General features: G+C 38.3%; 3 protein-coding genes and 2 long non-coding RNA genes across 5 annotated transcripts in view; 4 read left to right on the top strand and 1 right to left on the bottom strand.

Moving 5' to 3' along the window:
• LOC147566413 (sugar transport protein MST6-like) overlaps positions 1-457 on the top strand; it is a 2,082-nt gene extending 1,625 nt beyond the window's left edge. The window contains exon 2 of the mRNA XM_086652915.1: positions 1-457. This exon is cut by the window's left edge and continues 296 nt beyond it. Coding sequence (XP_086509041.1) covers positions 1-160 — 160 coding nt within the window. The 3' untranslated portion in view covers positions 161-457.
• A 22,029-nt stretch (positions 458-22,486) lies between these two features.
• LOC147566412 (sugar transport protein MST6-like) lies at positions 22,487-24,500 on the top strand. The gene is made up of 2 exons (XM_086652914.1): positions 22,487-23,646; positions 23,732-24,500. The coding sequence occupies exons 1-2, from the start codon at positions 22,558-22,560 to the stop codon at positions 24,185-24,187; spliced, it is 1,545 nt and encodes a 514-aa protein (XP_086509040.1). The 5' UTR covers positions 22,487-22,557; the 3' UTR covers positions 24,188-24,500.
• Positions 24,501-25,098: 598 nt separating this feature from the next.
• Positions 25,099-26,350, bottom strand: LOC147566411 (uncharacterized). The gene is made up of 2 exons (XR_015230454.1): positions 26,219-26,350; positions 25,099-25,423 (listed from the first exon to the last, which is right to left on the bottom strand). It is a non-coding gene; the product is annotated as an uncharacterized LOC147566411 (long non-coding RNA).
• Positions 26,351-31,598: 5,248 nt separating this feature from the next.
• On the top strand, positions 31,599-33,641 carry LOC147566410 (uncharacterized). Its single transcript, XR_015237420.1, has 3 exons — positions 31,599-31,694; positions 32,322-32,701; positions 32,916-33,641. It is a non-coding gene; the product is annotated as an uncharacterized LOC147566410 (long non-coding RNA).
• Positions 33,642-46,741: 13,100 nt separating this feature from the next.
• Positions 46,742-48,857, top strand: LOC147566409 (sugar transport protein MST6-like). The gene is made up of 2 exons (XM_086652913.1): positions 46,742-48,004; positions 48,095-48,857. The coding sequence occupies exons 1-2, from the start codon at positions 46,916-46,918 to the stop codon at positions 48,548-48,550; spliced, it is 1,545 nt and encodes a 514-aa protein (XP_086509039.1). The 5' UTR covers positions 46,742-46,915; the 3' UTR covers positions 48,551-48,857.
• The last annotated feature ends 23,232 nt before the right edge of the window (positions 48,858-72,089 follow it).

Raw genomic sequence — 72,089 nt, 5'->3', positions numbered from 1 at the left:
CGTTTTCCTAATGACAATCTTTATCTACTTCTTCTTGCCTGAGACTAAGAACGTACCAATCGAAGAGATGAACAATGTGTGGAAGAAACATTGGTTCTGGGGTAAGTACATCCCAGAAGACGCCTGTATCGGTCACCGCCCCAGCTCATCGAAAGCATAAGCCTCGGAATACTCATCAGTATTGAAAACATTCCACAAAATTGTTCATGATTATGTTGTACTTGGTTTGGTAAACAACAAATCTTTAAGGTACTAAGGATTTGGTAATAACTGTTGCACCTCACACTCGAAGAACGCGAAAAAAAAGTACTTGAGAAGGGAAAAGGAAAGAAAATTGTACCTCAATTCCTCGTTTCACTCTTTTGATGAGTTAGTTTATGTTAATTGAGAACTCAATCTTTAGATTGTCTTTCTTACTTGTTGTAATCAATGAAAAAGGAAAATAGTGATTCTGAAATTTTTGTGTGTCTCGAACGCAAATCTTTAAAATTGTTTTGTTTACTTAGAGCATCTCCAATGCAAAACTCAAAAAAAACTTTAATTGACTTATGTGTCAAGGCTTAATTGAGATTCATCTTCCTATATGGCTAAATTGAGTGTCTCTAGTATAAGTCCTTCTTTAATGCAATACTAAAAAACACTCTAATAGTTACACATTTCACACATACATTTATAGGAAAAAGTGGTTGAGAAAGAAAGACTTTCTAAAAATAGAGTTTGTAATTGAGACATATCTTAAAATTAAGTGCTTCCACGTCATCTTAAGATCTCAATTGAGTTTTGAATCGGTGAAGTTTTTTTCTATAAAAAACTCTGAAGTCGTAGGAGGCACTTAAGATTTTAAGATTGAGTCTTGCACTGGAGATGCTCGTATGTAACATGATTATTTTTGTAAAGAATCCATGTTGAGTTGGAGATATCTGTATTTAACTACCGCCCGCCACATCATCTTGGAGACAAAGTTGAGTTTTGCACTGGAAAGAGTTAAAAAAGAACTTTGATTCCATGACCTCAAGCTCCTATGGGCGACTATGAGTTTGAATTCACTGACGGTTGATCTTCTAAGACTAAAGATAGGCTAAAATGATCTTGTAAGACTAAAGATAGGCTAAAAAATTGCAACTCGTATACCACAAAATACAACTGTACTCTTAACAACAAACTTAAAAAAGTCATACTTTGTTTACTTAATTACAAGATTGCCATATTCTTTCTATTAGCGTATTTCTCTCTAATACTCGACATTGTTTACTTTTTTTTTTTGTTAAGGATGTGTATATTAAACTAAGAAATTAGGGTGGCATTACAATACATATTTAAAAGAAAATACGGAATGCAGGACCACTCCTTGGATCTTTCCTTTCTACGCGCCCATTTAGCTAACTTATCAGCTTGAGTATTCCCTGTTCTTTTGATATAACTGAATTTCACCTGCTGAAGCTCATTCTTTAAGTTTCTTATTTGACGAATATGTACTAGTGATTGCCATTGAACTTGATGCCTTGGGTTATTTAGGTGTTTTATCAGGTTGATATTGTCGCTTTCAGTGATGACCTGCATATGATTGTTATCTTTTGCCCATATGAGACTGTTGAGAATGGCTATAGCCTCGCTTTCCTCGCTGTTTCTTGCTTTAGCATTTTTCACATTAGCTGAGACAAAATTGGAACGGGCGTCATGAACAATTAAGCTTGTGCCAATTACCTGTTCCACATTGACAAACGATGCATCAACATTAATTTTATGAAAGGATAAATTGGAGGTTGCCACTTGGCGCTGGCTGTAGCGGCCGGTTTTACTAGCACATTACTGGTCTTAGGGAATGTTTTAATTTGATCTAAAATAGAATCAACATTGTATAACGTTTGTTGAAAGCAGTGGTCGCATCTGGTTTTCCATATATGCCATAAGATTGTGACAAAATGAATATTATCAGCAGTACAACTTGTTTTCCACATTGTTTACTTGATTTAGTTAAAGTAATTCACGGGCACAGTTTCCCAATTCATTTCACAGGCATAGTTCCCCGATTCTTGGTAGGTCATAGTTATTACTCCCTCCTTCCCAAAATGAATGACTTATTTTAAAAACCCAAGTTTTTAAGGGAACATCATTAATTAGAGTATGACTTTAAAAATTAACATGATATTTCCAATTGTACCCTCATTAACTTTCATATAATACAATGAAAAAGTTTAACTTACTTCTAAATAAAGTTGTCATTGAATTTTTAGTAATGGGTATTATTGGAAAGAACAAATTTTTTTTTTCTTTATGTTCAGAAATGGGACACTAAAATGGGACAAACCAAAAAGAAAATTATGTCATTCAATTTGGGACAAAGGGAGTATTTACTATTTCTTTTTACTATTTTTAACTGTTGGTTCATTTTTTTCCCAAGTGTTTTTACATGGAAACATTGTATCGGAACTGGTTCCACTCAATAACATATTCCACTCAATAACATCGGAGTTCAAATCATCGAAACTTCTGAAGCACAAACAATTCCTTAAAAATAAAAATTTTCCTTGTTATAAAAACTAGCTTTGACATGAACAATTAAGGGAAAAGAGTAGAAAAAAAACATATGAGAAAGGGAAACATGGATCATAGTTAGGTCGCTTGGTGCTATCTCAAACCCCATTGAGAATATAAAGTTCAATTACTCGATGGGCTCGTGGAGAAACATCTTCATCCTTGTAAAAATGAAATTTAGAAAGCCAGCTACTTCAAGAATAGGTGAATTTAACCACCATGATCATTGGTTTCATTAAAATAATATATAATAGTTAGGATAGTTTAGTCATTTGCTCTTTAAGGGATTCTTAGTCTTTTGTCTTTACCATATATTTATCTATTTGTTATCTTGTAACCTTGACTACAACTAATGAAATCCTAACCTTCATTGAAGGTTTCTCTCTTCTCCAATCTTCTTCTCTTTATATATTGATATTTAGTATTGATTTATACATGGTATCAGAGCCTCTAAGATCTTAAAGGAAGAAAAACTTCATAACCAACATGCTATTTTGGTACTTCTTCTACGAATCTGATAATTTTCACTTCGATATTGTTATTCTCTTTGTAGATCTGGTATTGTTATTTTGCACTTCTTCTTCGTATTGTTTAGCTAGTAAGTTTATCTTGGTTATACTCGCTTTCTTAGTTATGGTATTGAGTTGAGAAAATAAAGAGTGGAAAAGATGATTCGTTGCAACCAATTATTGAAACAATGAATGGTGAAAACTACTCTTATTGAAGTTTTTCGATGAAAAATTTTTGGAAAGAAAAATATTTGTGGATTACATTGATGGTACTGTTGTTCAACCAGTTGATAGATCAGAAGAAAACTTTGTTGAGTTCCCTAGGCTTTGAGAAGCAAACAATACGATAATTGTTACATTAATTAATAACTTAGTGGTAACACAATTGCATATCAGTTGACGAAATATCGAACTTGTCGTGATGTGGTAATACGTAGCATATATGTTCATACAGTTGAACTTTGGGTCTATCTTAGAACATACCGTTCTGAAATTTAATATGTTTACCAATAGTTTCGAGCCTTAATTAAAACACAATATTCTTATATTATTAAGGGATTAGATGTGATTTAGGTGGGGAATATATTTCATATAGTTTCGTGAATTATTTGCTATAGATGGAAATGTTCATCAATCTTCATGTATAGATACTTCTGAGCAAAGCGGTGTTGCAGAAAGGAAGCATAAACACATCGTTGATATTGTTTTTTCTTTCCTAATGTCTACCTCTGTTCCTAGTGAGTATTGAGGTCAAGATGTTCTCATCGCAGTCAATTTAATTAACATAATTCCAACTTCTTATTGTGTAGGTTTGTCACCGTTTACAAAATTGCAGATCCAGAAAGTGGACATCAGTTGACTAAGGTCAATGAGTTAAGAAAGGACCAAAAGCTCATGGGTCTATCAGCATCAAGTTAACAGGGAGGTTGAACTCGAAGAAGGTATGCAATTCAAGTATAGAACTAGGGGGTCGACACGATTATCCTAGGCACCTTAAGCTCTGTCCTGACTCAAATACAACCAGGTTTATCCTGAGATTCACAAGAATGCTAGTGAAGTCTACGTAAGCAGGGTTCAATAACTTAATCCCGAAACATGAGGATGCAGAAGAATACATAACGCTTACCGACATCATCCGGAATCTAATCTAAGATCCCAGTCGGTGAAGATCTGAAGTGTTGGATTATGATACTACCTAACGTTGTAAGTGGAATCTCAAACATCATATGTTTAACACTAGGTTTCTCAGGATCATATACATGAACTAAAAATGAACTAGAACAGGAAGGAGATTACCTTAATCGCTTTCCCACGAACTGAATTCCGACCAGTATTCGGAAGATAAGAGCTCCAGGTGTAGCTCCTCTACCTGAGACATCGAGTGGATATCTTGAACTCCCTTCTTCAAGTCAGCTAGGACCTTCTTGAAGGTTGAGGTTGTGACGCCCCAAGCCCAGCAGTTGTCGATATTGTCCTCCCTTTCGCCACCACCCTCGCACGGATGGTAGGAGGTTTTGTTCTTGGCGAGAGCACCACGGACTCCCCCAAAAGGCCTCGACATGGGCGACGACACACGATTCTCCCGACCATCAGAGTACGCAGCGACACCGTGGACCCCTCACAACGATTTTGTCCTCACTTAGCCACCACTCAGCGTGGTGTGAGGTTTTGTCTTGGCGAAGGCACCACGACCCTCCCAAGAGGCCTCGGCACTTACCAAGCTTGAGCATACACCTATAGCCCAGGCTCTGGACACTCTCGTGAGCGATGTGGGACTATCACAATCCCCCCACCCTCAGCAAAGAGCCGTCCTCGGCTCTGATACCAATTGTGACGCCCCAAGCCCAGCAGTTGTCGATATTGTCCTCCCTTTCACCACCACCCTCGCACGGATGGTAGGAGGTTTTGTTCTTGGCGAGAGCACCGCGAACTCCCCCAAAAGGCCTCGACATGGGCGACGACACACGATTCGCCTGACCATCAGAGTACGCAGCGACACCGTGGACCCCCCACAACGATTTTGTCCTCACTTAGCCACCACTCAGCGTGGTGTGAGGTTTTGTCTTGGCGAAGGCACCACGACCCTCCCAAGAGGCCTCGGCACTTACCAAGCTTGAGCATACACCTATAGCCCAGGCTCCGGACACTCTCGTGAGCGATGTGGGACTATCACAGAGGTGATGAACTCCTTATTGACTAGATAGATAGACCGGAAACCTTTTCTCTAAAATCCCCTCTCTCTCTCTAAGCTGTCTGAGAGGGATGATTTTCTCTAACTTGGTTTTTATATAGAATCCCTAGGATAGGAGTTTGACCCAAAGTAGGATTCAATATGGACCACATAAAGAACATTACCCTGAAAACACTTTTCAGGATAAATTAGGACTTCATGGTGTGGCCGGCCAGAGTAGCCCATTAATGGGCTTGGCCTGGCCGACCCACTCACCAAAACCGGCCATGACATGGTGATGTGACACGAAAATGTCACATTTGGAGAGCCTAACTAAGCCTAGTTAGTTCGTTTTGAGTATTATAAATAATATTTTATGTGTTTTTAATGTTAGGTACCTATTTTGGAGTTAAACATGTAAATCGGAATAAAGGGAACGAATTGTCACTATCATTTCATGTGCCGAAAATGAGATAAAAAGACTTCAAACAAACCAAATGACAAGAGGAGTTAATGACGAGTCCGACGGTAAAAACGGAATTCAATTTGGAGTTCGGACAGGGAAGATGTGAAAGATAGAAGCCAAAGTCTTTTCTTGACGGCACCCCCCTTTGGTTCTAAATGTAGGGACAAGATGAAGGCACTCCCTTGGTTTTTAATTAAAGCCCAAAGCCAAGGCCAAGCCCACAAAAGAAAAGAAGAAGAACAAGACAAGGAAGAATCTTGGAGGCACTCTCTTTATGGATCCAAGTCTGAGTCAAAGTCAAAGTCTTGACCTAGGGTTTTAGTAGTTTAGGCTACTATTCATCATCTTCCTCATTCATCATTCAACAACCAAGAAGAGAGAGTGAGAAAAAGAGGCTATAACTTAGGGTTTTAGTGTTCTTGAGAGTTTGAAGGTTGAAGAGAAAAGAGAGAAGAAAGGAGGAAGATCCGGCCAAGCTAGGCCGGCCAGCACTAAGGTCGGCCTAGTCTTGGCCGGCAGCAGCTCGGGAGGAGCACAAGAAGGTGGATGCTGCTCGGGTCTTCAAGGTAGCAGCCGAGAGGAAGCATCCAAGCACGGGTAGCAACAGCTCGGGGCTAGAAGTGCGCACGAACAGCAGCACGGGAAGCTAAAGAACGGCACGAGCAACACGGGATTTGGCAAGGAACAGCAGCTTCTCCGAGCTCGGGGCGCCTTCACGGGATGCGGCTACAGGCTCGGGACGCGTCCACGAACAGTGCACAGCTCAGGACGGCAGCAAGGGACGCGTGCAACAGCAGCTTTGGCCGGAACCTCCATGTTCTTGGCCGGATTTCTTGTCTCTTGGGTTGGATTTTCTTATGGTTTCCGGCCACCTTCTTGGCCGGAAACCTTTGGGCTTTTGTTCCCCTCGTCCTTGGCTAGCTTCCCATGTGGTTTGATTTGGTTTTGGTTGAAGATTGCTAGAGAGAGAAAACTAGGGTTTAGCTTTAATGGAGGTTGAGTTCTAAATGGAGAAGATGATGATGGTCGCTATGAGGAACCCAAAATTTGCTAAGGGGAGATCGGCTGCAACTAAAAACTCATATTTCCCGACGATCTTAGCCTCGAACCCAAGGGCGGCCCGAACATGTGAGAGGCCCGAAGCAAAATTAAAATATGGGGCCCTGTATAGTGTTTGTAAGAAAAAATAAATAAAATTCTAATAATGCTTTGAGGTGGATTTGATCTCGTGACCTCTCCTACAAAATTGAACGTCTTAAACCACTAAGCTATAACTTGATTAATGTTATAAATCTGTTTAAAAATTAATTATTATTCTGCCAATAACATATATAACTCGATATATGTCTATATGAGGCCCTTCACTAGGTCGGGGCCCAAAGCGACCGCTTTGGTGGCTTTGGGCCCGGGCCGCCCCTGCTCGAACCACATCAAAAAAGGGGGATTCTCTCACCATTTCCTTTCCATTTCTTATTCAATCACCATTTTTAGCTAACTTTAGTTTGTCGATTATATGAGATGAAATGTGATGAATTCGTGACTATGTTTAATATGATTTGATGTTTTGATTATAAATTGGTGTTCATTTATTTCGATTATCGTTTTGATCATATTTTCATGTGTCTTGTCAAGCACTTCGCATAGTTAATAGACGAAATGAAGTATTCAATATCGATCGTAATCTAAGTCATAATTTTATGTGTCTTGTCATGCACTTCACATAGTTAGGCGACTAGACGACACTTTCGATGACTCGGGATTAATCGATTTAGACGTTTGTTTGACTAAGTATGATCTCCGGATATACATAGTACTTAGAGACATCTACTTTAGGAGTCGAATATCGATTGTACCTCGACACGTCAATCGGACTACACATAGTCGTAGGTTTATCATTATGAATTCCCGGACTTCGACACCTCTCTCACTTATTTGTTGCCCGAATCGAGTCTTACCGTCTCCCGACTCTTGTTCCTTCGACTCTTCTCTCGGATCTCTCTCGCCCATTTACATTAGATTATCTAGTTAGCTTTACTTATTTTCTTCTCTTGTTTACTTATTTAATCAAAACCCTCCATTATCTTGTTTCTTTCCTTTTTAGTCTAAGTTAGCTTTTAATATCTAGACCGAGGGATAAGACCCTTCGATATCCAAGCTACCTTCCTATCCTTGGATCGATCCCTGCTTTGCCGGATTACTACTTGATACCTCCGCTTGGGTGTGCAACCTTTTCGGGTGCATTACATGGCCGGTCCCTTGCCTTGGTTGACCATCACATGACCGACCTACTTTTAGCCTTTCGGGTCCGGTTTTGTCTATCTTTGTCCGGACTCCTCCGAACCCTTTATGGACTTATCAAAAGTGGATCCAATCCATCTAATTCCCAATCTCCCACTAGTCAATCCTCTTGATTCAAACCACCACTCTTTATGTAACCCATTGTAGGATCCGGTCTATTAGCCGCAGATTACTGAAGTGATCCGACGATCGAAAGCGGCTTCTAGCTAAGCATTACGATTCCTAATTCGACCGGACTTGATGGTCTTCCGAATGAGGCCATCATTATCGTATAAGCCAAATCGTATGCTTGCCATCTTGGTTGAAGGACATTCGTTCAGACCGCAAGGACATATTCTTCAGTCTCCCACATAGCCGCCTTGTTTTCGGAATAAGAGCGTCTAAGATAGCTACCTTTTCACAGGTTTACCCGTATTGTTCCGAGGTTAAAGATGGCACTCTGCGAAGGCAGACCCACCATCGATGAACAAGGGATCAACATGTGTCTTAATCTAGGTAGGCTTATACTCAAAATTCTTTTTAGGGACTATTACGTATTTTATCAAGTATACGTTACTGTGAACTCTAACATAACCATTCATGACGTAAAACGTAAATAAGTAAGAAAATCTGCGCAAGGAAATAAATCAAGTAATTTAGATCCTAGTATGGCCCCTAAAAGATCCAATCTTCTAAGGTTACTTTTTGTTTCACCTTTGATTCGTTTGGATTACCATCCTTGAACCGCCATTGAATACTCTCACTTGAACCATAATCTCATCATTAGGTTCTTCAATGGTTTCTTAATACCCTATACTCTAAGTATAACTCGGACACACACATTTGTGCTTAGAAACAAGAATAGAAAAGTTTTCTACGAAAATACTATTTTCCGCCTTCACATTCATACATACACAATAATATGCTTTTATAATGATGACAAAGTATGTATGAGATTCGTTCTCTAAGGTCGAATTTATGTTTACTATAGTCTAGATAGCTATTCAGGAGGTTCTATAGACATCTCTATGTTAAACGGGCTCTTAAGTCTATTTTTCGTAAAATTCAGACTAATAGCACGTTTCATTTGTTCTTTTATGATTGCTAAAATCGATTTGTGGGAAAACTATTTTTGGGCCCTCAGATGGCCCGGGTCAATGTCGGAAAAGTCGTGCACGGAACCGGGAGAAAAAGGTGAAAAACTCCCACTCAGGTCAAGGCCCAAAAGAGCCCGAGTCAAACTCGAAAAGACCCAAGTCAAACTCGAAAAGACCCAAGTCAAACTATGGCCAAAGCCCTTTGACTAGTCTCGGGTCAACAAAGACTTGTCTCGGCTCAGCCTAATCATAGGTCGGACCTAGGGACAACACGTTCCAAACGTGCTCAGTCCCTTGGTCAGACGCGTCCTAGCCGGGTCAGATGCGTCCTAGACGCGTCTGACCTAGGACCGACCTTTGGCCATCTTGGGCGAGATGCCTAGGAACGTACTGGACGCGTCCAGCCTATTGGGTTAGGCATATGCCCTCTCGGACTCTAAGTCCGAGAGGCATTGGGATGTGCTAGACGCGTCTGGACTCGGGACCTTCACCTAGGCCATCTCGGACTCTAAGTCCGAGATGCCTAAGTGCATCACAAACGCGTCCTAGACGCGTCTCGTGCATCAGATGGCATAGGCCATCTCGGACTCCAAGTCCTAGATGCCTTTGGACACTCCAGATGCGTCCTAGACGCGTCTGGTTGCTCTAGTCGCATCCTAGACGCGTCTGGACCCTTCCAAACACATCCTAGGTGCGTCTGGACCCTTCCAAGCGCATCCTAGATGCGTCTGGACCGGTGTCCAGTGTCTCGTTCCTAGACCGAGGCAGGCTGGGGAACCCCAGACCCGTCCTAGACGCGTCTCGGACTCCTACTCCAACTTGGACTAGGAACCCAATCTAGGTGGGTTTGGAATATTCCCAGACCCGATAATCCCGGGTCTCGGGATACCTTCCCGAGATGTGCCAGACCGGGCCAGACGCGTCCTGGCCGGTTCAATCGACCAGTTTCTAAAAAACTTTTAGAAACTGCCAACCGATCACCCTTTTCCTTCTTTTTTTATTGGTTCAGCTGCTGTTTTTGATGAAGAATTCATCAAAAACACTGTTTTGAAACTATTTTCAATCTATTATCAACCCTACGATCATGTTTTCGAAAACTCTTTTCAAAAAACTAAGAATCTAAGGTTATATGATATTGAAAACCATCCAAAACCTACTTGATTACGTCTAAATCATATTCAAACTAATCAAATACATGTTCAAATCTATATTCACACAAATCTATCTATTATTTCAAGTTCGAATCTAATTCGTCTAGCCGAAGATAGTTCATGCAAACGGGAAACTACTGTTGGGTTATGATACTACCTAATGTTGTAAGCGGAATCTCAAACATGATATGTTTAACACTAGGTTTCCCAGGATCATATGCATGAACTAAGACGAACTAGAACGGAAAGAAGATTACCTTAATCGCTTTCTCACGAACTAAATTCCTACCAGTATTCAGAAGATAAGAGCTTCAAGTGTAGCTCCTCTACTTGCGACATCGAGTGGATAACTTGAACTCCCTTCTTCAAGTCAGCTAGGATAACTCCTTTCTTCAAGTCAGCTAGGACCTTCTTGAAGGTTGAGGTGAAGAACTCCAGGTTCTTGAGTAGATAGATAGACCGAGAACCTTTTCTCTAAAATCCCATCTCTCTCTCCCTCTAAGCTGTCTCAGAGAGATGATTTTCTCTTGAGAAAATTCCACTCTTTATGTTCTCTAACTTGGTCTTTATATAAAATCTCTAGAATTGGAGTTTGACCCAAAATAGGATTCAATATGGACCACATAAAGAATATTCCCCTGAAAACACTTTTCAGGATAAATTAGGATTTCATGGTGTGGTCGGCAAGAGTAGCCCATTAATGGGCTTCTCCTGGCCGACTGATGGGTCTAGATAGTTTTCTAAATAGGTCTATACCGCAAGTGCACGATGGTCGAGGAATAAAATTCCGGTAAGGTCGGGGTCGATCCGCAGAGACTAGTCAAATCCGTTCTTAATCTTAGAATTAGCACGTTTTCTTTCAAAATTGGTTTTCGGTGATAAAATATTAGAACGAAGAAAATAATAAAACAAATAACGGAAGTGAACTCAAATAGGGAGGATCCTAGGGTTTTTCGAATCTATGCACGTGACAATCCTAAAGATGATGTATTTGCCTTAGTCAACTAAGTTCTTTGTTCTACTCGGATTCTATAACATGAATGCTCTAAAATCCGGAAGATGGTATCATTAAACGCAACAAGGACTTTAAAATATACGAAGATTCAATCTGAAAATTAATTGACTTGCACATAAATCGAATCGATAAAATTATCATTATGGACTTCATCTAAACCCTAGATGAGATGGTTAGTTCCTCATGGAAAACAAGATTAAATCAATCAATGAAAGTAAGAGATAAAGAGGGAAGAAAACATAACTTTTTTTTTCTCGCTGGAAATTGTTTCTTGCTGATTTTCCCGTTTGGCAACCAAATAGAGCCTTAAGGAAATCGATTTTCTCGTCTTTTTGGAAACGATTTCTCTGTAGGAAAATAGTTTCCCCCAGATTTTCTCGTCTTCCCCAACTCTTTTTTTCTCTCTAACTTTCTCACTCTACTGTTTTCTCTATCTCTTCTCACCCTCTTTCTTATACAACTAAGAACAAATAAGTACAGAGAAGTAAGAAGAAGAGGGAATGGACGTAAAGTCCGAATTTGGGCCAAAAAAGAGGGCCCTATCCATTCAGACCCGAAAATGCGATCCCGGTCCAAAGCGTCAGAGGGCTCATGAAAATTACGGAAACATCCGTGTTCTTTTAAGGAATTTACGAAGAATGCCACTGAATGCTTACCCGGGAAACCGCGAAATTTTGAGATTCGTTTTGAATTTTGACAGACATGATGGAACCGAAATGACCGTTGCAGAGAGTTGTCCAATCAACCATAACTCTTACTGTCGCACGCCTATTCCATTCAGTTTCTCTTTTCGTCCTCATCTTCCTAAAAAACGTTCTAGTTTTCCAAACCTAAAAAATAAACTAATAACCAATCACCACCATTAAAGCTTGAAGCCGAAAATTCTTTGTTATTAAACCAAAAGCTGTTAGAAATCACTAAGGCTGAAGAAACCCTAAAGCTGCTAGAAAAGTTTTGAAGAAAAGAGTTATACGAAGAAACCCTAAGGCTGAAGATGAATCAAAGGTAATTTTTCTTGGTTTCTCTCTCTATCTTCTGTTCTTTAAATAAACCCTAATGTTCATAAATTAGAGAGGAAGCTAAGTGATTTCGTTACTGTGTGATATTTATTTGTTTTAGCAAGATGGTGAAACCTAATACGCCCAAACAATCAACAAAGAAAATAACCCTTGAAGAGCCAAGATCTACCACATCTAAAGCAGTTACGGAGGAACAAGCTACAAGAAGAATGATCCCTAGGAAAAGGGTAAGTAACTGAAAACTTTTATTTTTTTCTGTTTCACAAATTATTATTACTACATAATAAAAATTCTTGTAGATTGATCTGTTTCATAAAGTTGTTATCTAAAAACAGAAAAAATTTTAGGAAATTTTTCAGTATACTGGTAGGACTAAAATGATTTCCAAGGGTTTGTATCTGTTTTTTGATATTAAAAGTTCTTGTACATTGATCTCTTTCTTACGTGAGTGGTTTGTAATCTGTTTTTTCATAAAGTTTTATATTATAAACTGAATAATTCCTAGGAAATTTTTCAGTGTACAGGTAGGACAAAATATCACTGGTAAACCAGTTGATTTCATGAAAAATGAAGGCAAAACATGCTTGAGTATTTTGTATGAAAAGACAAAAATGATTTCCAAAAATTAGACTCTTTCTAATGTGAGTGGTTTGTAATCTGTTGATTACACTGCATGTTAAAAATGATTAAGTATTCTGTATGAAATACACAAATGATTTCCAAAAAATTATACTATTTATTATGTGAGTGGTTTGTAATATGTGTATCTATAAACTTTCATTTTATGAACAGAAAAATTCCTAGGAAATTTTTTAGTGTATAGGTCGGACCAAATATTACTCGTAAACCAGTTGATTTCATGGAAACTGAAAGCTAAACATGGATAAGTCTTCTGTATGAAAAGGCAAAAATGATTTCCAGAAATTAGACTCTTTCTAATGTGAGTGGTTTGTAATCTGTGCTTTTATAATGTTGAATATTATAGAGAGAATAATACCTAGGAAATTAGACAGTTTATTGGTATAACAAAATAGTAGCAGTAAACCAGTTGAGCTCATGTAAAGTGGAGGGTTACCATCATTTACTAACGAGTATGTAAGATACAGATGATTGGAAAAGTTCAACACAGCCTTATGTGAGTGTTTTTTTTTTTAATTTTTACAGGCATCCGTTGATGAAAGTTCAGCAGTCGTGAAACCAACTCAAGCAAAGAGGAAAATGCCAAAGGATCAACAAGAAGAAAGGAAGATAAAGAAGTCAAAGCTATCTGTACAGGAAGTTGGTTCTGGTAGTGAGGCCAGAATAATCCAACATAGACTGGTTGGCTCTCTCAGTGAGCCGAAAAATGTACCAGAAAATTTGGCGACGAGATTGACAAAAGTGTACAAGTATTCCCTGAAGAATACATGGACACAGTTGAAAATAACTTTTCCAAAGTTGACACAGAGACAGAAAGATTTGTTGGCAGAGAGTCCATTCAACAACTTGATCCAAGCGTTTATGAATGACAAGATTAACATGGACCACCCACCTAGACCAAACAAAGCTGTTTTTGAACTTCTCTGCTTGTATTCATCTGCAACAGAAACTATCAATCTCGTCGGGAAGGCATTAAAGGTGAAGCCTTAGAATATTTCGGTGATTCTTGGAATGCCGTTGGGAGGGAAGGTAACAGATGTCTTCCCAAGCACAAAGTAATGAAGAAACCACAAAGAGCTTTTTATGAAAAGTACTTCGGAGAGGTGCTTCCCAAAGTTTCATGCATTAAAATAGGCAAGGCACTGAGAATGGGAGTTGGTGATGAGGATGAGATGGATGCAATTAGGTTGATAATCATGTGTATTGCTGCAAATATTCTATTTCCTACAACATCAAGGTACTCGGTTTCCACACATATTCTGCTTTACCTAGAATCAATGGAAACCATTAAGACTTACAATTGGCCAGTTGCGGTGCACCAATTCATGATTGACCACATCAATAAGCACCCGAACGCCCCAATTAAAGCTTCAGGCTGCCTGCTAATCCTCCCTGTAAGTATGTTTGAGTTTCTTTCAATTATAAATTACCATTGAAGTTCCTTACTCAATCCATAGAAATTTGTTTGTGTTACTTAAAGCTCTAACATACTACATGTTATGAAAGAGAGGAGAAATACAAAGAAGAAATACCAAGGATTTTAAGGTGGTCGCTTAGCAAAATTGAGGAGACCTTTGTTGAAAAGCTAGCAAGTCTGACAGAAGAACAGGTATAAAATGCCATTTAGATAATGGAAAGTTTTTGGGTTTCTAGAAAACTGACTTGTTTCTACTAAAATTAATGATTTATGGTAATCTGGCTGATTTATTAAATATTCTTTGGTTTAATGGAAACTAACTGGCTTAATGGAAACTAACTGACTTGTTTTCTCTTTCAGGTGAGCGAAGAATATGTTTTCCCTCTAAGCGAAGATGAAACAAAGATGCTGCAGACAACAGAAACTAGGGGCAACGAAAGTGAGATGCTTCTCCTGCTTGAACAACAGAAGGAAACAACTGCCCAGCTCAAGACAGAAATTGATAAACTTTAGCTGGAAAATGAAGAGCTTAGGAAAGAACTGGCAGAAGCTGTTGATGAGAGGGATGAAGCATTCAAAGCTTATTCTGAACTACTGGCTGAGGGAATGGTTCAAGAAAACAAGGACATTGGACTAGAGGAGAGCAATTTCATGCCTGCAGAGGAGAGCAGTTTAGTGCCTGCAAAGAAAGCACCACTACAACAACAGGAGGGTCAGAAGAAAAAAAAAAGGGAAATGGAGAAAAAGAAATAGAGAAGAAAGATAAGGGAAAGGGTAAACATAGTAAGGAGGTTTCAGGAAAGGAGGTTTCAGGAAAGGAGGTTTCAGGAAAGCAAGTTTCAGGAAAGGGACAAAAAGAAAAGGAGAAGAAAGATAAGCTCAATGCTAAAGAGAGCAATGAAGAAAAATCCGAGAGTGAAGATGTAGTGCCCTTACCAATATAGTGGGGTGCCTATAACACTACCCTTATAACCCCTCAAAACCCTAACACTAACCCATATTCTTTTCTGTTTCTTCCTGCCGTGGGATTCCTAAAGAGATAAAGTGTGGGGAAGATTTGAATAGTGAAAGCCAAGAAGATGAAGAAGGAAGGATTGGAACTTAGTGATTTTCTACGTTGGTTCTTCGTGTGGGGATCGTTTTACTTCGAATTCAAGGTAGGTTTCTTCTTCCCCATGATTTTAATAGCCTCTTTCATAGGAAATCAAGGGATTAGATTGTATTCATTAACCCTAAACTATACACCAACCAAATTAGAGTTAGGGTTATAACATAGACATCAAATAAGTGACATCCAAGTAATAGCTTATAAAAATCAGTAGGTATGATCACTTTAGATCATAGTTTGAGGTTTATTCATGGTAGAAAATAGCCTTAATGTATAATCTATTGAACTACCAAACTTTGGATGATAGATGTTACATACTATACTCATACGGGTTCATATTCACATGATGTTTAGAGAATTCAACAACTATAGATATTGGTAAGTCACTATTTAGTATGTCTAAGGTGTATGACTTTCATAACTAGACCCATCTTTCTAGTTAATATGGTTTAGGGTATAAATATAAGTGTTTTGGTGATTTAAAATTAAGCAATATCATGAAGGTTATTCAAGGATATTTTGATTACATAAGGCATGATTTATTTGTCAGTTCTTGATAAGTTAATGAATTTTTATATATTATTGTTGAACATGTAAGTATACCGTATGCTATGATGATTGATTTGTGTATGCGTGTGATGTTGTGAGTTGGTGAGTAGTTGATGAGTTTGGTGGTTGGTTCGACCCTCTCTACTGAGTATTTATGCGATGACCGACGGGTTCGCATGGGAAGCGTACTGAGGTACGACCTAGGTATGGAACGTATAGGGTCGGCGCTAACACAAAGGAAATCTTGTGGACCACACTCTCATGCAACATGGGTTATGGGAGGGTTCGGATGATGAATCTGATTTCCCTGGATGGACACTAACTTACCATATCACTTATCTTGTTTGTGGAATGTCACTTGCCTATTTCTCTCTTGCCTAAAAGCTTATGCATATATATAGACTGACACCTTTATATGTAATGAAGAAATCTAGTGGACTATCTTGAGACTGTGTATTAAGGTTCTAGGGATTTATAAATCTACTTGCTGGGTTCTGACCCAGCCTGTTATTTTTCAGGTAAAGGAAATCAGGAGGTGCACCTGCTTGAGTCATAGTTTGCCTTTGGAGGAGCTCTCTCGATAGTTTTCTTTTGTGCTTAGGTAGTTAGTTCTTTTACGTTTCTTTCGACTTACGTGTCGATGATGTAGAGACATCGTTTTGGTTTTGAGAACTTAATAAAGTATCTTTTAGTTGATTTATCGTTACTTAAGAGCTTCGTACTTGGTGTTGTTTATCTCTTTTGGTGAATACATCAATTTTGTTCACTATTCTGCTGAGGAATGCTTTAAATTTAGGTTTTCATGGCGGCCAACGTGGAAATCTAGACTTGGGGCGTTACAAAGTGGTATCAGAGGTTCATAAATCCTAGGGATTGTAGGGTTATTAGACAGTTAGAAGCAGTAGTGGCACTTTAGTCTTTTCTTGGGTGTTGTGTGTGATATTAATTTAGTTTCTATCCTTGTTCTTCTCTTCGTTAGATTCATCGGCGGAGAGGGATCTATTCGTAGGGGACGTCATAGTGCTCGCATTCGAGGTCGAGGTGCAGGCCGAGGTAGAGGCCGAGGTGTAGGTAGGGGGCAGGTCGAGGAGTCTCTGTTGAGGAAAGAGGACCGGCAGGATCTGTGGGTACGTCGGCAGAAGCTCAGAGCAATGCGACTCCAAATCAAAATCTGAACGGAGGAGGAATGGTAACCATTGATGCAGCCGGATTACAAAATTTGATTAACATTGCAGTAGAGGCTAGGACAAGGGAACAAGCTCAGACGCATAATCCGACACTAGGGACGGAAGGTCTTGTGGTGAATCAGAGGCCACCGACAGAGATACCTTGGGTGCAGTATTATCACAATTTTAAGAAGATGGGGCCACCAGTATTAGATGGAAGCGCGGGACCTATAGGAGCACATGCATGGTGCCAAAAGATGGATAAGATTTTGCATAACCTAGAGTGCTTAGATGTGTATAAGCAGAGGATGACAGTGTTTCAGTTAGAAGGAAATGCAGCTTCTTGGTGGGATACACATGCTCGGTTAGTAGATCCTATGACTATGACATGGACACAGTTTAAGGATTCATTCAGCCGAACTACTTTCCCTATTCAACACAACAGAAAGTATCGAGGGAATTCCAAAATTTGAAGCAAGGGAGAAAATCAAACAGTCTTAGAGTATGAGCAGGAGTTTCATAGATTGTCATTGTTTGCAACTCACTTGATCCCTACTGAACATGATAAGATTGAAAGATTTGTGAATGGCTTGCTCGCTAACATTGCGAGGCAGATTATTGGGCAGCCTAGTTTCGACACTTATCAGAAAGTGGTGACATGTGCTAAGGCACAAGATGACTACATTCAAGAGATGAGGAAGCAGAGGAGTGTCAAGGGAGAGATGGGACAGGATCAGAAGTGGAGTGGTAGTAACAACAAGAACGGTGGTAAGAATCGAAATGACCGTTATCATGGGCAGCGTGATGGCAAGAGGCCTCGTACAAATCGAGATAATAGAGCAGTGGTAGCAACTGGTGGACAACCAGAACCACTGAATGGCAACTGGGGAAGACAGAGGGCCTTCCAAGGGACTTGCTACAACTATTATGAGCAGGGTCATAGAGCAACTGACTGTCCTAAGAAGAATGTGGTTCAGACTAGTAATCAAGGGCGACAACAAGATCATAATCAACAAGGAAGGTTACATGGACGTGGTCAGCAGCTGCAGCTGAATGCCATAGTTCCTAGAGATGCTGGAGCACATGCTGAGGTGGTTGAAGGTATTTTCCTTATTCATAGCAATTTGGGAAGAGTATTATTTGATCCTGGTGCGATGGGTACCTTTATTTCTACTTCTTTTGTTCGTACTTTGCCTATAGTGTTAGATTGATGTGTGGACCCTTTGGTTGTGTCATCACCTTGGGGTGGGTCTATAGTGATAGACCATATTTGTCGGGGGTGCATTTTCAAGTTAGGTGAACGAGAGTTTGCTTCAGACGTCTTTGTACTTCAGTTAGTATGGTATGATGTCATCTTGGGGATGGATTGGCTTGCTTCATATCATGCACTTGTGGACTGTTTTGCGAAGACTGTCACATTTTCTCTTCCGGGTGAAGAGGTGTTGGTTGTGTCTGGACTGACGAGACAAATGAGGCAGATGCACTAGGGAAACGTAGAATTGATAGAGCATCCGGTAGTGGGTAAGATGCTAGAGATGATTGATGTGGTATGTGAGTACCACGGGGTGTTCAGCCATATACCAGGGTTGCCACCACGCAGAGAGGTTGACTTTTGCATAGAGTTGGAACCGGGTACTGCACCGATAGCTCGAACTCACTACCGAATGGCTCCAGTTGAACTACGTGAGCTCAAGGATCAGATCCAACAGTTACTTGACCAGGGTTTTATACGCCGGAGTAGCTCCCCGAGGGGTGCGCCTGTTATTTTTGTTAAAAAGAAAGATGTCGATGCGGTTGTGCATAGATTATAGGGAGTTGAATAAGGTTACGGTGAGGAACAAGTACCCTTTACCGAGGATCGATGATTTATTCGATCAACTGAAAGGATCCAAGTGGTTCTCGAAGATTGACTTGAGATCAGGGTATCACCAGTTACGGGTTAGAGAGGAGGATATTCCTAAGACTGCATTCGTAACACGCTACGGTTCTTATGAGTTTTTGGTCATGCCGTTTGGGTTGACCAATGCTCCAGCAGTTTTCATGGATTTGATGAATCGGGTGTTTCGAGATTTCTTAGATAAGTTTGTCATTGTATTTATCGATGATATCCTTATCTACTCCCGAACTAAGGAGGAACATGAAGACCACTTACGACTGGTACTAGATAGACTGATAGAACATCAGTTGTATGCCAAGTTTGAGAAGTGTGAATTTTGGCAAGATGTAATGTTCTTGGGTCATGTTATTTCTAGCGTTGGAGTATCAGTTGACCCTTTTAAGGTCGAAGCAGTGCTTAATTGGGAACAACCCACATCGCCGACGGAGGTTCACAGTTTTCTGGGTCTGGCTGGATATTACAGACGGTTTATTAAGAGGTTCTCGAGTATTGCAGGGCCATTGACGAACCTAACTAAGAAGGAAGTTCCATTTCGATGGTTTACCGAGTATGGCCAGGCATTTCAAGAACTGAAGACGAGGTTGACTACTGCACCAGTTTTGACCATTCTTGAGAGTGGTATTCGGTTGGTGATCTACACTGATGCCTCTATTCAGGGGTTGGGTTGTGTTATTATGCAGAGTGATAGGGTGGTTGCCTATGCCTCGAGGCAATTGAGACCGCATGAGCGGAATTACCCGACTCATGACTTGGAATTGGCAGCTATAGTGTTTGCTCTGAAGATTTGGAGGCATTATTTGTACGGTGAAAAGTTTGATCTCTTTACCGACCACAAGAGCCTCAAGTATCTATTTTCTCAGAAGGAGTTGAATATGCGCCAACGTCGGTGGTTGGAGTCACTACAAAAAATTAGGTTATTAGCGACAGTTTTAAACCATCACCAATAAGATAAAACCGTCGGTAATGATGTTACCGACAGAATGAAAACCCGCGCTACAAGTGGGGTCGGCAATACTATTACCGACGGATTTTACGACGATTTTCTAGATGCCGTCACTGATATGATGAACATTTATGACGGTTTTGTAGTAAATGTCGGTCGTTAAATTTTGTACAATAGCGCTCTGCTCCTTATCATCGACGGTGTAAAAACCGACACTAATAGGTATACTGACAGATTGTTTCCGTGACTAATGTTGAATTTTATTTTTCAATACGGTCCCTGTTTTTGAGCTGGCAGGATGCTTGACCCTAAAAATAATTCCTACGAACACGCAAAAAGAAGCAAAAAATTCACATTTATTCAACCAAACAAATATTCACATTTACATTAAAACAAACACATTAAAATGCCAAACGTGAAATAGAAACATTTTAAATTGTATTCAAAGATACGAAACATGTAAAAAAAATGTATACTACAGTGTCTACTACTTGATGGCCCTAAATCTTCATCCAAATAGTCTTTGTCCTCTCAAAACTCCATGTATAACCTGCATAACAAGGTTTATCAACGTAAGAGTACTAAAAAACAAAAAATAAACAAATTATACAAACGTATAAATTTCAATTCATGATAATTAATTCGTTACGGTGTTGCATTAAACTATTTCCTTAACAAACCCGTTAGCGAATGCATATTCCAAGAAAGCGAGCACTCTAGCGTCATACTTTTGAAACTCTACTCTTGGAAACCCAGTTGTTATCAACTTTTCTTAATTTGGTTTTAATTGAATCATAAGTTGAAACATAAATTAGTTATTAGTAAACTAAATAGATAATGAACACCAAAAGACTTTCAAATAAATACATCATTAAAGAGAGAGAGGACCTTTCACGTATCTATTAATTTATGAGTTTACAAATGAAAGGTTTACAAGTTTGTGCTACATATGGGTTTTGGTCAAGCTTGTGTACCCCTAGTTTCATGTGTTGATGAAAAACTACCTCAATTCAGATTCAAAACTGGTAGGAGCAAAGTTAAGAATGATGAAGTTTCAAGAGTTCTTTTTTCAAGTTCAAAGGAAGAAGAGTACCTGAGCACCGAAAATCAGAATAGCCTTTGAAAGATTTCAATATGAAAACCCCCTGTGAGGAAAAATTTAAAAGTTGAGTTTATTTGAGATTTACGTGGTTCGGTTGGTGAGACCTACTCCACGGCGACAACGGCGCGATGATTTCCACTATGATAAGCAAACAAGTTTAGACAAGAGATTCGTGAGATTGTGATACTGATATCTCCTTAGGGTTTAGTTTATATAGCCACTAAACCCTAATCCCACCGCCTCACCGACTCTCTACAACCGACTCTCTCTACAACCGACATTATACACGGATAACACTAATCACCGACACAAGCCTAGCTTCCTGTCACGGAGTAAAGTTTCGGCCTATACTTTAACACCGTGCGGCACTTGTCTTAGCACAAGTCTAAGCCTTCTCCACTAAGATGCCTAAGTAACCTTGACTTATTAGGCAAGCTCCAACACTATAACTCCAAGGAAAGGAAGCTATCAAAGTATACACACACTTGAGAGAAGATGATCTTTGTTGATGAAACTTGAAGATTACAAGAAAGCTCTTGGGCACAACTCCCAAGTCACTCAATCTCTCTCTAACACTTCTTGAATCCTTACTTGGATGCTTTACAAATGAGGGGTGATCCCCTATTTATACTAGTTCCTATATACAATGGACGGCTAGGATTTACCCACATGTAACACATCTAATGGTGATGGAAATCTCTAGATTACTTGGGCTCCAAGTATCTCTAGGAAATATCTCCTTGCCATCTCTAGAAAACTCCTTGGGTTGGGCCAAAGAGTGCACAAAATGAGGTATCCAACTATGCACAAAGCTGCCTGGCCCATTCTTGATGTTTGGCTAAGTCTGGCTGCTGTTGTGAGCTTGAATAGGCTACTGTCCGGCCCAAATAGGCTGCTGCCTGGTGCTCCAAAATGGGTCAAAATGAGTGGGCTGTGACATTCCGCATCCCAATCCATATTCGAGTCACTTCTAACACATTCTAATCAAAACCAATGGAGAGGCGGACGACTCCCGAAACATTCGAGTATCAATGGCTGCAACTAAGAGACAAATTGTTGCAGTTATTGCATGAATATCACCAGTAAGATATAGATTAAACGAATCCATTGGGATCACTTCATGGGCGTGGGTAGAGGGTGCATCCAGCCGTCGTACCGGCCCTACATTACCAAGACCCCTGTTACGCATTACTCAATATTACCAAAAATAGAAACATAGCATTTAATCTAACAAGGTAAAGAAGTTAGATTAAGAATGATTTCAAAATCTACTAATCCAACAGCTGGAATTTAAAATGTGATTAAGATGATCAAAACCGAATCATCCAAAAATAGTTTCGTGATCCAAACATAAAGGAACATATCAAATTACTACTATTTTTAACATCAAAACGTTTGTTATATAAGCACCTAGTAATTAAATGTTAAACTCATCCTCACTTCTCTGTATCAGAAATAAAAAAGTTTTTTTTATTTTCTTCTTCATACTGAGAGAAAATGGCAGGAGGTGGCGTTGTTTCTCATGGACCGACCAAGGATTACGGTGGAAAAGTCACCTTGTTTGTGCTCATGACATGTCTGGTAGCTGCCACTGGTGGTCTAATTTTCGGTTATGATCTCGGAGTTTCAGGAGGAGTAACATCCATGGATGTCTTCTTGGTCAAGTTCTTCCCATCAGTCTACAAAAAGATGCACGATGCAACTGGTCATGAAAATCAGTATTGCAAATTCGACAGCGAGTTGTTAACAAGTTTCACTTCTTCTTTGTATATTGCAGCTTTGGTTGCTTCATTTTTTGCATCTGCCACAACAAGAGTTTTTGGCAGGAAAATTTCTATGTTGGTAGGAGGAATCATTTTCTTGGCAGGTGCTGCTCTGAACGGGTTTGCGGTCAATGTAGCAATGTTAATCCTCGGTCGTATACTACTTGGTGTCGGCATTGGATATGCGAATCAGTCTGTCCCTGTCTATCTGTCGGAAATGGCACCTGCAAAGCTAAGGGGAGCACTCAACATGGGCTTTCAATTGGCCATTACTATTGGTATATTGGTAGCAAATCTTGTGAACTATGGGACCAACAAGATGGAGGGAGGAAATGGTTGGAGAGTTTCACTGGGTCTGGCAGCCGTACCTGCTATCATCATGACTGTCGGTGCCATCTTCCTTCCTGATACACCCAACTCCCTCATTGAAAGAGGGCACCAAGAGAAGGCTAGGGTTATGTTGCAGAAGATTCGTGGCGAAGACGATGTCGAGGCAGAATTTCAAGACCTTATAGAGGCGAGTGAGACATCGAAGCAGGTGCAACACCCATGGAGGAACATTTTGCAGCCAAAATACAGGCCTCAGCTTGTTATGTCAATTGCAATTCCATTCTTCCAGCAGCTCACTGGTATCAATGTCATTATGTTCTATGCTCCCGTCCTATTTAAGACTATTGGGTTTGGTGATGACGCTGCGCTCATGTCAGCTGTTATTACCGGTGTCGTTAACATGTTCGCCACTTTAATTTCTATTGCCTCGGTTGATAAGCTTGGCCGAAGAGCCTTGTTCCTTGAAGGTGGCACCCAGATGTTCATCTGTCAGGTAAATATGCTTTAACATATCTATCGAATTAAATATGTAGTAATTCTTCCAATATATATAGTAAGAATGTGGTTTTATACTACAGATTCTTGTTGGAGTCATCCTCGGCCAAAAATTTGGAGTAGCCGGTGTGGGATCCATATCAAAATCATCCTCCTATCTACTGTTGTTCTTGATCTGTACCTATGTAGCGGCATTCGCCTGGTCATGGGGGCCATTGGGTTGGTTAGTACCAAGTGAGATTTTCCCCCTTGAGATCAGATCAGCAGGACAGTCCATTAATGTATCAGTGAACATGTTTTTCACTTTCATCATTGCCCAACTTTTCCTTGCCATGCTTTGCCACATGAAGTTTGGTCTCTTCTTCTTCTTCGGCGGGTTCGTTTTCCTAATGACAATCTTTATCTATTTCTTCTTGCCTGAGACTAAGAATGTGCCAATCGAAGAGATGAACAATGTGTGGAAGAAACATTGGTTCTGGGGTAAGTACATCCCAGAAGACGCCTGTATCGGTCACCGTCCCAGCTCATCGAAAGCATAAGCCTCAGAATACTCATCAGTATTGAAAACATTCCACAAAATTGTTCATGATTATGTTGTACTTGTTTTGGTAAACTCAACTGATTCATTACAAATCTTTAAGGTACTAAGGATTTGGTAATAACGGCTGCACCTCACACTCGTAGAACGCGAAAAAAAATATACTTGAGAAGGAAAAAAGGAAAGAAAATTGTACTTAAATTCCTCGTTGTTTCACTCCTTTGATGAGTTAGTTTATGGTAATTGAGAACTCAATCTTTAGATTGTCTTTCTTACTTGTTGTAATCAATGAAAAAGGAAAGTAGACTTTCAAATTTTTGTATGTCTCCAATGCAAATCTTTAAAATTGTTTCGTTTACTTTTCCAACATGATTATTTTTGTAAAGAAATAGGTTGTTATTTGAAAGACTAGATATTACCCGTGCCTCTGGCACGGACACTTCCATTGAACACTCTGCGTGTGTGTGAACAAATTTGTTGTGGTTATTAAGTAGAAAAACATGAGATAAGGCCGCTAAAGAAAAATAGAAGATAATAAAATTCATTTTTGTCAATGAAAAATGAGAGGGAGTCTAAGAGGTGTTCAAATGGGAGACTTCGAAACAATTAGTTCGTGGACAGTTGAGCAGTTATTTTAAAGACTTTTGTGAGAGAAAAAGGCCCAGTGAAACAAAAGAACAACAAATACTACTCAAGTCTAGTTTCATTTCTCTTTCATAAAAAATTTCAATATTCAAGTATTGATAGTTGCGACTTCATCAAAAAAAAAAGTATTGATAGTTGCTTTTCCCTTTGCAACATAGTATCACCCAAGGCTTCATCTCTTAGAGAGATCATTTGCATATCAAGTAGTAGCAATAAGCAACATTTCAACAACCATCCAAAAGTTATAGAGATAATAGAAGGAATATATATAGTTCATAAAAGAAATATAGATATCATAATATAAAAATGGGCGACTTTAATATAAAAATGGGGACTATTCCTTTCTCACTTTAACCTATTTCCAACTTCATTGGCATCAAAGAATCTAAATTATAGATTCTTTTTCGGTCTTCTCGTTGGTGAAAGAAACAAAACATGAGACATCAAAAGAATGAACTATACACAAGTCATCTCGACGTAAGGGGCACATATTAGGTTATCGATAATCTCAATTTCCGCATCTCCTAGAGCCAAAAGATATGCCTTCAGCAAGGATGTCAAATATTGACTACTTAGATCCAGAGAGTTTCACCTGTAAATGAAAGTATAGAATATAAGCATTAACAGTTCAGGAGCTCAAGGAAGAAGGTACAATGGCTTCTTTCGAAGAACATATCTAGGCAAAAAATGTCATACATCAAAGTAAATCTTCAAACATATGGGGTATGACCATGGTGAAGTTCTATAAATGCAAGCAAGAATAATATAAATTTTTCTCAAATATCAAGCTAGATATCAATTGCACTAATTGCCACATTATTAAACATTTCATATGTTGTCGGTAGTGCTATAGAAACGGTTGGAAATCAAACTTTATCCATTTTAATCCAAAGCCTCTATTATGCACCAAAGCTGGAAAACAAATACTCAAAAGGCATCGATTCTAAAATTAGGGCGGAATTGAACCTCCAAATTCTCTTACGGAAGTCAGATTATTTGAGTTCAAGATTAGTTTGGTATTGATAATGGTGGTCCAGAAGTGCGCATCGTGATGGTGCTAGTTGTAATTATGGTGGTCGTAATGATTTTCATTGTCATGGTGGTAGCGAGAGTGGCATTATTAGTGTACACGCCCAACAAATATGGAGGCGCTGGTTATTGTATTGGTGATAGAGTGACTTTTGTGCACAGATTGATGTGTAATAAACGAAGGATGTGTAATAATTTTCTCTGAATCTTTAAAATCTTAAACATATAAACAACATAACTCCTAATAGTCTTGTTGTTGATGTTTTGACGTAAATATGTAAAGCAAAAAAGCTAGGTTGTAGAAGAGGTACTGTATAGATGCTTAATGACCCACAAAGAAGATAAACACAAACCTCACCTTTCGTCCAGGAAGGCCGCCATTTGCATTAATGCAAACATAGATGACAATTAGTATCTGCATATACACCAAGCTGCTTTAGACCCACAACCAAGTCCAACCTCTCTCTCTCTCTCTCTCTCTCTGTCTCCAACATATCAGTGGGCTCGAAAATGAGAACGATGTTTTTCAAGAATTATCAATTTCTCAATAAAAATCCTCTCCCGAATATATCTTTGTCTACAAGTTATAAGGTATAGATAGAAAACCTGGCATTTCCACCGGCAACAGTAACCGTAGCCGTCAATGGACGCATTCCTGACCCAACATTCCACAAGAAAAGCTGACCTTCCTCTTTTGCTTCTTTCTCAACAGAAATCGTCCACTGGAACCTTCAACAGTCACTCTATTATTCTCTGCCTTCTTCGACATGTAAGTCAAGTACTTCCAGAGCACGAAGATTATTATAGATATCTTCACTGTGTAACAAGTTGTCCACCACAGCCGTTAGCATTTACAAGATTTGTTGATTTCCAGTCTTTAATGTACAACAAGCATCCTATCTGACATTTTCTCAAACACCTTATGAGTATAATTCGATTACATATATGAACAAAAACAAACAAAGGACTAATGGAACAAAACACAAAGTGCAGAATGTTAGACTGCATCTAGAACAAAGTAAATCTTAGAAACACAAAATTACCATGTTTAATCAATGAATAATCAAAAAGGGCGAACACCATTGAGAGACTTACCAGGCTGAATTTCATTTCATTTCTAACACAAATATGCAAGGGTTTCATACCCAATAGTTTTATATTAAAAAATAGTAACATAAATTTATTCATTCACGAAGATGGATCGGTACAGTGAATGAAAGAGCTTGGTGGAAGAGAAAGAGGCTGAGGGCCATGAAGAGAGAGTTGTGGAATAGGAATCGAGCTTGATTGGGGACAGACATGCAAAACAACAGTTCGTTCCATCTGACCGTTGATTTGTCCAAATCACCAGCCAACTCACCATCAAGGAGCATTTATTTTGTCCCAGTCAGCACAACCCCACTCTGTTTTGTTATATAGACTAGGGATAACCCGTGCCCATAGGGCACGGGCCGTTTACTTGATTACAAATGCGCATGAAAAAAATGAAGTTCACTTGCTCAGAAATAACATAAAGTATGTTGTAACAGTATAGGATCGAACTGGTACAAAAGTGTAAGCTTGCCTTCTAAGAAAACCTCTGTGAATGCATAATTGACAATATAACAACTAAAATGAAAAATCATAGAGGCAGGCGAACCCCAAACATGATGAAAATAAGTTAGTTTAAATTAGTAAAGGGAAACCAACTTGCGTATTATCATTAGTAACTTCATTGTAGAAAAATTATTTTTTGTCATCTTTCTTTTAGGTATAAGAAATAAACTATATGAAATGAACTAAACCAGAAAGCTTTTGAAGTGTAAAGCCTAAGGAAAATGAGAAAGTGAAGAGAAGAATTACGATGAGATGGTCTCCTTTAACATGGAAGAAATCTAAATGTGGTATCCCTACAAATCTATCATTTTCTAAACAAAAACACACTAAATTAATTTTTTGAATGAGTTCAACTCTTATTTGAATTCTGAGCAGATCTCAAAGTAACTGCTTGAGCAGTTGAACAATAAAAAAACATGAACAGACCATTTAGGTATCTCTTCAAGCTTTACTACATCTGAAGTGACATCAGTTCTTTAACAAAAAATCGGATTGAAGGGGATCAAATGGAACTTATAAAACAACATCAAAGGCAATAACTAAGTCATGAATCAAATCAGAAACCTATTTTAGATAATTGCGGCAAAATGGAAGTGTAACTCAACAACAAAATATCCATAATACATAAAATTTCAACTAAAATACTTAGTAAAATCACATAACCACGTATAGTCAAATTGAAACTAACCTGGAAAGGTAGCCAAACCATGTACATTACACATATCCTACCATAAATCTGCAAAACAGTAAACAATGGCCTACACAATAAGAAAATAAACCCTTCAAAAATTAGGTTGGTACAAGAAAAGAAGTAAATAAAAACAATCGAGCAATGAAGTGAAGGAGATGATGAGCAAAGAACAAAAAACCTAATTGATTTATTAGGTTTCTAAAATCCTAGTTAAGCTATAACAATGCCAAACTGAAGCTCACCTATGGTCCTATAGCAAAGGTAAAAATTGAAAATAGCACGTTTCAACCGGTCCTCATAAGGCTCTTAAATAATGTGTATAAAAATATCTCTCTTAAGACGTTCTTCAAATGTAATGACATAGTTCATGCACTTTAAGTCGAAAGATAGCTGCCAATTTTAGGCAAAAGGACCAGATTATCGCCTTACCTAGGGCTTAAAAAAAATGTACAGAGAGAAGTCTATGTCCCTTACAGATCTAAAGATTTATAGTTGAGATTCTTGAGACAACTGCACGAAGAGTTAAGTCTATTTATATACTTACTAAGAGGGGGTCATGAATATATTCATGATTAACCATGTAATGTTTAGATAGATTTAAAGTTCACAATTAATCAACATGCCTTTAAAGAACTTGTTTGATGCATATTTCCAAAAAAAAACTGGTTTGATGCCACAATAAGCAACATCTTCAAAACTTGCAAAATGGTAATGTAAAAGTACTCCGGAAAATCAAGGCAAAAAAGCAGGCACTTCGAGTCTCTATAAGTAACTCATATGTATAATCTGCGAAATGGGAAACACAATGAAGATTATCAGTATATGAACCTGCATCTCAAATGCAGCTATAACTCGACTGTTTACACTTGAAATTGATTGATTTTTTTGCATAATCTACAACGAACACGAGCAAGAAAAAATAGAAATCAAGTAATAATTAATTCCATACAAATTGGGTAGCAATAAGGCTCAAAGAAATAAAAACATTACCAAATCAAATTTTAGCTAAATAGTTGTCGCTATCACCAGACAAAAAATAAATAAAACAGTCTACGCACCTCAACCATACTTTGAGAAGTTTGATACTATAGTGAAAATGGTTGGAAAAAGTGGGGTGAAATCCGCGGTGGGTTGTCGGATTCCGCCCAACCAATCAAAAGAGAAAGAAGCGGAAATCAACCGTCCACCTAGGATTTCAGCGGGAGTTTAACCCACTTTCGGGCACACTATCATTTCCTGAGTTTAATATACCAAAAAAGGAGTTCCTTTTTCACCTAGAGCATTCTCCTAATTGAACGTTGATAAATTCTTTAAATAAAACATTCCCCATATTTACAACTCAATTAAGATTAGTACAATATATATTAAGATATCAACGAAATGAAGAACAATATAACATCACAATTACCTGCCAAAAGAAAGAGCTGAAGTTTGATTTCCGCTAGTAAATTAACTAAAAAATGAAATGTAAACTTAGTTGTTAACAAATATGCACGATTTGGATATAGATCTGGGTCTCAGAGATCATAAAATCATTTAAATCAAACTGAAATTGGACGATAGGAAAGATAATTTACCAGTTAAGGATGTTAAGCGATTATGATGAAGATCGTAATGCCAATGGTAAGTCTTCAGATTTTATGGAGATGAATCTGTCCAAAAGAGATGGACATCCTGCGTAGAAACTCATTACTTACTAAGTTTGATGCCGATGCAAGAGTTTTTCGTCGAGAGGAATACTTGAAATAATTGAAAATTGAAGATCAACCAACCAGAAGATCAAACCGTATCAAATTCACAAAATAGAATTTAGAAGATCAAAATCGGAGAACAACCCAACAACTTTGTTGAGAAAAAAAGTAAATATACTACCGATCAAAGAAACTAACTTTGAAGAGTTTTAATTGAACAACTGGAGCTCACAATTCATTAATTTAAATGTGATCACAAAAAGTACAAAAAATATGATTTTGTTTACTAACCTAATGAAATGACAGATCATAAGCAAATTCATCAGCAACCTGAAATCCTTGAATCCCTCAATTCCTATTATCCAAACAACAAATCGATAAACAGAAAATAATGGGAGATATTAAGCAAATGTTATGAGGGAGATAGGGTTAGAACAGTTGGTCGTGTAGAATTACTGATGTTAGGGCAACAACTGATACTTTTAATCTTAACTTCAGTAGACATTATTTGAATTAAACCAATTGAAAATGAAATTAGAAGTCCAAATAACAAACCTCCTCAAAACCGTAACTTGGTTTTGAAATTTTTTGCCATGAAGGTTTCTTCAGTGATGGCCTTTGAGAATTTCTTCTGCCATGAATGTTTGGGGAAGAATAAACTCAGAGACATAAAGAGATGTAAAGAGGTAATGAAGATTTGCTGTAATGATATTGAAGGAAGAGATCTGAAGTTTGTAACGCCTGAAACTGTGAAGAAACCCTAATGCGCGAAGAGAGTGCGAGACGAAGAGACTGTAACGCAACGGGAGAGGGAGGAAGGAAATAACGCGCGAAGGCTTCCCATATCTGATGGTCCAGGTTAAAGATTTTATTAACTCTCTTGAATTAAGTAGGTGAGTAAATTTTACTTTTTTAGGGTGGGTAATAGATCGAAAGGCGAGGATGCTACCGAAAACGCAATAAACGGTCAGATTTGTCTTTCGACTTGTCCCAGTCAGCACAAAACATTGTGTTTTATTATATAGATATATAAAGGTTTGATTTAAACATTAAAAATGATGAGTTGGAGATATCTTAGATATCTTTATTTAGCTATCGCGGGCCACATCACCTTTGACGCAAAGTTGAGTTTTGCATTGGAAAGGGTCAAAAAAAAAAGAGTTGTGATTCAAGGAGTTGAAGCTCAGAGCATCTCCAACCTAGGCCCGATTGAGGATAAAAATTCAAATTTTTAGCCTCGCCCGGGCAATTTTGTCGACCCTAACATTAGGGTCGACTGAAATGTCCCCAACATAACCGTTGGGAGTCCCCAACGGTCGTGTAGTTGGGGTGATCCTAGCCGTTGGATTTTATCCAGCGGCTAGGATCTTCTATAAAACTTTTTTCTTTTCTCAATGTAATGAATTTTTAGAACTTCTGAGTTTATAGTCCAAAAACCTACACCTAAACCCACTTTTAGTCCACCCTAACCCTAATATGGGATTTTAAGCTAAAATATTAATTAAAATGGAGATCTAGTCCAAATGGGTTCATCTCTATAGAAAGCACGCATCTCTAAGTTTCATATTTAATCATAATACCCATAATGACCTTATATATAAGACAATACCCTCTTTTGAATATCAATCCCCAAAATTCTATTTCCTTTTTTATCTCCTATTTTCTCTCTCCAATCTCTCCACCATAACTGAAATCCTGTAGTTTCTCTCTCTAAAACCGAAACCCTTCTTCATAATAACAGAAATCATTTTCGTTTCTCCATTACAGAAACTCAGAATCTTCTTCCAATCTATTTCATCGACCCGAAACCACCATGTTTTATCAATAGTTGGTTCTCCATTAGTACAAATCGTCAGGTTCGTATCCATGATAAGAATTCAGTTTCTTATAATAGTCGAATCTTAAGATTCATCATCTGTTTATTGTTCTTCATCATCATCTTCAGACATATTCATTATTTTCATTGTAATCGGTATCATCTACTTCGTTTCAACTATTTTGATCGGTATCATATTTACACATCTTCATTATTTCATTATTATAAGTTTTCTCTCTCTAAGATTCATCATCTGTTCATTCATCATGGTTAAATCCGTGGTTACTTTTCATTATCTTCGCTAGTTTATTCATCATGCCCATGTATTTGTTAATTTTCGTTATTTTTAAGTGTTAGATTTAGGTTGATAGAACCTCTGTTTTCATTATTTTGGATCTTCATCTTCTGATCCAGATTAAGATTTCCGTACCATTATATTCTAACAGATTCTGAATTATAATATTTTTGCAAAACATTATGTGTTTTTATTGCACGTAACTCGTATCTTTTCACATAACAAAAAGCGTCCTATTAAAAATTGAACATGTTTTTTTATTGAAAACACGGTAAATTTTACTAAACCATATGCATACTTTATCATATTTGTTTTTTTTTGTTCATAAATTATACATATTGTTGACAATTATTTTTATTTTTGTTTTTGTAGTTTAACTTTTAGTTATGGAATTTCCAACAGAAACATCCAACGCAGGGAAGAAGATTGTACTAAAATCTGATGGTTGGGATAAAATCTTCACTGAAGTTGGTCTAAAATTCTTCCAAACCTTAATTTAAGATTGCCGAAGGGTGATATAAAATCTCTATCATTTGGCATCTAAGGAACAATCTAAATTTAAGATTGGCTAACGGTTCCAGAAAATCAAAGTTCTTCCAAACCTTGATTTTCAAGGCTGCTAGGGCTCTTCCCGAGATCGAGTATAATTCAACTATTAACCAGATGATAGAGATGGGTGGGTCTAAAGTTGCCACATTCTTCTAATCCCTAGACCCTACATCATGGGCAGACTCATTCTTTTCCGATCGCAGGTAATCAAATTCTACAATTTTAATATTTCAACATTTAATTCTGGTTATTTCTCTTACATAACCAAGCATCTGTTACAATTACGGAAACATGTTCATCAATTATACATTATTTATGAGTACGAATGCATTGTTTGTGAAAGACATATCGTAATTTAACTACCTGTACATTATTTATGTGTAGACTATAAACCCAAAAATTATTATTTTTACACAGGTACACAACTATATCTTCTTGACTATCAAAGTCATTCAACAACCAGATTCGACATCTAAGGTACTTCCAATTACCGCAATGTTGGATGCAATTCGTATTCATATAATGGACACGATGAACTTCAACCGCGAGTTATCTAAGAAACGGATTACTTTCTTGGGTCCAACCATCACCGATTTGTTGAAAGCTAAGTACGATAGTGCCACCACTTGGAATTGGTCACAGACAGCCCCATTAGTATTTGAAGTTTATTCCAACCCATCTGATTCGGTTGATCCTCAATAACTTACTTGTACATGTAGAAGGTGGCACGTTAATGGTATTCCTTGCGAGGGTGGCATTTTGTGCATCAAAAGTTTAAATTACGATGAAGAAGATTCTATGATCCTGTTTGGACAATGAGTCTTATGTGAAGACTTAAAAGGAACATATAAGGCATGTCCGTAAATATGACGAACCACATACATTTGATGAAGACTCAAAAAACACTTCCACCTTTGATTCGTCGTAGGCCTGGAAGGCCAAGGACAGTACGGATCGAGAGTTCGAGTAACATTCCAAGGAATTTGAGTATATGTGGTAGGTGTAAGCAACCTTCCTACCACAACCGTACCATATGCAGGGTTAATATTTGAGTTTGTTTTTTCATTTACCGCCTTCAATATTTTCTTTCCTGCATATGACAAAACACATTATTCTTGAATAAAATTCATTTTTTCTTATAAATGTTACGTTGTTTTACATTCATTATACATAATTTACTCATAAAACACTTAATGTAGTAGAAAAATGAATCGATCAATTAAATGATTATGTCAGCTTTTCGACAAAATACCATAAGTTTTGTCACATAACTGATAGTTATAACTCAAAAACACGTAATGTAGTAGAGAAATAAATCTATCAAATAAATTATTATTTCATATTCTGAACAAAATACCATAATTTTGATCACATAATCCACAGTTATAACTATAAAACACATATTGTACTGAACACAAAATGTCAATCATTCAAATCATCATCCATAAATTTCAATTTCAAAATTAAAAACCCTATCAAAAAACTAAATGAATTTATAGCAAATTCTTTCTCCACTTAGCTCTTGTGTCATACAGAAGCTTATAGGTCACCTCTGCCTTGTCTCGCTGGGACAACTTATATAGTTCTCCCTCATTATTAGCCCATCAGCTAGTGCATCAAAAAGTCTTGAAAAGGGAGTATTGTTGATTTCCTCTTTCATTTCTTCCGTCATGTAGTTACGGAAACTAGTGATAACTTCAATCGGTTTCCTCAATGTAAATCTGAATTGAGTAACCGATTTGCAATCCGCCCACAATATCAATTATTCTATGATGGGCCTAGAAAGTTTCCTAAATAGGTCTACACCCGCAAGTGCACGGGTGTCAAGTTGTAAATTCCGGTAAGACCGGTTCGTTCCTCAGAGACTAAGTCAAACTCAAATACTAACCTTAAAACTATTGTGATCTTAAAATTGAATTGATGGTAATCTTGGTTCAAATAAAAATAACACATAAACTTTGAAAAAAAAACAAATAAATTCAGAAAAAGGGAACCTAGGGTTTTCGAATTCGTCCTCCTAACAATTCTAACGACGATTTACTTAGATCAATCAACAACTTCTTTGTATAACTCAGATTCTAGTCCATGAATGGTCTAAAACCCCGGAAGATTTTATCATGAAATGCAATAAAATTATTAACAAATCAAATCGATAAAATTAATTATGAAGAACTTCATCTAAAACCCTAGATAAAAGATTAGTTACTCATGTACATTATATAAAAAAATTGGAAAATAAATAAAGAGAGAGAGGAGAAAACAGACTTTTTCTTTGTTGGAAACGGTTTCCTTCTTGTTTTCCACTGGCAGCCAAACGCACCGTTGATGGAAAACGGTTTTCTCGTCTTCTAGGAAATATTTTCCTTGTGAGAAAGTTATTTTCCACGCTCTTTTCTCGTCTTCTCCAACTACTTTCTCTCTCTACTGTTTCTGTCTCTCTCTGTAATCTCAACAATTCTCTCTCACTTTTTCTGTAATCTCTATCTCTCACAAAAAAATAATAAAGAGAAGATAACAGTATTAATCCGAATGAAAGAAACAAAGAAGAAGAAAATTGAAAACTCTATTTAATTTCTCTCTCTCTCTGTAATTTCTTTCAAAACCCGAGCCTCTCTGTATCTTTCTCACTCTCCCTGTAATCTCTCTTTATCTCTCTACAAAACACTCTTTCCCTCTCTCTGTTTCTCTCTTCCTCTCACTAAAAGATGAAAAACAGTAAAAAAGAAAGAAGCTGATAATCGGAAAAGATGATTTCAGTTTCTTCAGCCGTGGAGACCTGTCCTTCCCGTCTCTGTTCTCTATGTCTATATAGAGGAAAAATTGTCGTAATCCTTCCTTCTGTCCAACCGAGAATCTCTTCTCTCTAAAAATCTTCCATTTCCTTTCCTTTCTTTCTTTCTCCATCAATATCTCTTGCTCACAATAATTTCTCCCAATCAATCTTACAATCCCAGCTCACTCACTTTCCTTTTCTCTATTTCTGTTCCTAAATTATCTTTTCATTTACCTCTTTCTAATATGTCAAATTATTTCCCTAACTAACTCCTCTCTGGTTTCTCTTTTAATAAGATTTCAAAATCTCTTTAAATTAAACAAAGTGAAAGATAAAGAAATATGAAATTCTCATTAAACCTTGAGTTTGTACATAATCTAGTATTTATAGGTACAGACTTCTAACTACTTCTTAACAACTTTTTAAGCTCTAACTTTTCTTAACTGTTTTCATAACAGATTTATCTAAAGGCAGCCACCACTTCAACTTAACACCATCATTTACTTTGTATTTAACACCCATAATACACCATTACTCTTAATACTCTAACATCCCCCCTCAAGTTCAGGGACCGAGAGAGACATGAGCTTGGTTCGAAGATAGACAAACTGAGTTGGGAGAAGACCCTTAGTGAACAAATCAGCCACAGTTGGCTGTTTCTTGGAGCTCCAGGAGACAAGAGAGTTACCTAAGAGAATGCAAAAACTAGTGGTACTTCTCCTAGTGTCAGGGCAACCAGCCCAATCTGAATCCGAGAATGCTACTAACTTAGTAGTGTCTCCTTTAGTAATAGTAACACCACAGTCCACAGTTCCTTTCAAGTATCTCAAAATCTTTTTAAGAAGAAGGAAGTGAAAATCACAAGGTTGTTGCATAAATTGGGCAGCATAATTGACTGCAAAACAAATGTCTGGTCTGGTTGTGACCAAATATTGTAATCCTCCTACTAAAGTTCTATAAGTTGTAGGATCAGTCATAGGAGTACCATCCAACTTTGATAACCTGTTTCCTGAAGAGACAGGTGTTGAACTTGCTTTACAATCCAGTAGATCAGCCTTCTTTAGTAACTCAAGAACATATTTCTTCTGAGTAAGCAAAATAGCTGATGAAGAAGTATCATAAGTCACCTCAATTCCAAGAAAATAATGTAAAGTACCCAAATGCTTCATAGCAAATTCTTTGCTGAGATTTTGGATTAGTTGATGTAAGAGGGATTGAGAACTCCCTGTAAGGATAATATCATCCACATATAATAGAAGTACTATGATGTGAGAGGAGATCTTATGGAAAAACTTGGAATGATCATGAGAGCTCCTGACAAATCCCAAAGAGAGAAGATAATTTCCAAACCTATTGAACCAAACTCTTGGAGCTTGTTTCAAACCATAGAGGCTCTTGTGCAAAAGACATACATGATTTGGTTTGTCTTGATCAACAAAACCCAGAGGTTGTTTCATGTAGACTGTTTCCTCTAAAATCCCATGAAGGAAAGCATTTGAGACATCAAGCTGATGTGTATACCATGAATTGGAAACAACAAGGTTCAACACAGTTCTAATTGTGGTTGCCTTCACCACAGGGCTAAAGGTTTCAGTATAATCTAAACCTTCATGTTGATGGAAGCCCTTAGCAACTAACCTTGCCTTATATCTCTCTATCTGGCCATCTGATTTGTATTTGATCTTAAATACCCACTTACATCCTAACACATTCATGTGTTCTTCAACAGGGACAAGAGACCAGGTTTGATTATGTTTAAGAGCCAAAAATTCATCATTCATAGCTTTACACCATTCTGGATGTTGACTGACTTGTTTGAAGGTAGTGGGTTCTGGATTTTCATTTAGAACAGATAAAAATAAAGTATGAAGAGGATATCTAATAGTAAAATGGGTAACATGATCAGGTATGTATCTTGGTTTGGTAATTCCATTTCTTAGTCTAGTTGTCATACCATGAACTAGTTGAGTGACATGTTGATTTTGGGAATGAGAGGTACTGGTAGCTGTCTCCTCATGAGTAGAAGTAGTAGGAGTTACAGATGGTAAGGGAAATTCAAGGACTTGTAAGGGAGTTATAAGAGGAGACTTGAGATTTTCAGAAGGTTGAACAATTGTCTTGAAAGGGAACTCATTTTCAGAGAATACCACATTCCTAAACATGTATATTTTCCCAGTGACTAAGTCCAGACACTTGTATCCTTTAAAAGATAAGTTGTAGCCAAGAAACACACATTGACTAGCTTTAGGACTTAGCTTATCTACCCTATATGCTTCTAAATGAGGGTAACATGCACAACCAAATACTTTGAATAAGGAGTAATCAGGTAGCTTATCAAATAGTACCTCAAATGGTGATTTGCTCCCTAGGACTTTGGTAGGAAGTCGATTTATGATATATATAGCAATAGAATAGGCTTCAAACCAAAAATGTTTAGGAGCATTAGCTTGAAAGAGAAGAGTGTTACCTATCTCTGTAAGATGTCTGTGCTTCCTTTCAGCACGACCATTTTGCTGAGGAGTGTAGGGACATGAGCATCTGAAGGTTATGCCACATTGATCAAGATAAGCCTTGAAATCTCCTTTGGCCAATTCTGGTGCACCATCACTTTGGAATTGCTTTATAGTTGTAGAGAAAAGGTTCTCACTTAGCTGCTTAAACTTCTTGAAACAATAAAGACTATCTGACCTCAACTTTAGAGGAAATAGCTAAACATGTCGACTGAAATCATCTAAGAAGAGAATGTAGTATCTATATCCTTCTTTAGAAGTAACTGGAGAAGGTCCCCATATATCACAGTGTATGAGAGACAATGGTGAAGATGTATAAGATTCAAAGTGAGCAAATGGTAAAGACTTACTTTTAGCCAATTTGCAATAGTGACAAGACCCATCAGAATCCTTTAGATCAATATGAATAAGCTTGTTCCTTTGTAGAAGATGAAGGATGGAGTCTGAAGGATGGCCAAGTCTTTGATGCCATACAGAATAAGGAGCAGCTAGCACAGAGGTGAAAGCCTTTATTGAAGAAGGTTGTTGTACCTTGAACTTTATAGGATATAGGTTATTGACCATTGGACCTTCATTGAGTACCTTCTCAGACCATAAATCTCTCACTTTATAACCCCAAGGAGAGAATTGAACTATGCACTGATTATCTTTAGTGAATTGAGATATAGATAATAAATTTCTCTGAATATGAGGGACAAGAAGCACATTTTGCAAATGAAAGTTGTGAGAGGATGTATTCAAATTAGCATCACCTGTGCTCTTAATTGGAATGCACATCCCACTACCTACCATTACTTTGTCATTGCCATTGTACTCCTTCTTATTAGACATAGTGGTAATATCATGGGTCATATGGCTAGATGCACCTGTATCTGCTAGCCAAATTGATTCAGTTGTACCAACTGATGAATGAGAAGAGTCCTCATGATCTGAGTGAACTAAAAAAGCCATATGAGCTTGTTCATGCTCAAATTCTTCTGCCATATTTCCAAAATTTGCTTCATAGATGTCCTCTTCAGTATTTGAAAATGGATTAAGATCAATTATATGATGAGATTGATCAGAACATGTTCCTTTTTCACATAGGTGAAGACCAGCAAAGTTGTGCTTTGTATGATTGTATTGGTTTGTGTTGGTAATTGATTTCTTGAACTGATTTTGAGATTCATTGCTATGATTATAGTTGCTATTATGAAAGTTACTATTTTGAAAATTGTTGCTGTTATGAGGATTATTGCTATTATGAGGACTATTGCTATTATGAGGATTATTGTTATGTTTGGAAAATTGATTAAGATTGTTGTTGTTTGTCGAGTATGGAATATGGCTATTTAGGTGTTCATCATTTGGAGCATACCTATATCTACATTTTGAAGCAAAATGGCCCCATTTTCGACATATACCACAAGGTATAGTTGAGAAATCAAAGTCAGATGCCTTAAGACCAGGCTGATATGATTTTGGTATTGAACTATGATGATTATTCATGAAAGATTGATTAGTTGAATAAGAAGTTTGATTTTGTGGATAATTACCTCTTTGAAGTGATGAGTATCGATTTGGTAATCTTGTCTGTTGATTAGAATGCCTGATTTGTTCCTTCTTAGCATAATAGGCAGTATTAGCTTCATCTCCATCTTGTAATTCCAGCCATTGTTCATGATGAAGGAGTTTTGTTCGTAGATCTGCAAATGATTGTGTTGAATCTTTATTATGCATAATAATCACAAACTGATTATACTCTTTGCCGAGACCTTGAAGAACTATTCGACATAGTTCTTTGTCTGTTATGTTTTCATTCACAGCGTTTAAAGCATCAGATAGAGACTTAATTCGACGAAGGTAATCATTTATAGATGAATCTCCTTTCCTAATATGTTGAATTTGATGTCTCAAAGTTGTGATTCGCGACTCATGTTCTTCAACAAAACAAGACGAAAGGAATTCCAAATCTCATAAGCAGTATCTAAACCAATAACATCAGCAGAAATAGATCGACTAAAGGTTGATTTTAGACATGATTTAACATAGCTATCGGTCTTACGCCACAACAAAAATTCTGGATTAGGTGTTTCTCTTCCTCCTTCGATCACAGTTGGAGATGGAGCTCTGATAGAACCATCAACATAGCCAAACAGATCTGCTCCGACTAGGATTGTCTAGAATTGATCTTTCCAGATCAAATAATTCGAGCTATCAAGTTTTTCAGATACATAATTTGATAGATGTGAGATTGACGAACCTGAATTTGATGAAACAAGAGGTATTGAAGATGATGATGAATAAGCCATGATCAAATTTTAGAGAGAGAAAATTTAGTAAAAGAGAGAATGAATCGGAGAAGACGATCGGAGAAGATGATCGGAGAAGATGATGATTAGTTCGATTCTGGCTCTGATACCATGAAAGATAAAGAAATATGAAATTCTCATTAAACCTTGAGTTTGTACATGATCTAGTATTTATAGGTACAGACTTAAAGAGAGAAAACTCTCAAAACAGAAAGTACCAAATAGTAACAACTTCTAACTACTTCTTAACAACTTTCTAAGCTCTAACTTTTCTTAACTGTTTTCATAACAGATTTATCTAAAGGCAGCCACCACTTCAACTTAACACCATCATTTACTTTGTAGTTAACACCCATAATACACCGTTACTCTTAATACTCTAACACAAAGGAAAGAAGAGGACGAGAAAGAGAAAAAGGTAGTTGTCAAATTTTTGGGATCAAATTCCCCACTTAATTGCTGGTCGTTAGCTGTCAAGAGGACCAGATAGGGTGTATCACGAACTAGTGGAGCAGTATGAAGCAAGATCAAAAGATGACGCCACGTGTCTAGGAGTAACATCCACCGTCAGGCTGCGTGGGCCTATCATGAGAAATCGAAACCGGCACACTGGATCAGCAGGGCAAGGGTTCCCTTGTGTTCCTGAATTTGGTTCCGAGAAAATCCCGCTCCCGTCCAGATTGCTCCGCGTACCACATCTGGTTTCTGCCACGTGTCATTCGGTTGATTAGGTCGACCCTCTTTCGCTCCAAATCTTTGACTTAAGCTAACTTGCTTATCCGGACTCCGATTGGACTCCCGTTTTCACCCACGGGCTCGTCTTGGACTCTACTTTAACCCGATCATCAATATTGGCCAAAATACCAGAAAATCCCAATGACCAAAATGCCCTCAAGTGCGTCTTTCTCCCGATTTTATTCGTTTTCGCATCGAACTCCGTAAATGAGACCTGAGAAAGAAAATCAAACAAATCATCAGAGTAACCGCTCGAACTGGACTAACTAACCTAAGTTAAGATATTCAGATGGGACATTTTCATGTATCATCATTCTGCCACCACCATGTTTTTCTTTTACTGTTTTTGTTTTAGAACTTCCACCCACCTGTTATGTAAATAATATGTTAGGTATGTACATTTAACATAATATAACAATAATTTGCATATTTTATAACAAACAACAGTTGTTTTTGTGCAAATAATGCATAATCTTGGATCATTTATCTATATGCTTTTTGTACTAATGCATCTTTTCATTATAAATTATCAAAAAAATTCACAACTATTACCTCATGAATTGAGGGTGATTTTGTTTTGGATTTCTTCCTAGCCACTTCCTCTTCAGTAATGTTTTTCCCTTTCATAGGACTTTTTCTTGTTGGTGTAGAATCCTTTGTAGATTTAGCAGTACCTTTTGACTTTGTTGCCATTTTTAATCTTCTGCACATCAAGAAATTTTATGGCAATTGCTAATAAATTATATTTATTTCAGTAAATAAAATGAACTGGATGTGAAACAAACACCCATTTCATTGTATAAACTATTACTGCTTGAAACATTACATGTAAAATCAAATTAGAAATCCTAGATACAAAACCCTTAAAGTATTATTCATCCTACATAACTCGTTTTTTCTTCCAAATAACAAAAAATTGGTGCAACAACATTAACCCTAAACCCCAAAACCACAATAAAACCAGAAATAACTTTAAAATCTTCCAAAATCTCACCAAAATGTTGAAACAAACTTCATTGTAACGGAAAATAAGCATGCTAATGAAATATAAATAGTTTTCACTTGAGATTGATGATGGTTTGAGAATGAAACAGTTCAAATAGATGTAACGTTTGAATGAAGCTCATTTTTCTTTTCACCTGAAGCTTTGTGTGAGACGGTTAAAGAAGAAGTAACGATTAAATAGAGGGTTATGGCTGTTCTGTTTCTAGGATTTCGAGGGTATCTTCGTCCGTTTTTTTGGAAGAGAGAGAAAGTGAGTTTTTGTTTCTAATTCTTAAACTAAGAGAGAGAAAGTAATTGATTCTTTTCCTTTCTTTTAAGCCTAAATCACAGTTAATTTGTTGTTGTAAAATCTTTCTTCCGGCTTGGCCTAAAAAATGGGCGGGAATTGATTTGCGATCTGGATGGAAATGGCTTTATATAAAAGATGGTATTAGGGTTCAAAAGGTAGAAGGACTAAAAACCCTTTTTTCTGGGAAGATCGGACCCTATTCCCTTTTTGAATTTTATTTTGGGCCTAAAATCCATAGACCCTTAATTTTATTCATTTTTTTTTTACTTTAATTAGTTCTAAATATTTTTAAACTCTAACAAAAACTCACACATTAATAATCAAAATACATCCCTCCAACGTGTCGGTCCCCAAATAATTTTCCCTACCTTCGAAAAAAATTATTACATTCATAATTAAAATACATCCCATTAATGTGTCGGCCCCTGAATAATTTCCCATTAATTATTACATTGTATCACAATTGGTTCCATTCAATAACATGGGAGTTCAAAACATCGAAACTTCAGAATCACAGACAATTCTTTCTTTCCATGTTATAAAAACTGGCTTTTAGATGAACAATTAAGCAAAACGAGTAGAGAAAAAAACAATAAGAGAAAGGGAAACATGAATCATAGTTAGGTCGCTTGGTAAGTCCCATCGAGAATATAAAGTTTCCAATTACTCGATGGGCTCACCGAGAAACATCTTCATCCTTGTAAAAATGAACTTCAAAAATAGGTGAATTCAACCACCATGACCATTTAGTTGCTTGTTGTGTTTGGTACAACCACTGGTATAGTCGTTGATTTGATTAAAATAATATATAATAGTTAGGATAATTGTTATTCTCTTTGCAGATCTGATATTGTTATATCGCACTTCTTCTTCGTATTGGTTTAGCTAGCATGAGTTTAGCTTGGTTATATTTGCTTTCTTGGTTATGGTTGAGAAAATGGAGAGTGGAAAAGATGATTGGTTGCAAGCTATTATATAAACACAGAATAGTGAAAACTACTATTATTGGAGTTTTTTTATGAGAAATTTTTGATATCGAACCCGGTTTACGACTCGTTAACCCGCGGAAATTTGGACCCGTTAGCGGAGCTGATTACTAAGACAGGGATGGTATGTGAAACAGGGCTCTGAGGCAGAGCTGAACTCCGAGACAAAGCTGGAATGCGGAGCTGTGTTTATGTCAGTTATTAGTGTTAGTGTATCCATGTGTATTTCAGATTTAGAAAGAGAGCCACTGAGGCGGTGGGATTAGGGTTTTAGTAGCTATATAAACTAAAACCCTAGGAGATATCTGTGTCGAATTCTCATGAATCTCTTGTGTAACTTGCTTATCATATTGAAAATTATCGCGTCATTGTCGCCGTGGAGTAGGTCTCACAAACCGAACCACGTAAATCTCTTGTTTTCTGTGTGATTTATTTCCTGTTGCTTTTCTTGAATTACTTGATTTCAGTCATAACAAACTGCTTTAGTCATAACAAATTGGTATCAGATATTTGGTTTTGAGGTTTTTGTGATGACGAAATACGAGATAGAGAAGTTCGATGGAAGTAATGATTTTAATCTTTGGAAGATTAAGATGCGAGCAGTATTAGTTCAACAGGGTTTGCAGAAAACGTTTAATGGGAAGGCTGCACTCGCTGAATCATTATCAGAAACAGAGAAGGAAGATCTCATGGAGAGAGCTCATGGACATATTCATTTGTGTTTGAGCAATGAGGTCTAGCAAGAAGTAGCGACATAAACTACAACCGATGGGCTATGGAGTAAGCTGGAGGCAAGGTATATGATGAAATCTCTAACTAATCGTTTGTATCTAAAGAAAAATTATTTAGTTTAGAGATGTTAGAAGGGGAATCGTTGAAAGACCATATGGATGAAATCAACCGAGTATTCTTGGATTTGGCATATATAGATGTCAAATTCAAAGATGAAGATAAGACAGTACTTTTGGTTGCATCCCTGCCACCGTTATATGAAAGCTTTGTTGACTCCTTTATATCTAGTAAAACAACTACAACATTGAAGGATATTAAAGTAGGATTGAACTCCAAGGAGTTCAGACGAAGGTCAATGGAAGAAAGCACGTCAGGAAATGGTTTGGTTGTAAAGGGAAGGTCGCAGCATCTAGGCGATGAGAAGGGTCGGTCTAGGTCTAAATCGAAACCTAAGAAGTACAAGTTCTTTAATTTTAAGAAGGAGGCACACTTCAAAAAGAATATTCCCGAGCTTAGAAAGAAACCAGGGGAGGCAGTAGTCAACGAAGAAGAAAACGACGCTGGTACTTTCTTGGCAATCATTGAAGAATGTGATGAAGCTATGGTTCTGGCTATCAATGCCTACTTCGCTGAAGATAGGTGGATTTTGGATACTAGTTGTACGTTCCATGTATGTCCTCATAGGGAATGGTTTTCTACTTACATGGCCATTACATGTTCCAGATTTAAAGAGGAATTTAATCTCTTTGGGTACTCTGGATGACAATAGTTGTAAGTGTACTGCTGAAGGTTGTGTTTTTCGGATTTGTAAGGGGAGTCTTACAGTTATGAAGGGTCTGAAGAAGAATGGTCTATATGTGCTACAGGGTAACACAGTTACCAGATTTGTAGAGGTATCATCATCAGACAAGGAGGTTGAGACATTCAAGCTATGGCATATGCGGTTATGGCATTTCAGTGAAAGGGGGATGGCTATACTGAGCAAACAGGGTTTCCTCTGTGGACAGAAGGGTGTATAACTGGAATTCTGTGAACGTTGCGTCTTTGGGAAGCAATGTCGGGTAAAGTTCAGTACAGCAGTTCATACTACCAAAGGAACTCTACGATACATCCATTCAGATCTTTGGGGTCCCTCCCGGTTTAGCTCACATGACGGGGGTAGATATATGTTAACCTTGATAGATGATTTTTCCAGGGAAGTATGGGTATACATACTGAAACGCAAAGACGAAGCATTCGTCAAGTTCAAGCAGTGGAAGACCTCGATCGAGAAGCAGACTGGAAAATCGATCAAACCTTTGAGGAATGACAATGGCATGGAATTTTGCGGAAACGAGATTAACAGATTCTGTGAAGAGCAAGGGATTGTGAGACACAATACCGACAGAGTAGTATCAATGAGGTGAAATCAAGTTCAGAAAAATCAAAGAATGATGGAATGAAACATGTCCTTCGGAAGCAAAGGAATTAATGTTCACCGCGCGCGAATGGAAAGGCGGATGAGCTCGGAAAAATCAAACTCGGCAAAAATCAAGCTCGGAAAAAGCAAGTTCGGAAAAACAACCCTGGTAAACAGAACTGCAAGAATACTATTCAAGTTACAAGAAGAACAACCGGATTTCACGCACATTCTAATCAAACCAATGGAGAGGCGGACGACTCACGAAACATTCGAGTATCAACGGCTGCAGCTAAGAGACTAATTGTTGCAGTTATTGCATAAAATCACCACTAAGATATAGATTAAACTAATATAATGGGATCACTTCAGGGGCGTGGACAGAGGGGTGTATCTAGTAGTCGTACCGGCCCCCACCTTACCCAGACCCCCTTTTACCCATGGGAGCGGCTATAGGCGCCTCCCAAAAATGCTGTAGGGGCCTCCCAAAAGAGTTTGACTAAGATCAAATTCCGACAACTGTAGGCGCCCCCCCTTTCGGACTGATAAGTCTGAAGCCCATATCATGTCTTCGGACTGGGCCAGTCCGAGAGGAGACGAGTCGTCCAACCCGAAACGTTTCGGACTAGCCCAGTTCAAAAAGTTGAAAATCATCATAAAATGGCTATTCTCTTCAAGCTATGGTTTCATGGATTTCAACTATGATTTTCATCTTTTTTTCATGGATTCAAAAGCTGAAAAACATCTGAAATGGTTAGGGTTCTTCCTTTCAAGCTATGATTTTCATATTCTTCCATAGTTCAAAATTTGAAAAACAAAAAATAGTTAGGGTTCTTCATTTCAAACTATTGTTTTCATGGATTCAAGCTTCGGTTTTCTTCTTTTCTTATGAAAATGATCCGAAATGTTTAGGATTCTTCGTTTCAAGCTATGGTTTTGATGGATTCAAGCTATGAGTTTCATATCTTCCATGGATTCAAAATTGAAAAACTAGAAATAGATAGGGTTCTTCATTTCAAGCTATGATTTTCATGGTTTCAAGCTATGGTTCTTTTCTTTTCTTATGGATTCAAAAGATAAAAAATCAGAATTGGTTAGGCTTACTGTAATCAGTCAATGGCTATACAAATCTCAAATTTTAGAGAAAATAGAGAAAGAAAGAAGAAAAAGAAGAATGAACGAAGAAGATGAAAAGGAAAGTGGGGGTGCTCGGGAGGCGCCTCCCGGGCCGTACGGGGTCCGCCTAAAGACTAGAGGCCCCTATAGCAGTTTTGGGAGGCGCCTATAGAGGCACACTTTACCCATTAGTCAATAATACCAAAAATAGAAACATAGCATTTAACAACTAAACTAATTAAAGAAATTAGATTAAGAATGATTTCAAAATCTACTAATCCAACAGCTGGAATTTAAAATGTGATTAAGATGATCAAAACCGAATCATCCAAAAATAGTTTCGTGATCCAAACATGAAGGAACAGATCAAATTACTACTATTTATAACATCAAAACTTTTGTTATATAAGCACCTAGTAATTAAATGTTAAACTCATCCTCACTTCTCTGTATCAGAAATAAAAGTATAATTTCAAGATCCACAAGCAAAAAAAAAAACAATTACTTGGGATTTGAAAGGAGGGTTTTGCTCTTTGTCGATCCTAAGTTTTTTTTTATTTCCTTCTTCATACTGAGAGAAAATGGCAGGAGGTGGCGTTGTTTCTCATGGACCGACCAAGGATTACGGTGGAAAAGTCACCTTGTTTGTGCTCATGACATGTCTGGTAGCTGCCACTGGTGGTCTAATTTTCGGTTATGATCTCGGAGTTTCAGGAGGAGTAACATCCATGGATGTCTTCTTGGTCAAGTTCTTCCCATCAGTCTACAAAAAGATGCACGATGCAACTGGACATGAAAATCAGTATTGCAAATTCGACAGCGAGTTGTTAACAAGTTTCACTTCTTCTTTGTATATTGCAGCTTTGGTTGCTTCATTTTTTGCATCTGCCACAACAAGAGTTTTTGGCAGGAAAATTTCTATGTTGGTAGGAGGAGTCATTTTCTTGGCAGGTGCTGCTCTGAACGGGTTTGCGGTCAATGTAGCAATGTTAATCCTCGGTCGTATACTACTTGGTGTCGGCATTGGATATGCGAATCAGTCTGTCCCTGTCTATCTGTCGGAAATGGCACCTGCAAAGCTAAGGGGAGCACTCAACATGGGCTTCCAATTGGCCATTACTATTGGTATATTGGTAGCAAATCTCGTGAACTATGGGACCAACAAGATGGAGGGGGGAAATGGTTGGAGAGTTTCACTGGGTTTGGCAGCCGTACCTGCTATCATCATGACTGTCGGCGCCATCTTCCTTCCTGATACACCCAATTCCCTCATTGAAAGAGGGCACCAAGAGAAGGCTAGGGTTATGTTGCAGAAGATTCGTGGCGAAGACGATGTCGAGGCAGAATTTCAAGACCTTATAGAGGCGAGTGAGACATCGAAGCAGGTGCAACATCCATGGAGGAACATTTTGCAGCCAAAATACAGGCCTCAGCTTGTTATGTCAATTGCAATTCCATTCTTCCAGCAGCTCACTGGTATCAATGTCATTATGTTCTATGCTCCAGTCCTATTTAAGACTATTGGGTTTGGGGATGACGCTGCGCTCATGTCAGCTGTTATTACCGGTGTCGTTAACATGTTTGCCACTTTAATTTCTATTGCCTCGGTTGATAAGCTTGGCCGAAGAGCCTTGTTCCTTGAAGGTGGCACCCAGATGTTCATCTGTCAGGTAAATATGCTTTAACATATCTATCGAATTAAATATGTAGTAATTCTTCCAATATATATATACTAAGAACATTGTGGTTTTATACTACAGATTCTTGTTGGAGTCATCCTCGGCCAAAAATTTGGAGTAGCGGGTGTGGGATCCATATCAAAATCATCCTCCTATTTACTCTTGTTCTTGATCTGTACCTATGTAGCGGCATTCGCCTGGTCATGGGGGCCATTGGGTTGGTTAGTACCAAGTGAGATTTTCCCTCTTGAGATCAGATCAGCAGGACAGTCCATTAATGTATCAGTGAACATGTTTTTCACTTTCATCATTGCCCAACTTTTCCTTGCCATGCTTTGCCACATGAAGTTTGGTCTCTTCTTCTTCTTCGGCGGGTTCGTTTTCCTAATGACAATCTTTATCTACTTCTTCTTGCCTGAGACTAAGAATGTCCCAATCGAAGAGATGAACAATGTGTGGAAGAAACATTGGTTCTGGGGTAAGTACATCCCAGAAGACGCCTGTATCGGTCACCGCCCCAGCTCATCGAAAGCATAAGCCTCGGAATACTCAGTAGTTATGAAAAAATAAACCTTCACAAAATCACAAAATTGTTCATGATTATGTTGTACTTGTTTTGGTAAACAACATAATCATGAACAATATACTTGAGAAGGGAAAAGGATTTGGTACTAAGGATTTGGTAATAACTGTGCACCTCACACTCCAAGAACGCGAAAAAAATATACTTGAGAAGGGAAAAGGAAAGAAAATTGTAATTTAATTCCTCGTTGTTTCACTCTTTTGATGAGTTAGTTTATGGTAATAGAGAACTCAATGAAAAAGGAAAGTAGAGATTTTCAAATTTTGGTATGTCTCCAATGCACATCTTTAAAAGGCTAGCGCTTTGGGGAAAGCAAAATAGTTTCCGGGGTGTGAAGACTTGGTCAAAAATTGGTCAATTTTGTTTGACAATTTTATTTAGGGGGAAAGCAAAATAGCTTCTCCACCTCAGCTCCCTCTCTCTCCACCTCACTTCTCTTTCTCCACCTCATCTTTTCTCTCCCCACCACTCTCTCTCTTCTCCGACAGGTCGCCGGTCGGAAAATCTTCCGGCCGGCGACCATTATAAATAAAAAATTCACTCCCTTTCCCTCCTCTCTCTCTCTCAAATTTTTTTTTTCTTCTCTCTCTCTCTAGAACAAATCTAGAGAGAGAAGATCTGGTTGAAGGTCCCGAAACGGACCTTCAACCAGATCTTCTCTCTCTCTAGATTTGTTCTAGAGAGAGAGAGAATGAAAAAAAAAACAAAAACAAAAGAGAGAGAGAGAGAGAGAGAGAGAGGAGGGAAAAGAGTGAATTTTTTTTTTTTTAATGGTCGCCGGCCGGAAAATTTTCCGGCCGGCGACCTTGTCAGAGAAGAAAGTGAGGTGAGGTGGAGTGTTTCTTTTTTATTTTCCCTTAAAATTTATTTCCCCGGAAAATTTCTAAAATTTTACATATTCCCTTTAAAATTTCACACCCCGGAAACTATTTAGTTTTCCCCAAAGCGCTGGCCCTTTAAAATTGTTACGTTTACTTATCTGACATGATTATTTTTGTAAAGAAATAATTTGTTATTTTGCAGATATATATATATATATATATACAAAGGGTTGATTTAAATATTAAAAATGATGAGTTGGAGATATCTTAGATATCTTTATTTAACTAGCGCCGACCACATCATCTTTGAGGCAAAGTTGAGTTTTGCATGAAAGAGGAAAAGAAGAAGATTAGTGATTCAAGGAGCTCAAGCTCAGAGCAGCTCCAACCTAGGTCACCACTTAAGTCGACCTTAACAGTAGGATCAACTGAAGTGTCCCAATATGACCGTCGGGGACTCCCAACGGTCATGTTGGGTTGATCCTAGCCGTTGGAGTTTATCCAATGGCGAGGATCTTCCCTAACCTTTTTTCTTTTTTCTTTTTTCTTTTTTCTTTTTTCTTTTTTCTTTTTTCTTTTTTCTTTTTTCTTTTTTCTTTTTTCTTTTTTCTTTTTTCAGTGTAATTAATTTTATTCTTATTTTTTAACTTTAATTAGTTTTAAATTTTTTTAAACTTCAACAAAAACTCATACATCTATATAATCTATATAATGAAACAGAAGGGAAAACGCTGACTGGGACAAACACCTTTTTTTAATAAAAGATATTGTCTGGAAGTCCTTCTTAAAATTTAAAATATAGTCCTTCGTAGAGATAAAGTGACCTATTTAAAAAATAATAACTGTATCTTTCTTATAAATAAAATAATTAATTTAAGAAAAAAAAGAAACAAAATAAATATCAAGAGTTAAAAAAAAAATTAAAATCTCTCTCTCAATATAATAATAACTAATTTAAAAAAAAAAAAAATACAGAAAAATGAGGGTATCCAGAATATAACAATAAAATTTCGTTACATTTAATCGATGCAACTGTCCGTGGCCTAGGGCACGAGATATACTGATGGAGACCATCCGACAAGAGGGCCTCTCGGCCAAGACATTATGGGGCCCAATGGCCAAGTTGCTATATTAACATAGTTTCTATATTTTAGTATTATGAGTTCCTATAATTAAGAGTCCTAGCAATCAAGGAAAGTATCCTTAAGTTGTTATCTTCTTTTATTTTCTTTCTTATTTGAGTCTATCTAGGAAATAATAATCTCTATAAAAGAGAAGTCCAGTCTGTTAATTAAGTCATTGAATTGAATATCGAATAAAAACCTCCTTGATTGCATTGTTCTTCTTTATTATTATCAATTAATCTTGTTTATTTTAGTTATTTAGCAATGGGTTCTTCTATTATTACGCTTCCGCAACAATCTACATCAGCTGGTATCATGAGCCCTCAGAATCCTGAGCAGAAAATAACAAATTTTTTCCACCAACACATCCGGAACGAAACAAGGTGTTTAAATCACGCTTGACAATTAACAACAAAGTTTGCGATTTCATAATCGACAACGGTAGTGAAGAAAACATGGTTTCCAGTCGCTTAGTTGAAGTACTACAACTACAGGCAATTGATCACCCGGTTCCTTACAAAATCGGCTGGATATCTAATCAAAGGGAGTTGTCCGTTAATAAACAATGTTCGTTTTCCTTCTCCATCGGTACTCATTACCATGATACAATTACTTGTGACGTGGTGGACATGGATAATTGTCACATTATTTTTGGAAGACCTTGGATTTACGACGTAGACGCTACTCACCATTGTAGAGAAAACACCTTCGAATTCCTTTGGTTCAATAAACGAATTTGCCTTCTACCACTATCGGATGAACACCTTCACCAACCAACGAGAAAGGATGCTCGGTTACCACCAAAAACAACCGAACCAAGGGGCTTCCTCCTCGCGACGAAGGACTCTTCCACCGTCGGCAGCGAACCACCACCGGAAGTCCGAACCTTGCTCGACGAGTACAACGATCTCAACCCTTCATCCTCTCCACCGTCGTTACCTCCATTAAGAGAAATTCAACACCAAATTGATCTAATACCTGGAGCTAACTTGCCAAACCTACCACATCACAAGATGAGTCCGCAGGAGCATAAATTATTACAAGAACAGGTGGAAGAATTATTGAACAAAGGTTTTATCCGTGAAAGTCTTAGTCCTTGCGCAGTTCCAACATTACTAGTACCAAAGAAAGACGGAACCTGGCAAATGTGTGTTGATAGTCGGGCTATTAACAAAATTACAATTAAATACGGTTTTCCGATTCCAAGACTTGAAGATATGTTAGATCACCTTTCCGGGGCTACGGTATTCTCCAAAATTGATCTAAAAGCAGGTTATCACCAAATCCGAATTCGTGAGGGAGACGAATGGAAGACGGCTTTCAAGACAAAGGAGGGTCTTTATGAATGGTTAGTTATGCCCTTTGGACTCTCTAATGCACCTAGTACTTTCATGCGCTTCATGAATCAAGTTCTTAAGCCATTCTTGAATAAATTCGTGGTGGTTTACTTTGATGATATACTCATCTTTAGTAAATCTAGAAGTGATCACCTTCAACATATTAGAGAAGTTTTCGACGCAATGCGTCTTAATTCATTATTTATGAATGTTCCAAAGAGCCACTTTTTCCTCAATGAGGTTTACTTCCTGGGTTTTCTTATTAGTAAAGAGGGTATGAAAGTTGATCAAGCAAAAGTTCGGCCAATTTCAGAATGGCCGACTCCTTCATCCCCATCTGAGGTACGTAGTTTCAACGGTTTAGCTTCTTTCTATCGAAGATTTATACGAGATTTCAGTACTGTAATGGCCCCTTTAAAAGATTGTTTAAAGAAGGGTAAATTCTCTTGGGAAAGTCCACAGGAAGAGAGTTTTCAATTAATTATAACAAAGACTATGTTCAGCTCCAGTCTTAGCTTTTCCGGATTTCTCTAAATTATTTGAAGTCGAATGTGACGCTTCAGGCCTAGGGATTGGTGCGGTTCTCTCACAAGAAAAACGTCCTATCGAATTTATGAGTGAAAAACTCGGTGAAGCCCGTCGTAAGTGGACCGTTTACGAATCCGAATTTTATGCCCTTTACCGAGCATTGAGACATTGGAACCGTTTTCTTATTGGAGTGGAATTTGTATTATATACGGACCATAAAGCATTACAAACATTGAATGATCAACGTACTGCTGACCCAATGCATATGAGATGGATTTCGTATATGCAATGTTTTAATTTTGTGATTAAACACAAATCGGGAAAAACTAATACGGTTGCCGACGCCTTGAGCCGACGAGCTAGTCTCCTCACGACTATGGCAGTCCACGTTCCGGGGTTCGAATCAATTTCTAGCACCTACAAAGATGATCCGGATTTCGGCCCTATTTGGGAGGCTTGCACTACAAATCGGTCTACGGGTGAGTTTTTTATTTCTAATGGTTATCTTTTTCATGGACAGCAGTTATGTATTCCTAATTCTTCTATTCGTGAACATATTATTCGGAAATTACATAACGAGGGTCATGTAGGAAGGGATAAGACTTATACACTAGTGTCTGACCGTTTTTATTGGCCGAAATTAAGACGGGATGTATCCCGTATAGTTGAACGTTGTTATACATGTCAGACTAGTAAAGGTAAAACTCAGAATACAGGTCTTTATACACCCTACCGACTCCAGTAACTATTTGGGAAGATTTGTCAATGGACTTTGTACTTGGTCTTCCCCGTTCACAGAAAGGTAGGGATTCAATTTTAGTAGTGGTTGATCGATTCAGTAGGATGGCTCACTTCATCGCTTGTAAGAAGACAGACAATGCTTCTAACATTGCGAATTTATTTTTTTGGGAAATTGTTCGTCTTCATGGCTTACCAAAGAGTATTGTTTCAGACCGAGATGTGAAATTTCAAAGCCACTTTTGGCGTTTCTTGTGGAAACGTCTCAATACTAAATTAAATTTCAGCAGTACTTGTCACCCTCAAACTGATGGACAAACTGAGGTCGTTAACCGTTCGTTAGGGAATTTACTTCGTTGTATTACACGTGACAAGGGAATTAATTGGGAAACTGCTCTTCCTCATGCCGAATTTGTGTACAATAGTACTGTTAACCGAACAACGAAGAAGGCTCCATTTGACATTGTTTATACGTCCTCTCCTAAACATGTTTTGGATCTCGTACCACTACCGATAATTCCGGAGTACGATTCCAATGCAGAATCCCTAGCATCGTCGATCCTCCGCCTCCACGATGAGGTTCGGCGGAATATTGCTTCGGCTAATTCGGCGTACAAACTTTCGGCCGATAGGCATAGGACGATTCGGTCCTTCGAGGTGGGTGACTCGGTTATGGTCCATATTTCCAAACAAAGAACTCCGGCCGGGACTTACAAGAAGCTTGGTCAAAAGAAGTTCGGTCCTTTCAAGATACTCACTAAAATCAACGACAATGCGTTTGTTATCGATCTTCCTCCGGAATTCAACATTTCTTCCACGTTCAACGTCTCGGATATCTTTCCGTACCACCCGGATGAGCCTATTTATGACGACTCGGGGACGAGTTCTTCCTCGGTGGGGGAGTATGATGGAGACCATCCGACAAGAGGGCCTCTCGGCCAAGACATTATGGGGCCCAATGGCCAAGTTGCTATATTAACATAGTTTCTATATTTTAGTATTATGAGTTCCTATAATTAAGAGTCCTAGCAATCAAGGAAAGTATCCTTAAGTTGTTATCTTCTTTTATTTTCTTTCTTATTTGAGTCTATCTAGGAAATAATAATCTCTATAAAAGAGAAGTCCAGTCTGTCTATTAAGTCATTGAATATCGAATAAAAACCTCCTTGATTGCATTGTTCTTCTTTATTATTATCAATTAATCTTGTTTATTTTAGTTATTTAGCAATGAGTTCTTCTATTATTACGCTTCCGCAACAATCTACATCATATACCCTAGTGTTTTATTTAAAATGCATCTCACCAACGTGTCGGTCCCCAAATAATTTTCCCTACCTTGAAAAAATATTATTACATTAGTAATTAAAATACATCCCATTAATGTGTCGGTCCCCGAATAATTTCCCTACCTTGAGAAAAGAAATTATTTCGAAAATAGTTCAAACACGTGTTTCGTACATATACAAAATCACGCACGTTTTTCGCACGCCTACAAAAAGCCCACATACGCGTTTCCCACATGCACAAATTTGAGGCCTAAAGAGAGGCTCGGGTTGGAGCTGAATTTTTTAGACTGAACTGAGACAAAAAAATTTGGGTAAAAAAATGACTTTCTTAGCCTAAAACAGGTTGGGGTTGGAGATGCTCTCATACTGGCCGACTATGAGTTTGGGTTCATTGTTTAATGATCTTCTAAGATTAAAGAAGAGCTAACAAAAGTATAACTCGTATAGGACAAAATACAACAGTACTCCTTGCAACAATTCAAAAAAAGTCATTCTCCATGTACTTAATTACAAGACTGCCAAATTCTTTCTATTAGCCTATCCAATGAATTTCAATATGAAACTCCACATTGTTTACTTAATTAAAGTAATTCATGAACACAATTCCCCAACTCTGCGCAGGTGATAGTTATTATTTACTCCCTCTGTCCCAAATTAAGAGTAGTTATTATTTACTCCCTCTGTCCCAAATTAAGAGTCCCATATTGGGAGTCTAACTTATTTTTATATTTTCTCTATTTTCATGTTTGTCTTTATCTATTGATAACTTTTCTTGAAGTAATTCAAAGATTACAATTTTCATTCTAAAAATACATGTAAGCATATTAATTTCTCACTTGATTAATCCAAAAGAATGAATTTGTTCATTGAAAAAACAAGTTTTTGTACTGGAAATAATCAAATGTTTTAATTAGCTTAATTAATGCTTTATATATTGAAAACATATAAACATGGGTATTTATGAAAAAGTAGGAGATTTTATGTGATATATAAGGAATGAGACTCTTAATTTGGGACATCTAAAAAATGAATAGTGGACTCTTAATTTGGGACGGGGAGAGTACTTTGTTTCTTTTTTCGTTTTTTAACTGTTGGTTCAATTATTTTCCAAGTGTTCTTACATGGAAACATGTATCACAATTGGTTCCATTCAATAACATGAGAGTTCAAATCATCGAAACTTCATAATCATAGACAATTCCTTAAAAATAAGTATCTTTTCCTGTTATAAAAACTGGCTTTGAGATGAACAACTAAGCAAAACATAATATCTTCTTTTGTTAATAAAAAAAAGCAAAACGAGTAGAGATAAAAAACAATAAGAAAAAGGGAAACATGAATCATAGTTAGGTCGCTTGGTACTATCTCTAATCCCATTGAGAATATAAAGTTTCCAATTACTCGATGGGCTCATGGAGAAACATCTTCATCCTTGTAAAAATGAACTTCAAGAATAGGTGAAGTCAACCACCATGACCATTTAGCTCCTTGTTGTGTTTGGTACAGCCGCTGCTATAGTCGTTGATTTGATTAAAATAATATATAATAGTTAAGATAGTTGTTGTTCTCTCTGTAGATCTGATATTGTTATATCGCACTTCTTCTTTGTATTACTTTAGCTAGTAAGTTTAGCTTGGTTATAATTGCTTTCTTGATTATGGTATTGAGTTGAGAAAATGGAGAGTGGAAAAGATGATTCGACGTAGAACTATTATATAAACATTGAATGGTGAAAACAACTGTTATTCGAGTTTTTGGATGGGAAATTTTTGAAAGGAAAATATTTGTGAGTGTTGAAAGTATCTTGAATACTGAGACAGAGTCGGTATGTGAGGCATGACTCTTAGGCAGAGCTGAACTCCGAGACAGAGCTGGAATGCGGACCTGTGCTTATGTCAGTTACTAGTGTTAGCGTATCCATGTGTACTTCGGATTTAGAAAGAGAGCCGGTGAGGCGGTGAGATTAGGGTTTTAGTGGCTATATTAACCAAAACCTTAGGAGGTATTTGTGTCGAATTCTCGCGAATCTCTTGTGTAACTTGTTTGCTTATCATAGTGAAAACTATCGCGTCGTTGTTGCCGTGGAGTAGGTCTCACAAACCGAACCACGTAAATCTCTTGTCTTCTGTGTGATTGTTCTTTATTTCCTGTTGCTTTTTTTGAATTACTTGATTTCGGTCATAACAAACCGCTTTAGTCATAACAAACTGGTATCAGAGATTTGGTTTTGAGGTTTATGTGATGGCAAAATACGAGATAGAGAACTTCGATGGAAGTAACGATTTTAATGTTTGGAAGAGTAGGATGCGAGCAGTATTAGTTCAACAGGATTTACTGAAAACGTTGAATGGGAAGGCTGCACTCGTTGAATCATTATCAGAAACAGGGAACGAAGATCTCATGGAGAGAGCTCATGGACATATTCTGTTGTGTTTGAGCAATGAGGTCTAGCAGGAAGGAGCGACAGAAACTACAATCGATGGGGCTATGGAGTAAGCTGGAGGCAAGGTATATGACGAAATCTCTAACTAATCGTTTGTATCTAAAGAAGAGATTATTTAGTTTACAGATGTTAGAAGGGGAATCGTTGAAAGACCATATGGATGAAATCAACCGAGTATTCTTGGATTTGGCAAATATAGATGTCAAATTCAAAGATGAAGATAAGACAGTCCTATTGCTTGCATCCCTGCCACCGTCATATGAAAGCTTTGTTGACTCCTTTATATCTAGTAGAATAACTATAACAATGGAGAATATTAAAGCAGGATTGAACTCCAAGGAGTTCAGACGAAGGTCAATGGAAGAAAGCACGTCAGGAAATGGTTTGGTTGTAAGGGGAAGGTCGCAGCATCTAGGCGATGAGAAGTGCCGGTCTAGGTCTAAATCGAAACCTAAGAAGTCAGGTTCTTTAATTTTAAGGAGGGACACTTCAAAAAGAATATTCCTGAGCTTAGAAAGAAACCAGGGGAGGCAGCAGTCATCGAAGAAGAAAACGACAATGGTACTGTCTTGGCAATCATTGAAGAATGTGATGAAGCTATGGTTCTGGCTATCAATGCCTATTTCGCTGAAGATAGGTGGATTTTGGATACTGCTTGTACGGTCAATGTATGTCCTCATAGGGAATGGTTTTCCACTTACACGGCCATTAATGGCGGTAAGGTATTAATGGGAAACGACGTTCCTCGTAAGGTTTTTGGAACTGGTACTATTCAGATCAAGATGCATGATTGTGTTGTGAGGACTATCACAAACATCAGACATGTTCCAGATTTGAAGAGGAATTTAATCTCTCTGGAAACTCTGTATGATAATGGTCGTAAGTATACTAGTAAAGGTGGTGTTCTTCGATTCCAATGGGAGACTTACAGTTATGAAGGGGTTGAAGAAGAATGGTTTATATGTGCTATAGGGTAACACAGTTACCGGATCTGTAGCGGTATCATCATCAGACTACGCGGTTGAGACTACCAAGCTATGGCATATGTGGTTAGGGCATATGAGCGAAAGGGGGATGACTATACTGAGCCAGGAGGGTTTACTATGTGGACAAAAAGTTGGAAAACTGGAATTCTGTGACCATTGCATCTTCGGGAAGCAATGTCGGGTAAAGTTCAGTACAACATTTCATAATACCAAAGTAACTCTAGACTACATCCATTCAGATCTTTGGGATCCCTCCCGGGTTAGCTCACATGGCGGGGGTAGATACATGTTAAACTTGATAGATGATTTTTCTAGGAAAGTATGGGTATACATACTGAAACGCAAAGATGAATCATTCGTCAAGTTCAAACAGTGGAAGACCTTGACCGAGAAGCAGATCGGAAAAATTGATCAAATGCTTGAGGACTGACAATTGCATGGAATTTTGCGAAAACGAGTTTAACAGATTCTGTGAAGACCAAGGGATTGCGAGACACCATACAGTCATAAAGACACCATAGCAGAATTGTGTGGCAGAACGTATGAACAAAACTCTATTGGAACAAGCTCGTTATATGCTTTCAAATGTAGGGTTGTCGGAGGGGTTCTAGGTTGAAGAAGTGAACACGGCAGCGTATCTAGTTAATATTTCTCCGTGTACATCTATTGAGTGTAAAATTTCTAATGAGGTATGATCTGGTTATCCTGCAAAGTGTGAGAACTTCAGGATTTTCGGTTGCCCGGCTTGTGCACATGTTAAAGAAGGTAAGCTGGATCTGAGGGCTAAGAAATGTGTATCTCTTAGTTATGAGCCCGGGGTGAAAGGTTATCGATTGTGGAATCCGAATGGGAAATCAAAGAACTTTCTTATCGGTAAAGATGTTACTTTCGATGACTTAACCATGGTAACTCAGAAGGTAACACCTGTAGATGCTCAGAAGAGTGCTTAAACAAGTGGAGCAGGAAGATCATGGGGAATAGGTGGAGTTTGAGATAGGCACTCGGGAAGAGGTTAGACCTCAGGTAGATGAGCAAGCTAAGGAAGATGAACAAGAAGAAGTTCATTACATTGCGAGGAACAGAGGATGGAGAGACATTCGGGCACCGGAACGGTACGGAATGACAGATATGGTTGCATTCACACTTAGTGTGTGCGAAAGCATTGATGGAGGTAAACCATGCACCTACGAAGAAGCTATGAGGAGTGATGAATCGAGGCATTGGTCTTTTACCATGAATGAAGAGATTGAATCTCTTAATAAGAACCAGACTTAGGAATTAGTCGAGAAGCCTAAGGATCAGAAGATTGTTGGTAGCATCTGGATTTTCAAGAAGATGAAGGAATCCCAGGGGTGGAGGATGTACGATACAAAGCACGTTTAGTAGCCAAGGGATTTACACAGCAAAAAGCAATTGACTTCAATGAGGTATTTTCTCATGTTGTTAAACATAACTCTATTAGAGTATTACTTGCTATGGTTGCTTTGTATACTATGGAATTGGAGCAACTAGATGTTAAGACTGCGTTCTTACGTGGGCAGTTGGAGGAACAAATTTATATGCGTCAACCAGAGGGGTTTGAGATTCTCGGGAACGAATACCAGGTATGTTTGCTGAAGAAATCCTTGTACGAATTGAAACAATCTCATAGGCAGTGGTATAAGCGTTTTGATACCTATATGGTTAAAAACGGTTATGATATAAGCAAATATGACAGTTGTGTGTATCACAAGAAACTATCAAATGGTTCTTATGTGTATCTACTCCTATATGTGGATGAGATCCTGATAGCTTGCAAGGATATGTCAGAAATCCAGATGTTCAAGGATCAGTTAAAGGGTGAGTTTGAGATGAAAGGCTTGGGTGCCTCAAGGAAGATATTGGGTATGAAGATACGGAGAGACAGATCTGCTGGGAAATTATTCTTGTCTCGGAAAATGTACATCGAGAAGGTATTTGAACGTTTTGGTATGACTGAGGCAGAACCTGTCAGTACTCCATTGGCAGTACACTTAAAGTTTTCGGGTGAACTGTCACCAACAACTGATGAAGAGACAGAGTATATGTCTCAGGTGCCTTATGCAAGTGCAGTAGGTAACATTATGTATGCTATGGTGTGCACAAGGCCAGATATTTCACACGCTGTTAGTGTAGTCAGCATATTCATGGGCAGACCTGAGAGAGGTCATTGGCAGGCTGTGAAATGGATATTGCGGTATCTGGGAGGAACTGCGAAAGTTGGTCTAGTTTACGATAGAAGGGGTGACACTTCTAGTTCGGTAGTTGGATTTGTGGATTCAGATTTTTCAGGGGTCTTGATAGGAAGAGATCGTTGACGGGCTATACGTTCACACTCTGCGGAAGTGCCATAAGTTGGAGAGCAGTGCTACGGCCGGTAGTAGCCATGTTTACAACGAAAGCTGAGTACATGGCAGCAACAGGGGCAGTGAAGGAGGTATGGTTGGGTGGTTTAGTTGGTGATTTAGGTCTGAACCAGGAGGTGACAGAAGTCTACTGTGACAACCAGAGTACGATTCATTTGACCAAAAATCAAATGTATCACAAGAGAACTAAAAACATTGACGTCATGTATCACTTTATCAAGGACGTAATTGAAGAAGGGAAGATCACGATGAAGAAGGTGCCTACAGCAGATAATCCAGCGAATATGTTGATCAAGGTAGTTACAACTTTCAAGTTTAAGCATTGCTTAGACTTGATTGGGATTTTCAGATGTTAAGCCCTGAAAGGGCTGAAGCGACTTTGGCTCAAAGGCGTTGAGCTACGATGGTGTCAGATTTAAGTCAAGAGGAGCATATTCAAGTCAAGCTGGAGATTTGTTGAAAGTGTCTTGAATATGGCTTGATATCGAACCCGGTTTACGACACGCTAACCCGCTTACAAGATGTTGGCGAAGAATTTTGGACCCGTTAGTGGAGCTAATTACCGAGACATGGCTGGTATGTGAAGCAGGGCTCTAAGGCAAAGCTGAACTCCGAGATAGAGCTGGAATGCGGAGCTGTGCTTATGTCGGTTATTAGTGTTAACGTATCCATGTGTATTTCTGATTTAGAAAGAGAGCCAGTGAGGCGGTGGGATTAGGGGCTTAGTGGCTATATAAACTAAAACGCTAGGAGATATCTGTGTCGAATTCTCACGAATCTCTTGTGTAACTTGTTTCCTTATCATAGTGGAAATCATCGCGTCGTTGTCGCAGTGGTGTAGGTCTCACCAACCGAACCACGTAAATCTCTTGTGTGATTGTTCTTTATTTCCTACTGCTTTTCTTGGATTACTTGATTTTGGTCATAACAAACCGCTTTAGTCATAACAGTGAGATTACATTAATGGTATCGTTGTTCAACCAGTTGATAGATCAAAAGAAAACTATGCTGAGTTATCTAGGGATTAGGATGCAAACAATACTATAATTATTACATGGATTAATAACTCAGCGGATAACACAATTGGATATCAATTCAAAAAATTTCAAACTTGTCCTGAGATGTGGTATTACATAGCATATATGTTCATGTACTCAAACTTTGCTACAAAGTATAAGCTGGAAGCTGATATTAGAAATATGGATAGAGAGATATGAGTATTCAAGAATATCATTTTGTAATGACTGATCTTTGGGATAAGTTAGCTCTTATAGAATTTGAGGAGTTGCAGAGTTTTCCTCCTTATATTGTCCGCAGGGAGGAATGTCGTTTGGTTCATTTTTTGTTGGCTTTGCGTAATGATTTTGAATAAATTTGTAGCACAACTTTGCACAGTAAGCCACGTTCCTCTATTGTTAAAGTTTCGAATGAGCTTATGGTTCAACAAACATGTCTCAAGTACCAAGCAAGGAAAGGAATTTTTCAAACACCTACTGGAATAGTGTTAGTTGTTCGTTCGAAGCCAAATTAAAATCATTAAAACAAACCTTATACAAAGGTTGGTATGGATGAATCTAGCTTCTGTACGCAAAAGGATCATTGGAAGGCCCAATGTCCTAAGTTACTTAATAAGTCATAATCAGAGACATGCTATGTCCACCTCTGCCCCGTAAGGCCCTTTAACTCCTAAGTCTTTTAATACCGCATTAGACTCACTCTCAGATGAGTTTTAGAAATTCTTGGCCATGCAGCCATATGCCTTGTCCTCTTTTGGAGATTTTTTTCTCTTCTTAATTTCGTCTTCATGTATGCATTCTTCAGTTTAGATTTTAGATTTTGGAGCCTCTCGTCATGTGTCACCTGACTTATCATCTTTTGTTTCATCAAAGCATATATATGATCTTCCAGGCAGGACTATTGATGACGCATCAATGTTATTAGGTGGTATTGGCTTTATTGTCACACCCAATCTATCTCTTCAAAATGTTCTTCATGTTCCTAGACTTAGTTTAACCTTATATCTATCAGTCAGTTGTGCGATTCTGGATGTTTGGTTTTATTTTCTTCCACCGGTTGTTATGTGCAGGATGTACAATCTCAAAAGCTGAGTGGGGCAGGTCGTAGGCAAGGGGCATATATTTTGTAGAGGAACTGAAAGTACCTGATGTTGCAGCTTCAACTTTTGATGATTGACTCGGAGTGTGCATGTTTCAGTTAAACCTTTTGATTTAGTTTATTTTGATGTATGGGGTCTTTCTCCTGTTCCCACAAAAGGAGGTTCTTAATAGTACGTTTCCTTTATTGATGATTGGTCTCGTTACTGTTGGGTTTATCGTAGGAAATATCATTTTGCATTTTAATATATTTATCAATAGTTTTGAGTCTAAGTTAAAGCACGATATTTTTTTGATAATGATAAGCGGGAGAAGCCCGAACCGCATACAAATAAATAAATATAAAACAGCAAAGAAATCAAGTTACATCACATCATTAGCCCCACCCTTTCCTCATTCTCACTGTTCCTCTAGTATCCGCATTAACAATATTGACTAGTTCCACCGGAAGTTGATTAATATTCAAGTGAGTTACCCCCTGTCCGAGCTTCATCTTCGACAAGAAATCAGCAGCCTGATTGGCTTCTCTATAGACATGAAAAACCCGAAAACTCCGAAATTGGCTTCGAAGCCTCTGAACTCTCTTCCACAAACGTCTCGCCCTCCATGGTAGTTTCTGATGTGGTTTTGCAAGAAGTAACTTGATATTCATCGAGTCAAGACCAAGTTCAACTTCCTGCAATCCGGCGCTCAGTGCTACCTCCAATCCCAACTCAAGCCCAACACAAGGGGGTCGACACGATTATCCTAGACACCTTAAGCCCTCCCTTGATTATAATACAACCAGGTCTGCCCTCGAATTCACGAGAAGGCTAGAGAAGTCCACGTAAGCAGCTTGATACCTTATTCCCGAAAATTGGGGATGTAGAATTGCACCTAACGCTTACCGACTTCATCCCGAATCTAATCTAAGATCCAAGTCGGTGAGGATCTTAAGTATTTAACTAAATTGGGCTTCAAGAGTTTTCCAAGGAGGCAATATCTCCTAAAGTGTCTACATAGCTCGGAAATATATCTATCGAGGATCCTAAAACAGAAGAACTTTATCAAAGATATGGGATAACTCGAAAAGGAAAACCCTAATATCTTCCTACGAAATACTAGTTTTAATCCAATACGGTGGATCTCAACCGCTTCAATCACGTCACCATCAGTCGACTAAAACAACTTATAAAAGGTCATCAACTCGCCTCAAAGCAAGTACGAAGTCCATGATTCATTCAATACTCAAATTCTTTTACCTGCAAGGGCAAACTGACAGTCTTGAGGATCGATGAGGTTTCCGATCTCCTTACAAATTTTCCCCCCAGGTTCAAAGGAACATGATTGACCAAAGCGGGATCAAGTATCACGGATGCATTATTCTGACTGATACCAGATTGACAAATTTTGACCTCAGCAATGCCCTTAACTACTAATTCTTAAGAGCTGAGTGTAATTGTTTGTTGTTCGCCCTCGTGTAGAACGTAGAAGTTATCTTCTCCTTCTGCCACGTGTGCGTTTCTTGGCTATGTTGGAAGTCAAAAGGGTTATCATTGTTATGACCTAGCTACTCATAAATTTCATCTCTCTCATCATGTTGTATTCTTAAAGCATATACCTTATTTTTCTATTCCTGTTAATGTTCATGATGTGACTCCCTCTGACCGAATTCATATTGATCCCTATTCTGATATTTAATTTGTGGTACTCCTATTACTTATGTTTAAGATGTTGTACCTGATGTTGTTGATGTTCCTCTTGCTTATGATGTCTGATGATAAAAAAATATAGTCATCATTTGACTGAGGTCAAGAAGTCAAGAAAAGACCGAAAGCTTATGGGCCACCCCACGTCAAGTCAACAGGGAGGTCGAATAAGAAGGAGGTCCTCCACTCAACCCCAAAATTGAGGGACGACGCGATTGTCTTAGGCGCCTTCAGCCTTGCCATGACTTCAAATAAAACCAGCTCTGCCCTGGATTTACGAGAAGGCTAAGGAAGTCCACGTAAGCAGGTTTGATACCTTAATCCTGAAGCATGGGAGGTAGATTTGCACCTAACCCTTATCGACTTAATCCCAAATGTAATCTAAGATCTTACTCAGTGAGGATCTTAATTATTTAATTAACTTGGGCTTCAAGAGTCTTCGAAGGAGGAAACATCTCCTAAATAATCTACCAACTCGAAAACGTATCTATTAGGATCCTTATACAAAAGAACTCCTAAATATCAAAGATATGGGATAACCTCAAAGGGATACCCTAATTCTTCTAGCTACGAAATAGTAGTTTCAATCCAACACGGTGGATCTCAACCACCACAATTTCACCGGCTATCAATAGTCGACCAAAGCAACCTATAAAAGGTAATCAACTTACCTTGAAGAAGGTTCAAAATCTACAGTTAACTCAATACTCAATTCTTTTAACTAGAAGGGCAATTGATGAGACATGAAAATGTCCCATCTGAATCTCTTAACTCGGGTTAGTTAGTCCCGTTCGAGCGGTTACTCTGATGATTTGTTTGATTTTCTTTCTCAGGTCTCATTTACGGAGTTCGATGCGAAACATCGTGATAAAGACATACTTGAGGGGCATTTTGGTCATTTTAATGACAAGGGTATTTTGGTCAACATTGGTGCTCAAATGAAAGTACAGTCCAAGACGAACCTGTACGCGAAATCGAAAGTCGAATCGGAGTCGAGACGAGCAAATTAGGCAAGGTCAAAAGCTGGGTCAAATGTAGTTGACTAAAAGTCAACATTGCCACGTGGCGGGTGAACAGAACAGAGATGGACGGTACAGTGCGTTTGTGGTACACATTCGGGCTAAGTGGGATGCTAGTTTGGATTTTCTGTGCAACTTGATTTCGTGTATTCGCAGCCATGATACTACCGTATGTATACAAGCATCTAGCAGATCGAACGGTCGATATTTTAGTGGTGCACACACGGCTTCATCCCATGAGGCGGGTGTACAATAGTTTGCTGCTCCGAGATACACCACATCGCCCCTTAATGTCACGCTCACGCCATGATCTACTGGTATATTCTTTCCTAATAAAAAGATATACCCTACCTAGTACCCATTCCCATTTACACGTCACTTTCCATCTTCCTCTCATTCTCTTCTTCCCAATTCATCTAGAGAGAGAAAAAGACCTTCCTATAATTTCTATTAGGTTGTGTTTGATAGTAAGTTGGGGAAAAGAAAAAATATAGAGAAATTTTTTACTTCGAGAAATTTTTACCCTGAAAAACATTTACTCTGAAGTATTTTCTTTTGTTTGGTTCGTTAAGAGAAAAAATATCTCATTTTTATGTGTCGCTACCTACCAATGTTTATTAGTATTAGAGAAAAATATTTATCTTCATGGCTTGTCACACTACTTTTTATTTTGATTTTGTTCAACGGAAAAAACAAAATCATATTATTCATTATTTTTATCTGTAACAAGAGATGAAAGGTATCCCAAAAAGACTAAAACAACATATATAATTATACATATATAAACAATATATATATATATATATATATATTATTCACTAAGAGGTACACCATTATCAACATGAAAAAAACACCCGTAAAACATACTACTGGCTCACGGTAAATGGTTGAAATAAAAAAAGGAAAGTAGTTGAGGGAGAGATAAATGAATAAGAAAAGAACATCAGATAATAGCAAGTCTATCTATATTGAAGCATTCATGAATACCAAATAAACTACTTGCTCTTATTACCAGAAAGAAAGAGAATTAATACATGAAATGAAAATGTCAACATGTAATCAACCCTCCCATTGTCATCATTATTAATTCCACCAACATCTTCATGCTCATCAGCTATATGAGCTAAAATATCAGCCATAGTAAGCATACCAATATAATGTTTTCTTACAACCCCAGTTTGTTTATAAGATTCCAATATCATTGAACCACCAGCACCAATCGAATGTCCTGGTGGCGCAACCACTGGAACCGCTACCACATTATTAGTGACCATAGCATTTAAAGTGTGTGAAAGTGAAGCAGTATATGGTACCTAAACTAATCTCTTTTTATCACTAGTCATTAAATCACCTATTTTTGTGTCTTTCAACCATTGAAGTTCATCACTGAATTCATTCTTGTTTATGTCTATTAACATTGCTGACTGTAATATGAAATTTTAGAGAGAGAGAGAATGGGATTGTGAGGATGGAGGAGGAGATTTAGATGTTGTAAATAGAGAGATGCATTAGTTGGAAGAGAGAGAGAGAGAGAGACTAATAAAACAAAACAAAAAAAGTAAAAGAAAGCTAGAGAGAGGTCGTGACTCGTGAGGGATTAAGAGAACATAACTTTCACCTTTAGGAGAAATTATTTCTCTAGTGGGAGGTGGGTAAGATATTCCCACCTTCACAGGGAAAAAAGAGAAAAATAAGTCACGTGATTGCTTATTTCCCTTTCTCTAAATCACCTACCAAACGCTTGGAAAAAATTCATTTTAGAGAAAAAAATTCCACTTTCTCTGAGAAAAAAGTGTATCAAACACAGCCTTAGAGATATTAGAGAGAAACAGGAAAGGATTTATTTTTCATAGCAAAAAAGGAAATAGAGGTGCTACTAACATAAATAGAAAGAGAATATGAACATAGAAGGAATTGAGGGTTGCTGGATTTTATATATAACAGAAAGAGAAGAGAGATTTATTTCTCTTTTAACACAGAGACAACCGAGATTGAGATTGAAATTGAATAAAGAAATAGTTGGGATTCGGCTAAGAAATTTTCTGTTTAGAGAGAGAGAAGAAATTCTTTGAAGATTGAAGAAATCAGAGAGATATGGGTTAACATGGAAGAAGGTGGACAGCTAGCAAGATATTTTCATCAAAATATTTCTGATTTTGATTTCTTCTTCTACCTCTATATATATGAAACAGAGAACAGGGAAAGGGACATCTCGGTTTGGGGTCGAAAACAATCACCATCTCGACTGGAGAGTCTTCCTCTGGTAGCTCAACCAAAATCGACTATATTAGAGAGAGAGAGAGTGATGTAAAGAGCATCTCGGCTGGGATCATCTCGGTTGGGGGGATCAACCTCTCGAGCTCAACTAAACAAGAATTACAGAGAGAGATAGAGAGAGAGATAGAGAGAGAGAGAGAGAGAGAGAAATCATCATCATCTCTAGTTTGTTTCTTTTCAATTTTTCTTGTATTCTTTTTATTTCTGTTTCTTAGTGAGAGAGAAAGAGATTACAAAGAACAGAGAGAGATTGATGTTACAAAGTTAGAGAGAGAGATGTAAAGATTTAGTTTTGAAATAAAAACAGAGAGTATCTTCATTCTTTCATACTTTTGATTTTTGTATCTCTTTTAAGTGAGAAAGAGAGAGATTAACAGAGATTATAGTGAGAGAAAGAGGTTAAGAGAAAAGAAACAGAAAGTTAGAGAGAGAAAGAGAGTTGGAGAAGGTGAGAAAATAATTTTCCCACAGGGAATCCGTTTCCGGGAAGACGAGAAAATCGTTTTCCCTAAGGGTCTGTTTGGCAGAAAACAGGAAAAACAGAATGAAATCACTTCCTAAGGCTCTGTTTGGCTACAAAATCAGTAAGAAATCCAACTTTTCTACTTTTCTTTCCTTTTTCCATATATTTAAGCTTCCATCCTTTATCATGAAGAACTAATTTTCTATCTAGGGTTTAGATGAAGTCGTAATAATCATTTTCTCGACAATTTATTAAAGTTTTTACCATTTTAACGATAAAATCTTCCGGGTTTTTAGACCGTTCATGGACTAAAAACCTGAGTTATATAAAGAACTATCTAATCAGACCAAAATTAATTTGTCGTTAGAATTGTTAGGAAGACGGATTCAGAAAACCCTAGGCTCTCCCCCATTTGAGTTCCTTGTATCATTTGTAATTATTTTCTTTCCGTAATTTTATTTTAATATTTTATTTATTTTATTTTATTACCAAAACCTCATCAAAACCAAAAACCAAGTTACTTCCAAGTCTTAGAATAGGTTTCACTTAGTCTCTGAGGAACGAACCGGTCTTACCGGAATTTATTACAACTTGACACCCGTGCACTTGCGGGTGTAGACCTATTTAGGAAACTTTTTAGGCCCATCAGCAATCTTACTATCTGGAGTGTCAGAATGTTCCCGAGTTCCTTCCATGTTTTCCCCCAGGTCCAGAGGAGTATGAGAGAAAGCAGCATTGGCTGAAGCAGGATCCAACATCACAGATTTGTTATTATGACTGATACCAGATTATAAAATTTGACAGCAGCAAATTGGCGCTGGAAGGATCGTTGACCGAACAAAATCCTTATCATTCGATAACCCGAATCTCAACTCGATTTCAAACGGTATTACAATATTTATTAGCATACAAGGCAAGTTCAACAAAAAAAGAAAACTCGATTTCAAACGGAATCGCGTTCTACTTTACTTTCTGATGATGCATAAATTGTCCAAACGTTGACTAACGTCAAAGAGTCAAGAACGGACCTGAAGTACAATGGGGCAACCCGGCTTAAGGCGAACAGAACGGCTAAACCCTCAATACTCCGCTACCTACACCCCTAACTGGGAAGTCAGCTAGAGCTATCTGCCCTGTTTCACCCCCGACACAAACAGATTAGCTCTGGGTCTCCAAAGGAATGAGGGGGGTCCGCGTAAGTTAGGCCGATGCCTCACACCCTAAACTGGAAAGGCAGAAGCGCGCCAACAGCTTACCAACTCAATCCCGGAATCTCCTTAAAGATCTCAGTCGGCTATAGATCTTAAGTGTTTAAGCAAGTTTGGGCTTCAAGAGTCCTAAAGGAGGAAACATCTCCCCGAAGATCTATCACCTCGGCGGGATATCTACGAAGGATCCTTGAACTTCTAAACTTCTATTTATCCTAGATACGAGATAACTATAAGGGAAACCCTAATCACGAACGGTGGGAAACTTTCCTTAACGGTGGATCACAACCGCCTAATCTAGACCGCCCAAACACAGTCGGTGTATCTCAGCCAATAAAAGGGCCCCCCATCGTCTTCTACAGAGGACAAGCTTTTCATACTTCAGACAAGCTTTACTTACGATCTCTCCATCAGAGAGATCCCCCCACTTATACTGAGTTCCTATAACTCGCCCCCCAAAGGATCAATCAATATTCATTCTTTTACTGCAAAGACCAACCTGATTGTCTTGAGCGTCAGAGCGGTTTTCGAACCCTTTGCAGATTTTCCCCCAGGAACGAAGGAGCGGGAACAAGAAGCAGGAGCAGGAAACCAGAGCAGGAGCAAGGAGCATGAGCAGGAAACCAGAGCAGGAGCAAGGAGCATGAGCAGGAAACCAGAGCAGGAGCAAGGAGCAGGAGCAGAGAACTGGAGCGAGGACCAAAAGTAAGAACTAGGAAACGCAAGCGACTTACCAGAATATTTAACCTTAACGGACGCTGTCATGCATAAAGACAACTTACCAAAATCTTTAACCTTAAAGGACGTTGTCATACATCTATTCCCTGTTTCATGCTGATATAACGGAAGGCCATTTTTCAACATAAACATTTGGCACTAGAAGGAGGGCAACTCTCCAACAATATCATCAATTCGGTAACCCGAATCCTCTCTCTCACTCTCAAAACTAACCGTTTCCTTAGTCCTTTAGGCAAACATGACTTCAAACAGTAGCATCACTAAAGAAATCGAAGCCAAACACCCTTCCTCAGAGGAGGTAACGGTCGAGATCGAAGAACCCAAAGAAAAACAGATGAAAGGAAACGAAGAAACAGAGAAAACGACAGATATCACGGTACCGGTGCAGATCGGAGACGAACCAGATGAAATCACTTATGTGGGTAGCACACTAACCGAGGTTGAGAAAGAAGAGTTGGGCTCTTTCTTAAAAGCCCACCGCCACGTTTTCGCCTTCGGAATCGACGAAGTTCCAGGGATAGACCCTGCCGTTATCACCCACATGCTGAACATTAAAGAAGGAAGCAGACCCGTCAAACAGAAGAAAAAGAACTTCACACCCGACAAACAAGCAGAGATCGCAAGACATGTGGACAAATTAATGGCCTCTGGAGTAATACGAGAGGCCCGATACCCGATTGGCTGGCCAACATGGTATTAGTTCAGAAAAAGAACAACACGTGGAGTATGTGCATTGATTTCACCAGCCTCAACAAAGCTTGTTCGAAAGATAGTTTCCTGTTATCATCCATTGACCAGCTAGTGGATTCCACGTCGGGTCATGAACTGCTTAGCTTCATGGATGCCTTCGCGGGATATCACCAGATAGCAATGCATTGGGTCGACCAGGAACACACCGCCTTCCTGACGGACCGAGGGTTATATTGTTACCAACAGATGTCATTCGGTCTCGAGAACGCCGGAACAACCTAACAGCGCGTGGTCAATAGAATCTTTGGAGACCAGCTCAGAAAGACGGTCGAATGTTATGTGGATGACATTATTGTGAAGAGCAAGATCCGCAAGGATCTAATACCAAACCTCAAAAACGCTTTCGACAGACTCCAGACTTACAACATGAAACTGAATCCGGAGAAGTGCGCATTCGGGGTAACCTCAGGGAAGTTTCTTGGGTTCATGGCGAGTCATAGAGGAATAGAAGCCAAGCCCGCTAAAAGCGCAGCGCTAAGGGAAATGCCCAGCCCGGAGACAAGGAAGGATGTCCAAAGATTGACAAGCAAGTTAGCCTCCCTCTCAAGATTCCTGAGCAAGATGGGAGACAAAGCCCTCCCTTTCTTCAAGATTCTGAGAAACGTACCAGACTTCAAGTGGATACCTGAGGCAGAACAAGCTTTCCAAAACTTAAAAACACACTTAATAGGTTTACCCATGTTGGTCTGCCCAAACTCGGGAGACGAACTGATTATCTACCTAGCTACTTCGAAAGAGGCAGTATTTGCGGTGGTGATAAAGACAATCGAAGGAGTGCTACACCCCGTATACTTCGTCAGCAAGGTATTAAATGGAGCAGAGCTGAACAATCCAACTGTAGAAAAGTTGGCTTACGCACTCATCTTAACGGCCAGGAAATTATGCCTCTATTTCCAAGCCCACACTATGATTGTACAAACAGACCAGCCCCTCAAAAATGTGCTGCAAAAGATGGATCTGTCAGGACGGCTGACTAAGTGGGTCGTAGAGCCCAGCGAGTTCGATATGTGATACACGCCTCGAACCGCCATCAAGGGACAAGCACTGGCAGATTTTATATCGGAATGCTCCATCCCCGCAGCATATATAGGACCAGAGCAGGTCTGGACTCTTTTCATGGACGGAGCATCGAGCGAAGCAATGAAAGGAGTCAGAGTTGTCCTGGTCAATCCCGAAGATGAAAAAACCTTTCAGACGACAACATTCAGGTTCGCTGTCACGAATAACGAAGCCGAGTATGAGACTCTACTTGCGGGATTACGAATGGCCTTGAAAGCCAGAGCTACCAATGTCTGGATCTACAACGACTCCCAGCTCGTCGTCAACCAGGTCAACAGAGATTACGAAGTCAAAGGAATCAATATGGCAAAATAAGTTGAAAAAGTGAAAGATCTGATCCAGCACTTTGCAAAGTTCACCATCACAAAAATTCCTCGGGAAGAAAACGCGTTAGCAAACGCCTTGTCAAAAATGATGAAGGGTCAAACCATCATACAAGGAGTGATCTTCCACACACTAGAAGAAAGAAGCATCGACAAGGCGGTGGAAGTGCTGGCCATCAGAATAGCTCAAGGGGATACGTGGATGAG

The sequence above is a fragment of the Eschscholzia californica genome, unplaced genomic scaffold (genome assembly GCF_041429995.1).
Source record: "Eschscholzia californica isolate CP2 unplaced genomic scaffold, dmEscCali1.0.p SCAF_1, whole genome shotgun sequence".
Taxonomy (NCBI): Eukaryota; Viridiplantae; Streptophyta; class Magnoliopsida; order Ranunculales; family Papaveraceae; genus Eschscholzia; species Eschscholzia californica.
This window is presented reverse-complemented; position numbering and strand designations above follow the sequence as displayed.

Coding starts and splice junctions, on each gene's coding strand:
- LOC147566412 (XM_086652914.1), top strand. CDS start 22,558: ATGGCAGGAGGTGGCGTTGTTTCTCATGGACCGACCAAGGATTACGGT. Junction 23,647..23,731: donor CCCAGATGTTCATCTGTCAG/GTAAATATGCTT, acceptor TTTATACTACAG/ATTCTTGTTGGAGTCATCCT.
- LOC147566409 (XM_086652913.1), top strand. CDS start 46,916: ATGGCAGGAGGTGGCGTTGTTTCTCATGGACCGACCAAGGATTACGGT. Junction 48,005..48,094: donor CCCAGATGTTCATCTGTCAG/GTAAATATGCTT, acceptor TTTATACTACAG/ATTCTTGTTGGAGTCATCCT.